At 44.3% G+C, this 70,980-nt stretch overlaps 2 protein-coding genes and 1 long non-coding RNA gene across 3 annotated transcripts; all 3 read right to left on the bottom strand.

Moving 5' to 3' along the window:
- Positions 1-449: 449 nt before the first annotated feature.
- LOC121539106 (zinc finger protein 239) lies at positions 450-7,441 on the bottom strand. Its single transcript, XM_041847363.1, has 4 exons — positions 7,281-7,441; positions 2,745-2,871; positions 1,978-2,091; positions 450-1,371 (listed from the first exon to the last, which is right to left on the bottom strand). The coding sequence occupies exons 2-4, from the start codon at positions 2,842-2,844 to the stop codon at positions 602-604; spliced, it is 984 nt and encodes a 327-aa protein (XP_041703297.1). The 5' UTR covers positions 2,845-2,871; positions 7,281-7,441; the 3' UTR covers positions 450-601.
- Positions 7,442-21,331: 13,890 nt separating this feature from the next.
- LOC121539107 (N-lysine methyltransferase SMYD2-A-like) lies at positions 21,332-56,936 on the bottom strand. Its single transcript, XM_041847364.2, has 12 exons — positions 56,236-56,936; positions 48,864-48,927; positions 46,155-46,265; positions 42,839-42,899; positions 41,534-41,658; positions 34,022-34,089; positions 33,634-33,736; positions 32,392-32,502; positions 25,203-25,323; positions 22,825-22,999; positions 22,271-22,379; positions 21,332-21,687 (listed from the first exon to the last, which is right to left on the bottom strand). Exons 1-12 carry the CDS (start codon positions 56,421-56,423, stop codon positions 21,604-21,606), a joined length of 1,320 nt encoding a protein of 439 aa, XP_041703298.1. The 5' UTR covers positions 56,424-56,936; the 3' UTR covers positions 21,332-21,603.
- A 1,771-nt stretch (positions 56,937-58,707) lies between these two features.
- On the bottom strand, positions 58,708-63,468 carry LOC121539109. The gene is made up of 3 exons (XR_006657430.1): positions 63,376-63,468; positions 62,952-63,063; positions 58,708-59,664 (listed from the first exon to the last, which is right to left on the bottom strand). It is a non-coding gene; the product is annotated as an uncharacterized LOC121539109 (long non-coding RNA).
- Between the last annotated feature and the right edge of the window lie 7,512 nt (positions 63,469-70,980).

Here is a 70,980-nt window from a genome sequence, read left to right on the forward strand (position 1 = left end):
GCTAAAAACAGGAAGTAGTTCGCCGGAAGCATATTGCCATGACCTTTATTACCAGGAAGTAGTTTTATAACATTGTGCAAGTAACCTATTGGTTAGGACAGTAATTCCCAACCCTGGTCCTCCAGCATAGTTTTTCTAGCCCCTACACCTCATTCGGCTCATTGAGGGCTTGATGATTAGTTGAATCAGGTGTGCTTGTCCAGGGTTACATTAAAAATGGTGTCCTGTTGGGGAATGCTGCCACGCCAAAGGCTGTGGCTCGTTGGACACGCCCATCCCCCCTAACCCCGCCTCCATGTCAAGAGTACCAAAACTTGGTGGGGAGAAAAGATTACTTGAAGGTGGAATAAAAATTGTCATCGCAAGGACAAAAGCCAAGAGTGAAAACAAGTTATTTGACCAAATAAACGTTAAGATTGGATGCAAACATCAACTCAATGCTTTCAAAATCATTTTCAATGTGTTTTTGAATTCTACATTTATTTCATACAATTCACTATTTTTTTGTTTACATAATTCTTTTACATTTCAGTTTCAACATGCATTACTTCACATTTTTTTTCATTTACATTCTTTTTCTTTTGGGACAATTTATTTGAACTCAAATTGGCTCCATGGCATCTCCCCTGTGTGTACTCTGATGAAGCGTTAGATTACTTGACGTGGTGAAGCACTTCCCACAGTCAGAACAGCAATAAGGCTTCTCTCCAGAATGTTTCCGCAGGTGTCTTTCAAGATATGATGGGAATGGGAAACTCTTCCCACAGTCAGAGCAGGAGTAAGGCTTCTCCCCTGTGTGAGTTCTCCGATGAGAGGTTAGATGACTTGATGTTGTGAAGCATTTCCCACAGTCAGAGCAGGAGTAAGGTTTCTCTCCAGAATGTTTCCGCAGGTGTATTTCAAGGTACGATGGGAATGGGAAACTCTTCTCACAGTGAGGGCAGTGGTGAGGCTTCTCTCCAGTGTGTGTTCGATGGTGCACGTTCAAGCCACTCAGTTGAGAGAAACTCATCCCACAGTCAGAGCAGGTATAAGGCTTTTCGCCAGAATGTTTTCGCAGGTGTCTTTCAAGATATGATGGGAATGGGAAACTCTCCTCACAGTGAGGGCAGTGGTGAGGCTTCTCTCCAGTGTGTGTTCGATGGTGCACGTTCAAGCCACTCAGTTGAGAGAAACTCATCCCACAGTCAGAGCAGGAGTAAGGCTTCTCTCCGGAATGTTTTCGCAGGTGTCTTTCAAGATATGATGGGAATGGGAAAGTCTTCTTACACTGAGGACAGTGGTGAGACCTCTTAGCTTTGCCCACTTCCTGGTGTTGCTTCCCTGATGCAGGAAATGTCTCAACTTGGTCAGAGGAGTTCGGGGTCTCTCCTGTGTGAATGACAGCAGAACAACAGGTGAGCAGGTGTAATACCCATACATAATCATTGCATCAAATTAAAATAAAAGATTTTTGCACAATTAAGCAGTACTTAAAATGGGTATAGAGAACTCTGCTTTAAGTGTATGGAGATCCATGGCAGGGCTACCTACGTTTCTCTGCTTGGAACTATAATTCTACATTTCCTTTCTCTTTTTTTTTTAATGAAGTGACACTATGACACGGTTTATGATATATGCAATTTAGCAGACGCTTTTTATCCAAAGCCACTTAGTCACGCGCGCATATGTAACAGGGTTAGTCGTGTTTCCACTCGCCACTGCAGAAATGTGTATTTAATGGTTATGCGTTCTAATTGGTTGGTTCAAGTCAGGTGTCAATAAGGTGTAACGTCCTTGACTACCCTTGGAGATAGGTCAGAGATGACAAATGTCAATTATTCCCAGTCTGATATTGACATGCAAGCGGTAGGTCGCGTTCTGAAATAATGTATTCTATTTACAATGTGTACGAGTTAAAAACTGTGAGGTTAAATCAACTAATTATTATTTATTTTTTAAATAATCTGACAGGCCTAAAATACAACCTGCTCTTACCGTGATCACCGGATTCGCCAACGTCTACCTCCTCCTCCTCTTTAATGGTGACATTCGGCCCCAGTGTTTGACCGCTGTCTGCCGTCTTTACTGACGCCATCTCTGGACTCTCTCCTGTGTGAATGAGAACAGAAGAACACGTCAAAAGCTGCAATATACATACCGTCAAAGCTGTAGTATTAAAACTACAGTCATCTTGCAGGGAGTAAAATAAAATACTAAAACCATGTAACAATGAGCGGCTGGCGAGCATCTAAATAACCCCAGGATGTCCTTTAAATCTGCTCAATCCACAACAGCAAGTGAAAAATAGGATAGCGTCTTAAAAATAATAATGTAATCAAATCGGTCTCTGACATTTACATTTTAGTCATTTAGCAGACGCTCTTATCCAGAGAGCGACTTACAGTTAGTGAGTGCATACATTATTTTATTTTTCGTACTGGCCCCCCCGTGGGAATCGAACCCACAACCCTGGCGTTTGCAAACGCCATGCTCTACCAACTGAGCTACATCCCTGCCGGCCATTCCCCTCCCCTACCCTGGACGACGCTGGGCCAATTGTGCGCCGCCCCATGGGTCTCCCGGTCGCGGCCGGCTACGACAGAGCCTGGATTCGAACCAGGATCTCTAGTGGCACAGCTAGCACTGCGATGCAGTGCCTTAGACCACCACTTTTGCTCTGACCAAAAGATATGTATGAAAACCAGCAGACACTGTGGCCCTCGAGGGCCAGAGCAGCTGTTTATAAAACCCTGCTCTCTTACCTGGGTAATCGTCACATTCCCAAATCTTCACTTCCTCCTCTTTATCTTTTGTGATGACATTGAGCCGGAGTGTTTGACTGCTGTCTTTCACCGATGCCATCTCTCCTGTGGTGCACAGTAACACAATCTGGAAAAGAAAAGTCTGGATGAAATGCAGGACTGTTATGTCATTTGATGGCTTGCTAGCTAGCTAGTTGCCCCTTAATCCCCCCATCCCATATAAACGTGTAAATATTGTACTATAAATTGTGCCTTCCTGTATTATACTTATGCTAAAATATGTATTATATTCCACCGAGCCATTTACTTTCTGTTTGTTTTGTTATCTTTTATTATTTCTTATTGTTGTTGCTACGGTGGCTCAACAGGGACAAACAGTAATATGTCGAGAAGGAACCTACAATTAAGCAAGCTTTGGACGGTGTATACCATGTGTATACTGTACATACGGCCAATAAAACTTGAAACTAGTTCGCAATCACACATTCCTTGCTTAAAAAAAAACATCCCTTATTTTCTGATGTACGCAAACTTAGTTCCCCGTCCCTTACCTGGCTAAGTTAGGAAATAAAGTCTAAAATCGCAAGGTACACGTAGCTAGCTAACGTTAGCTATTTGGGGTTTGGGTTTTAGCTAGCCCAGTAATGGAATAAAGGGGCCTAACGTTACTCTTTAGGCTGAATGTGTGCTTCCCAGTTGAAACAGTTGGCACATATATTATGATGACATTTTGTGACGTTTTTTATTCATTTTGGTCTTCGGCAGGTTTTTTTTATGGCTGTTCTTTCTTGAGGCAAGTCGTAGTTCGGTAGCCGAAGTCTACACCCCTTTGTCAGTAATTGGTCAACAGTACTACTCCTAGTAGGAGTGGGAACATGAAGTGTTGGTTGTCATTCAAGGAGAGAGGCCTAGTTTTCATGCTAATTTTTTTCACTTGAGAAATACTGCACCAAACATCTTAGCTAGATGTAAAATTGCGCGACTAAGACCTCCTCGGCAAAAACGTCAAAATTAATGACAGATTTCTTGATTTATCGTTGATTCATTCAGAGTATTTTGAGGAAGTGTTTCTGGCTTTGTTGTTGCTACGGTGGCTCAACAGGGACAAACAGTAATATTGCCGCTTTTTTTTTCTCCAAGTTTTACAAGCGAAGGTCTTCAGGGAGTATGCGAGCACAGACGGTCGCTTCGCTTAGCCGAGTTCTGCTAGGAGCAAACCCAACCTATGTCCTTTATAGTCCAAGGACCTTACATGTTCTCTTTAAGAGGCGAAATGGAACTGGCAGCCAAAACAGCATCTAAACTTAAATCACACACACGTGTTCGGAGACGCAGATAGCTAATTAGCACTGTGTCTTCCATCTGTTTTCCGTAAACAAGCTCTGTAACGTGGAACTATGGCCGTGTGGGATCCCTAAAACTATAAAAAGGTGTGTAGTGATTTAACCTTTAGTTTTTTGAAAATAATTTCTTGCTGATATGAAAAATACCTTCCTTATGTTTCCAAAACCTTACCGCAAACGATGCGTTTCAACGTTCAGAACGAGCATCAGGGCTCTTAAATAAACTACCCTGGCCAGAAGCAGTGTTGCCAACATAACGACTTTGTCACTTTTGGTTGATAGCGACTTCCCTGCGTGTGTGTGTGTCCGCTCAGCTGTGCAACCCTCACTTGAGCTTCCCTCCCCGGGCTCGGTCCGCTGCTGCTGGGTCATGGCTGGAAGGGATCCAGCTTTTGTCAAATTAACGTCAGATTTCACTTTTTGTAGCAGGTTAGGAAAACTTACGCAGCAGGTGAGGTGGCTTAATGTAGCAGGTTAGGAGAATTAGGTTAACCTCTACGGGATCGGTGTCCCGTATACGGGACGGTTGAGCTAACGTGCGCTAATGTGATTAGCATGACTGTTGTAAGTAACAGCAAACTTTCCAGGACATAGACATGTCTTATATGGGCAGAAAGCTTACATTCTTGTTAATCTAACTGCCCTGTCCAATTTACAGTAGCTATTACAGTGAAAAAATACCATGCTATTGTTTGAGGAGAGTGCACAACAACAAAAAACGTATCACTGCAACTGGTTTGATACATTCACCTCTGAATCAAATCAAATGTTATTTGTCACATACACGTGTTTAGCAGATGTTATTGCGGGTGTAGCGAAATGCTTGTGCTTCTAGTTCCGACAGTGCAGTAATATCTAAAGGTAAATAATGTACTTACATTCAGTAATCTTGCTCTGATTTGTCATCCTAAGGGTCCCAGAGATAAAATGTAGCATAGTTTTGTTTGATTAAATACAAATTTTCTATTCAAATGTAGGAACTGGTTCTACAGTTTGAACCCCTGCTGTCTCTGGCTCCACACCCACCCCGCCCGGCCATCTAGATGTGTGAAAGTCAGTGTATAATTTATTTTTTATTTTTTGTCATTTAGCAGACGCTCTTATCCAGAGCGACTTACAGGAGCAATTAGGGTTAAGTGCCTTGCTCAAGGGCACATCGACAGATTTTTCACCTAGTCGGCTCTGGGATTAGAACCAGCGACCTTTCGGTTACTGGCACAACGCTCTTACCCACTAAGCTACCTGCCGCCCCGTATAAGCTAATGATCCATTATGTATGACATTCCTGGGAGTGTGTAAACTTACATTTTGTTTTACCATATCATTTTTGTATGTTCTCTATAGTTATGTACTTGAAAATGTATCAATTGACCAATTCGGCACATTTGGGCAGACTTGATACAAAATAGTCCAGTATTGCAATGCTTCACAGGATCAATCTGAAACGTTGCACACACTGCTGCCATCTAGTGGCCAAAATCTAAATTGCGCCTAAACTGCAATATTATATTGTGGCCTTTCTCTCTCAAAGATGATGGAACAAAACAATAAACAGAAAACGCATGTTTTTTTGTTTGTATTATCTATTACCAGATCTAATGTGTTATTCTCCTACATTAATTTCACATTTCCACAAACTTCAAAGTGTTTCCTTTCAAATGTTATCAAGAATATGCATATCCTTGCTTCAGATCCTGAGCTACAGGCAGTTAGAATAGGGGATGTCATTTTAGGCAAACATTTTTAAAAAAGGGTCCGATCCTTAAGAGGTTAAGGTTAGGAAAAGGGTTAGCTTAAATGTAAAAATATATATTTTGGACATTAATTTGACAAAAGCTGGATCCCTTCTAGCCATGACTGCTGCAGCGACTGAAGTGAATTTATTAAATTGGTTCCTTGTTGTTAAATGAAATCACAGCTCTCATAATGTTGCCTATACTGTCCCTCAAGTCTCTCATGCAATGAGAAATTCTCCAAAACAAAACTAAATAGAATGTTTGAAGGAGAACAAAAAGGAACTAATTTAAATAATTAAACAGTAGGGTAGATAACTTTTTTTTTAGAAAATACTATGATTTTAATGCGTATGAGCAAATTAACGATATTATGTCACTATTACGCCATGACGCCATCTAGCGACTCCTAGCTACAAATGGAGCAACCAACAGCTACTTTCAATTAATTGTTGTCAATAGTAGCTAGTTTCCATCCAATTGGTGACAGAGTTTCATGCGAATATTCTAAAATCTGCATAAAGAAAATAAGTGCATTTTCCCCACTGGTGGTGTGTTCCCACCAAACGCAACACTTGACAAAACCTATAGTTTTGTCAAGTGTTGCGTTAAATAGCAAATGTGCCTACTCTGGTCTTGGCATGTGCGCTCTGGCAAACAGCTCGCAGATACAATGCAGGTAGGCTCTACAGATAGGTTAGTCTACATTAGGAGTTTATTATGGATAAGAGCGAGAATATTTTTATTTGTCAAAAGGAAGTCAACCATCAATCATCATGTCACCAGAATAAGACCCTTGACATTTATTGGAAAGGTGCATCAACCTCATACCGTGCACTTTCACCACCCTGTGAGGTTCATTATCATTTCTTTAATCTGTAGCCTAATACATTGCATGGTTTACAGAGTCCTAGTCATGTCATCAGTTTACTTTGATATGATAGTTTCCACCACCATTTCTCGCATAATTAATTTTACTGGGCACAGAAAGATCCCACCATGTCGAACGAAAAAAACAAATGATCTACTGACATTTGTAAAATTGTACCTTAATGTCCCGTTTCCATCACAGCTGTAGTGATGTTTTTATACAGTATAACTTTACTCGCATAAAAACTGTGGATGGAAACGTGGTTCCTGAGAAGATACTATCATCAATTGGCGCTAAATGTAGTTAGCGTCTATGAATGGGTTAGGTTTTAGCCAATATTTTTCGCTAGTTTAACAACATAATATTTGGTTTAGCTAGTTAACAGTTACCTAGCTACATATTTAAACGTTTTGCTTACTTACGAGCTACAAAAAGTATGTTGTGATTGTTTTTAAATGTATTGATTTTTTACTTTAGCTAGCCAAGAGTTGAGTAGCATTAGCTACCGTTAGCTAGCTAGCTAGCTAGCTAGGCCTTGCCTGGCCATTTGCCCTGCAACATACCCCTTCGTCTGAGGGGGGATTCTTACCTGAAGCCTTGTTTTGGTAGCTAAAACGGAATCATAAATGCTTTTTGTGAAGTTATTTGTTCATGGTTTGACGAGTAGTGTTATTTATGCCTTGACATCTCTTCCAAAACAAACGCAATGTCAACTTCCGCATTTTCTCCTTCGACAGACTAGGCCTGTTGTCAAGCTACACATATTTAGACGCACGCCACCTGTTTTGCAGGAGTGTGAATCACAGGCATGATATAATAATTATGCAATATTGGATTCTTCTCATTCGCAAACCAAACAACATTTTGCACACACAAACCAGAGGAGGCTATATAAATGGAACGGAGTCAAACGTGGTTTCCATATGTGTGTGTGTTTTTGATACCGTTCCATTTATTCCATTCCAGCCATTACAATGCCCTCCCGAGTGGGGCAGTGGTCTAAGCTAGCTGTGCCACTAGAGATCCTGGTTCGAATCCAGGTTCTGTCGTAGCCAGCCGGAGACCCATGGGGCGGCGCACAATTGGCCCAGCGTCATAATAATAATAATAATAATATGCCATTTAGCAGACGCTTTTATCCAAAGCGACTTACAGTCATGTGTGCATACATTGTCATCCAGGGTAGGGTAGGGAATGGCTGGCAGGGATGTAGCTCAGTTGTTAGAGCATGGCGTTTGCAACGCCAGAGTTGTGGGTTCGATTCCCACGGGTGGTATGAAAAATAATGTATGCACTCACTAACTGTAAGTCGCTCTGGATAAGAGTGTCTGCTAAATGACAAAAAAATGTAAATGTAAAATGTCATCCTATAGCTCCTCCCACCAGCCTCCACTGACACACATAAAAGAGCCATAGTTTCTGACCACCAAGTTCTCAAAATGAGCAGTTTCTTAGCCTGGCCATCAAAGATGTTCTAAACCACCAGTAGAGTTGAAAATGTGATGGAAACCCAGTTGTTTTTAAATTCGGTACATGGGAATTTCACTGCAAAAGGGTATGTGCACTATGTCATCATGCACAGCCTTTTATCTGCAACAAGTCAATTTGATGGAAACATCTCTGGATGTAAAATGCGCATAATCGTTTTGGCATGAACATCTGTCTCCAATTGGATGGAAACCTTGCTACTGTTCTGTAAATCAAAGGTAAACCGACTTAATTTTTCTAGATGTTGATTGAAAGATGAATTCATCACCTAGATTGTTCTACCATTGTACCACAGATAGAACAATGAGACAGATAATTCATCGGATGTATAAATGTGAACTACCAAATATGGTAGTGAGAGGAAGCCCAAATATGGTAGTGAGAGGAAGCCCTATGTCCAACAGTGGGAGAAGATGGAGCTAGATGGATTTTGGCCGGCATTCTGCTAATTTTCTCATCAATGAAACATTTGATCTCCATACAGTTTTCTGTTTCCAAAACTAGAATCTGTAACAAACAGAGTGCACTAAGTTTGGTAGACTTGACTTAACCAAATTGTTTATAGAGATGACTTTGTTTAAGACGAGTGCACTAGATAGTGGGCGTTTTCCTAATGAACGTCATAAATGTCTTCCTGTAGTGGTCTTCGTCCTCGTCTCGGCGGTAGCTAGCTAGCTTGTCCCAAGTAGATAGCTAGCTAGCTTGTCCCAAGTAAACTCAGCAGAAAAAAGAAACGTCCTCTCACTGTCAACTGCATTTATTTTCAGCAAACTTAACATGTGTAAATATTTGTATGAACATAACGAGATTCAACAACTGAGACATAAACTGAACAAGTTCCACAGACATGTGACTAACAGACATTGAATAATGTGTCCCTGAACAAAGGGGGGTCAAAATCTAAAGTAACAGTCAGTATCTGGTGTGGCCACCAGCTGCATTAAGTACTGCTGTGCATCTCCTCCTCATGGACTGCACCAGATTTGCCAGTTCTTGCTGTGAGATGTTACCCCACTCTTCCACCAAGGCACCTGCAAGGCCTCAGTCCAGCCTCTCTCAGCCTAATGCGGACAGTCTGAGCACTGATGGAGGGATTGTGCGTTCCTGGTGTAACTCGGGCAGTTGTTGTTGCCATCCTGTACCTGTCCCTCAGGTTTGATGTTCGGATGTACCGATCCTGTGCATGTGTTGTTACACGTGGTCTGCCACTGCGAGGACGATCAGCTGTCCGTCCTGTCTCCCTGTAGTGCTGTCTTAGGCGTCTCACAGTGGGGACATTGCTATTTATTGCCCTGGCCACATCTGTAGTCCTCATGCCTCCTTGCAGCATACCTAGGGCACGTTCACGCAGATGAGCAAGGACCCTGGGCATCTTTCTTTTGGTGTTTTTCAGAGTCAGTAGAAAGGCCTCTTTAGTGTCCTAAGTTTTCATAACTGTGACCTTAATTGCCTACCGTCTGTAAGCTGTTAGTGTCTTAACGACCGTTCCACAGGTGCATGTTCATTAATTGTTTATGGTTCATTGAACAAGCATGGGAAACAGTGTTTAAACCCTTTACAATGAAGATCTGTGAAGTTATTTGGATTTTTACGAATTATCTTTGAAAGACAGGGTCGTGAAAAAGGGACGTTTCTTTTTTTGCTGAGTTTAGCTGGCTAGCTAATTCACAACTCACAAAACGTACTTGGCTTAAATAGCTAGAAATCGATGTCTTTGCAGTACTCCTTCTGCGAATAAACTTTTTTGAAACATATGTCATCAGTAAATACCTTTGTTTACTGTAAAACGTTCTCTGTGATTTTGTTTAGGGGGAGGGGAAGCAATATGAAAAAACGAATCATTACGCAAAGCTAATTTCCCGCTTGATTATGAAATTGTTGGGCTGAAATCTCATGCGTTTGTTGTCAAAGATACTAACTACTACAATTATTATGATGATACTGTGGTATCTGAGGAATCTATGACTTTGCTAATGGTTTCAAATGGTCTTGGAGGATGTTGACTCAGCTTAAGGGAGCATCTGGGGAGTAGTTCTATAGGGGCACCCTAAAGCCGAGGAAGTCTGTTAGGTGGAGTCCTGGGATTGGTTTGTAGGGGAAAACACCCATATTATGTTACATAGGGCATAGGATATAAATACCACGGTTAAAACAAAGGACGGGGAGAATAACATATTACAGACTGGAGCCGGTTATTCTCCAGATGTCTGCAGATATCTGTAAATTGACGCTGAAATACTTGACAGTGTCAGCGGAATTCTTGTTCTCACAGCATCTCAGCATAGTTTTCTCGACACCACAAAATGGCGACGAGGTATTTGGTCGTGTTGCGTCTTTTCTCAGCGTTCCATTCATGGGCGCCGAGCTGACTCTCGCTCCAGAGAGATAAGGGTGAGTTTTCTCACTACTTTGGGCACTGGTTAGTTTGTGTGTCTGTGTGTGTGCGTTGAATGAATGCACCGTTGAGAACTTGCATGTGTGCTTTGCTGTTATCTGCTGTGGGATGGGAGTCCGTTCTAAATTTCTAAATGTGTTTGCGCTGATAACAATGCAAACAGGGGGGAGTGTCTATAGGGATATTTTGCTTGAATCAAATTAAAAAAGAATACAATGAAGGAAAGGCCAGGAACTAAGGAAAATGTATACAAATTAGGGCATCGCGGATCTATGGAAAGCCCTCTAACGGGGCGATCATTAGGATGGGCCGAAAATCCTAAAAGCACATTAGGTGGGTTTGGGTCAGTCCCGGGGACTGGAGATTGTGGTATATACATTCAGTTGCAAGTTACCGCTCAACTTATAGTTGACTAATTATATGTTTGATGTAACCGCTCATTGAATTTCCGCGAACTCGAGGTAGCAAAAATTTATGGACAAAGGAAAAAATGGCGCGATGATGGTAGCATGCTTAGGGGTCCGTAGGAACGGAAATAAGCCTCTTAAACTGTATGTATGTGTGTGTGTGTAGAAGAGAGTAGGATTTGTGTTCTATGTTTAGTGAGTTCTGTTAAGTGTTACTGTTTGTCTATGGGGGGTAAGAGGGGGGTAAGAGGGGGGTAAGAGGGGGGTAAGAGAGGAAGTACAGCAGGACTGTTTACTTTCTGTTGTTTAGGCTTGGAGAGAGCTGGGAGAGAGCTCCCTCCACTCTGAAATCGCACTGGTGAATGTACTACGCATGCGTGTGATTTTATGAGTTTAGAGTTACGTAGCGCAAATGTGCCACTCCTCTGCCTGCACTGAGTTGCTGGGAGACGCAGACTCAGAACAGAGCAGACAGGGAGTGGGGGAGATTTGAACACGAATAGAATGTTCTGTTTGTTAAATCGGCTGTTGCTTAATGATGAAACTATTTGATGAGATCTATTGAATTGATAAATGAGAGAGATATGTTGACGGATTAATTTTTTTATTTTTTTAATAAATAAATAAAAATGTTATTGAGCTATTTATACTATTCCTGAGTTAAGTTGTTTGCTTATTTCTTAGAGCGAATGTGACTAGAGGAATATTGAATGGTTGTAATAACCCAGTGAGTGCATAAACTACTAAATTATTGTCTGTTTCTTTGTTCTTCTGTGATATGAGAGACGATAAGAAGGAGGAGACAGAGAGAGAGAGGAAGTGCTGATGAGTGCATCACGCGACAGAGTGTGCTGCAACGGATCAAGTCAAATCAAGGCTAGTACTGTTCTATTCACAAAACGTACCTTCCCATAGAGGATATTTTGGGTGCCTAGCATATTTGATGTTATGACAATTTGACAAGGACTTGGCAACAGACTGATCAATTGATGTAATTAAGAATTACATTTTGGAGTTTTTGTGCATGAGTGGGTTTGATTAGAGTTGAGTGGGGAAATCGAGTACTGACATTATTCTGTAAAACTAAGGTAATTGGGTGCTTATTAAGCAATGGGGTTTGTGAGTGCTGTAGTGTTGCAGGATTAGAGGTCTTTATTTTTTGGATTGCTCTGAAGTTGACTACTTTCATTTACTTTCCTGATCGGATGTGGTAAGATTGCCACTAATCAATAATTTGGTAAAATAAAATAAAATAAAATAAATGGATACAAATAAATACATTGATGAATAAATTAATTGATTAATTAATTAATTTTGGGAAGAAAAAGAAAAAAAAGAGGGAACAATAAGCTACATAGTCTAAAATAATGAAATAATTTACAATAAAGGAATATAAAAGAGTTGTTACAAGGGGGGGAAAGGACATAAAAACTATGAAAGTAATTACTCCTGTTGATGTAGTAGAAAATAGTAATCCTTTAGTTAATGGTATTGCAAGGTTATCTGGAAAAGGGAATAAACGTTGGCCTGACATTGAACAACCATGGCTAGTGGAAGGGACTCTTAACCCTGACGTCATCAACATAATGAAAGTGATTGAATAATAGAGAGAGGAAAAGCAGAAACTACGATAAAGATGAATCCAAAACTCCAAAAGTAGGAAGAAAACGAGATGTCTGAAACTAAGGGTGGAGTGAGGTTCAGGAGGATGGAACTTGAAGATGAAGATGATGATGATGATCAGAGTGATTGAGAAGAGATCATGGGTGGAGATGACTCTGTGATCAGAAGGAAGTTGGCAAGAGAGGAAAGAAGAAGGATACTAGAGATTTGATCTCTGATGGAAGTTGAAGGAAGAAGAAGGATACTAGAGATTCGATCTCTGATGAAAGTGAAGATGGAGAAAGCGATAAAGATTTGGAGATTAAAGGTGCTTTATGTTCAAGAGGATTTTATCCTACAATGATTAGCAAAGAAGAAATAGAAAGAGATATAGACTGATGCGTATCATGCCTGGATAAGGGGAATAATTTAGAAGAAGTAAGAACTGCAAAGAACAACTCAAGAAGCTGAAGATACAGAAGAGAAAAAACTGCTGAGAAAAGGATCCCAAGAATTGGAGAAGAATAATACATTGAGGCCAAGGAAAGAGAGCACAAGTAAGAAGATGATGCCAGTGTCACGCTCGTTGACTGAGATACGGACCAAGGCGCAGCATGATAAGCGTACATCTTTATTTGTACAGGCCGGACCGGGCTGGGAACACGCACCACTGGCTTGGTGCGGGGAGCAGGAACAGGCCGGGCCGGACTGGGAACACGCACCACTGGCTTGGTGCGGGGAGCCGGAACAGGCCGGGCTGGACTGGGAACACGCACCACTGGCTTGGTGCGGGGAGCCGGAACGGGCCGGACTGTGGACACGCACCACTGGCTTGGTGCGGGGAGCCGGAACAGGCAGGGCTGGACTGGGAACACGCACCACTGGCTTGGTGCGGGGAGCCAGAACGGGCCGGGCCGGACTGTGGAGGCGGACTGGAGGTCTGGAGCGGAGAGCTGACACAACCCGTCCTGGCTGAATGCCTATTTCCACACAATATGTGTGAGGCATCAGCACAGGACGTACGGGGCTGTGCACTCGTACTGGCGCTACAGCACGTGGCACTGGCGCAGGATATACGGGACCGAGGAGGCGTCCTGGAGACCACGAGCGTTGAGCCGGCACACCCCGTCCTGGCTGACATGTGCGTGGTGCTAGCACAGGACGTACAGGACTGTGCCGGAACACTCGCGGCACAGTACGTGGCTCCGCATAACACGGAGCCTGCCCAGTCACACGCTTCCTAGCCTGAGTACGGGGAGTTGGCTCTGCTCTAACTCTAGGCTCCGCTAACCACCCTTTAGCCCCCAAAAAAAATTATTGGGGCTGTCTCTCGGGCTTCCTCCTCGGCCGGTACCCTCTGCATTGCCGCTGCTCCTCTCTGTAGCGCGCCTCCACAGTCTCCTCCCAAGGACGGCGATCCATTCCGGCCTGAATCTCTTCCCAAGTCCAGGATCCCTTCCCGTCCAGGATCTCCTCCCAAGTCCAGGCTGTCTGTTCCTGGACACGCTGCTTGGTCCTCTTTTGGTGGGATCTTCTGTCACGCTCGTTGACTGATGATTCGGACCAAGGCGCAGCGTGATAAGCGTACATCTTTATTTGTACTTAACACACGAAGCAAAACAACAAACAAACGAAACGTGAAGTCCTGGGTTACACAACACAAACCTGTACGGAACAAGATCCCACAAACTAACTGGTGCCAACAGGCTGCCTAAGTATGGTCCCCAATCAGAGACAACAAGCTACAGCTGTCTCTGATTGGGAACCACCCTGGCCAACATAGATCAACACGATCTAGAACAAAAACATAGAAAATAATACATAGAAAATCCACACCCTGGCTCAACATTTAAGAGTCCCCAGAGCCAGGGCGTGACAGCCAGATGATATTTCGAGGACAGAACCTAGAATATAAGCCTTTGAAGAATACCGATATGTCAACAACTAGAAAGAACAGGACCAAGAAACTCTCAGAAAACTTGATGAAATACAACTGGGGGGAGAATAAGAAGGAGAAGAAAAGCTTTGGTTATGAAGAATCAGTGTGCACCAAATCAACAATCACTGCTACAGCTTCAACTGAACAAGGTCAAATGCAATTGTACCAGCCACAACTAGTGGTACAAGTTGTTTCATATTCAATAACCAGTTTCTGGACTGAGACAGAATTGGAGAGGAAGCGGACGAGAAGGCTTAGGAAGAGGAAGAGGAGGAAGATTCAAGCCATACTTCCAGCAATCTTCAGAAGTGTGTTATAATTGTGGACAGGTTGGTCACTTTGCCCGTGAGTGCAATGGGCCAGAAGGAAACATCAGAGGGAATTTCAGAGGAAGATACAGGAGCAAGTGAAGATCATCTGGAGGACCGGTGAACCCTTATAGGGGCCCGGAGCAAGGATTCTAGAGGTGCCCAGAAGATCCGAAAGGGGGGTGTCAGCTGGTAGCACCAGTTAGGGGAAAAATATCCAACAATTGAGGTGAAAATAAACAACGGACCATTGGAAGTGATGATGGATAGCGGAACGGCTTTTATCTGTGTTCAGCCTGAAGAGGTTACACATCTCACTATGTCAAATCAACTAATTAGGACAGGGATTCGAGGGAGTGAAAAAGTTGATTACACTTAAGGAACCAATTGAGCTCTGCTATGAAAATTAGAAAATTACAATACCCATACTGGTATCAGAACATATACCTATTGCATTGTTGGGAAGAGATGCATTGTGTAAGTTGAATTGTAAAATAAGATGTACTCCAGACGGCTGTCTGGTAGAAGTGCCAAAGGAAAAGGTTTACCAATTGTTGATGATGACAGAGATGGATTAGTCTATAGTATTCTGGATTGGAAATCTCAGTGAAGATTTTTGAAGCAGGCTAAGATATGGAAGAAATTTAAGGGGGAAAAATGCCAGATGCGAGGCTTCTGGAATATCCATTTCAACTCAGCTGAAGTATTTCAAGAATGCTGCCCAATTGAACTCAGAGGAATGGTTGAGTCATCAACCAAAGAAAGTTCAACTCAGCTTATGTTGAATAATTTTAGGACCACAAGGAGCAGCTATGAAGATAAACACAGATGATTATCTGGATAAAGAATTGGAGATTGAGAAGAGTGCAACATGTAATCTAGTTGGTTTCTGAAGGCCATGAGCAGAAGCAAATAGGAGAAATGAAGACAGAAGCAGAGAAAGCTGTGTTGTACTGATGAAAGAGAATTGGGGGATTTGGAGGAGTGAAAATCAGCGATTTCTCAAAATCATGATTTCGGCTCAAGGACAAGGAGAGTCATAAGCTGTACGCATGAGACATGAATATATTTGCAGTGTGAAGATGGATTGAGAATCTATTAAAGAGGAGATGTTGCAAAAAGTTCAAGAATGTTTGTGATATCAAAGTAGTACTGATATTGGACTTGTGAAATCAGCCCAATTGAGGTGAAAGTTTAACTTCAACCAGGAGGCAGACCTCCTTGGAAGAATCAGTATCCATTGACAGATGAAGCAATCCAAGGCATTGAACCAGAAATTGAAGGACTTTCAAAAGCAGGTGTTTTGAAGACAATGAAAAAATCCTTAGAGTAGCAATCAATTGTTGTTTTGGGAGAAACCATGAGGGGTTGATAGTAGCGCCTTTGGACCAATTAGGTCTGATGATTTAGGAAGCTAGGGGGTTAGCTAATGTTGCAAGGGGGGAGATTAGGAGAAAGATTATAAAGGAGTAGGGTTTTTGGGAATCATATTTGCTTGAATAGATTGACTATGTCATAGGAAGGAAAATAAGGTTTACAGGGGCTGTTATTCTTGGTTACATTCCTACACCAAGAGGGGAATAAGATGTCAAATTAATAGGCTAAAAGATGCTCAATCGTTTGCCAAGTTCTTGTGTAAAGAAGTCATAAGCAGGTGGGGACTTCCCGATCACATATCCTAAAATTAGTGGGAAAGGAATTTGTGGATAAATCAGTGAAATGGTTTTTGAAAAAATTCGTGGGAAAAAGTCAGACTAAAAAGTTAAGAAAACTAGAATTGAAGGAACTCTAGGACAGTCAGCTAAGCTTCAATGTTAGTAGTAAAAGAGAGAGAACAGTGGTGAAGGGAAATTTAGAGTTCAGTGGGAAGATAGATATGGTAGGAGTTTAGATCTGTTAGGAGCAGTTGCATTGAGAAAGTATGCGTTGCTGAATGATAAGAGAAGAATGAAGATTGAGGGTGATTATAGTCTATGTGTACAATTCCCAGCAGGGGGATCAAGGTGATTATAAATGTAATTTTTATAATCCACAATTTGAAAGTGAGGGATTAGAGTTGGGACTGAGAGTTAATGTAGTGACACTAGTGGTGATAGATGGAAATACAAGTAAAGAGTTAAAAGCTTTGGGGAAAATCGATGAATCAACAACAATGACATCAACACTTCAGTCTATTATAACAACAGTGAGAAGCAATTCAATCACAGGTCAGTTCACAGCTCTTTCATACAGATCATTTATGTCAACGACTCACCCTCAAAAGAACCATTCATACTTCAGTAGTAGAACTCTGAAATTCTTATTTACATAATTATCTGGGCATCGATTTACCACTTTTAACCATGTTGTATTTGTTCCAGTAGGCCTACTTTCAAATACTGAAATATATCTCTTATAAAATACCGCACAGAGATTTGTAGCCTACAATTGTCTATATTGTTGTCCAAAAACTAAGTACAGATATCTCCATTGTTTATTTATTTCTTGTCAATGAGGGGATTAGATTGTCTGGCCCGAGTTAGCCTGGTAGGAGGAGTTTGCGCCGGGTGAAAAGTGACTGCATTCGTTTTGGAACCTGGGTGTGTGCCTCCTGGGTGTGCCTCCTGGGTGTGTACCTCCTGGGTGTGTGCCTCCTGGGTGTGTACCTCCTGGGTGTGCCTCCTGGGTGTGTACCTCCTGGGTGTGTACCTCCTGGGTGTGTACCTCCTGGGTGTGTGCCTCCTGGGTGTGTACCTCCTGGGTGTGTACCTCCTGGGTGTGTACCTCCTGGGTGTGTACCTCCTGGGTGTGTACCTCCTGGGTGTGTGCCTCCTGGGTGTGTACCTCCTGGGTGTGTGCCTCCTGGGTGTGTGCCAGGTGAAAAGCCCACGGCGAAGTCGACTCAAAACAAAAGTCACGTAGCCCGCCTACGCTATTAAGCACGTGGAGTAATGAGTAGGATTCTGTGTTTTCACACTCAAACGTGATTTAATTTGATAAAAACGCTTTATTTGCCTTCCCAATGAAAACTAGTTTGAAAATTCAAACATATATTTGATGGAAAAGAGATGTATGTTTTTGGACGATGCACTATGCTGCCCTGTTGACAACACAGCCACTTTCATTGAATGGGCAGAGCTTCGCAGATTACTGTCGCACATGACTTTTTCCCCCCTTAGATCTGACTTCACTGATAACTACTTTATTGAGGAGAAATGTACTTAATATGACTGTGATATGTGGTTGTCCCAGCTAGCTATCTTAAGTAGGCTAAACTAGTTAGCTGCATTTGCTAGCTAAGTAAGGGAAAGTGGAAAAAAAGACAAAGCTCTCTCTCCCGTCTCCTTCATTTTTGAATAATTTAATTTGTTCAAAACTGTTCAACAATTGTCTTTCTCTCTCTTTGTTGTACCAAATTGTATGCACTGCAGTGCTAGTGTGGCAAAGTGAATTGTATAGTTTCCATCAACCTCGCTCACACTGCGCCGCAATGTAGATATCAAAGAACACCGCAGTTCGCAGGCAGAGTAGTGGGTGAAACCATTACTTCAGAAAAAAGGTGTGATATAAATAAAGTTTCCTTTCATTATGTGTTGTCGAATTCATACAAATATTTGCTGCCATTGTATTAAGGTTGGCAATACGAGAGGTCTTCAGACTTCCCATTTTTTTATTATTTTCCTTGAAAGAACAACTAGTGAGTTTTGAGTGCTTCTCCCCAATTTGGAAAGTTGGTCTGCCTGCTCTTCACTCAGAGAGATATTTTTTAGTTGTTTCCTTCATTTTTTATATTTAAATATATATATATATATATATATATTTTTTTTTTTCTGAGAGCAGGTTGGTGTCTCCTTCCTACTGGGGTAGCAGTAAATGTAAAAGTTGACCAACTGAAGGGGAAGATTCCCGGTGTTTGTGATGCTCGTCGTTTGGTGCGACGCAGACAGGGTGGCGAGACGGGAGAAACAGAAGAGTCGTTGTCTGTTCTTTTGAGGTTTGATGTTGAGTCTTTGCCCGACAAAGTGAAGTTAGGATATATAAGTTATCCAGTACGAGCTTTTGTGCCGAATACATTACGTTGTTACAGGTGTCAAGCTTATGGGCATGTGGCAGCAGTATGTAGGAGGGAGGTGTGAGAAGTGTGCAGAAGGGCATGAGACTAAGGAATGTGTAGCATTGGGGAAAGTAAAATAAAAAACATAAATTGGTCATTTAGCAGACGCTCTTATCCAGAGCGACTTACAGGAGCAATTAGGGTTAAGTACCTTGCTCAAGGGCACGTCGACAGATTTTTCACCTAGTCGTCTCAGGGATTAGAACCAGCAACCTTTCGGTTACTGGCACAACGCTCTTAACCACTAAGCTACCTGCCGCCCTTGAGGTGGTATGTGCTAATTGTAGGGGTGGCCATGGGGCTGGGGATCAGAAATGTCCCGTGCGAGAGAGGCAGGTTGAGGTTTCCAGGGTAGAGAGGCAGGTTGAGGTTTCCAGGGTAAGAGTAGTGCAGAAGTTGTCTTAAGCTGAGGCAGGGAAGGAAGTAGAGGAAGATGGGTCAAGGGGGAGGATCCTGAGAGGAGTGGTGGGAGGAGTAGATCTGTACCAGTACAGAGGGATAAACCAACAAGTGATATATGTTTCAGTAAGATTGTCTATTTAGCGTTTATAGCAATGGTAATCAACTGCAGGGATGGAATGTAAGTCGCAGAAAATAGAGGTTGTGGTGGCAGCTGCAGAGAGGTATTTGGGTGTGCGAGACTTGACATCAGAAGAGTTACAGGGTGTGTTAAGTGGTGGTGTCCCATCCTTTCAGGTTGTTGGTCCTCTGTAGCTCAATTGGTAGAGCGTGGCGCTTGTAACGCCAGGGTAGTGGGTTCGATCCCCGGGACCACCCATACGTAAAAATGTATGCACACATGACTGTAAATCGCTTTGGATAAAAGCGTCTGCTAAATGGCATATTATTATAGGTAGGACTAAATAGATTTAAATAGTGGAGTAGGGTGGTGTTATTTTTAAAATTATTATTATAAAAAATAAATGTGAGTGTAGTGTTAGATGGTAGGGTATTTGTTTATTTGTTTTTTCAAGCAAAGTATAAGAGAGTTGTCCTCCAGTCCAGTAGGTGGCGGTAATGCAACATGTATTGGATGCCAACCGCCGTTAAACCTCATCGAAGAAGAAGTGTCTCCTTCCTCTGTACATATAAAACTGCATAACACAACAGTGTCTTTGGAAAACTGGTTCATATATCCCAAAGTCGACTGAATGACCGAAGCGTCTCAGAGTAGGAGTACCGATCTAGGATCAGGTCCCCCCCCCATCTTATTCATAATGATTTAAAAGGCAAAGCTGATCCTGGATCAGCACGTTTACACAGGCAGCCCAATTCTGATCATTTTTTCCCCCTCACTAATTGGTCTTTTGACCAATCAGATCAGCTTTTTTGCCAATAACTGGGCAAAATATCAGAATTGGGTTGCCTGTGTAAACTCAGCTTTAGAAAATGTCTGAATAGGAGCCCTGATTCAGCTAATCAATTTAGCCACATGTCTGGGCTTCAAATCAAATTGTCACATGCACCGAATACAACAGGTGTAGAACTTCCAGTGAAATGCTTACTGACAAGCCCTTAACCAACAATGCAGTTTTAAGAAAAATAAGTGTTAAGTAGAAAATAGATTATCAGTTTAAATCAGGTGTTAGTGCTGGGCTGGAACAAAAGCCTGCTAGCTCTCCAGGAACAGAGTTAGTGGACACTGTTTAGAGAATGAGAATCGCTGAGGGATCCACAAGACAGTTTTTCTGGAGTTCCAATGAATTCCCTTCAGACAAAGACAGCATCCTGTTTTATGAGTGAGAAAAAACATGCAACACTTCTGATTTTCTAAAACAGGCAAAAGGACAACATTTCCTCAACAAGGTCTGTGCTGTAAGACAAAGGAAAATAATTTAAGTTTGGACTTAAAACAAATGTTTTTTTTTTTGCATTCTCTCAATTTGCTACGAGAGAAGAGAGAAACTCTTTATCAGTTAATACAAACATGATTTGGGAATTCATGAATTCTCTCTTCTCTTCACAGTTTGGGCAGATACGAGGCCAGGCGCCCGAAAACAAACCAAAAATTACAAGTGTCATTGCCAGTTACAGCAATACTGCTACCCAGTACATCAAATACTCCCATCATGTACTGTCTCAGACCTCACAGTGCATGATTTGATTGTTACTGTAGAAACAACCGATGAACAGAAATACTAGGGCCATTGTCTCTTTCCACTGACTGGTAATGAGAATAACTTTCTGTGACATGATAAACCTGATTTTGACTTTAAGTTAATCAACAAAGACGGAATGAGAGAGAGAGAGAGAGAGAGAGAGAGAGAGAGAATGACAGAAAGGGAGAGACAGAGAGAGAGAGAGGGAGAGAGAGAGAGAATGACAGAAAGCGAGAGAGAGGGGGAGAGAGAGAGAGAGAGAGAGGGAGGGAGGGAGAGAAAGAGAGAGAGAGAGAGAGAGAGAGAGAGAGAGAGAGAGAGAGAGAGAGAGAGAGAGAGAGAGAGGGAGACAGAGAGAGGGAGGGAGAGAGACACGTAAAGAGAGGTATAGGATGCATGCTCAGTGCCATGCAGCTGTTTTGTTTAATTATTATGTTTTGATCCAGGGTTTGGAGAAGTCCTCATCTCCTCCTCACTCCTTCACATTACTCCTCATTCCTCTAATCCTCTTCTTCACTCTTCCTTCTCTCGTCCTCATTACTCCTTCCTCTTCTTCTTCACTTTTCCTCCTCCTCTCCTCCTCACTTCAGCTCCTCCACCTCCCGTTTGACCTCTGTTACGTAGTGGTGATCCTTCCCATGAGCCACTTCCATAATGGCGATCGCCTGCACAGAAAACAGGATATTACACGTTACCCATCAACGTTTGTTGGTCATCACCATCTGGCCAAGTTGCAAGGTCATAAACCCTGCCTGTATCTACAATACCTCTTCTTAAAATCGGATTTTAAACCTAACCCTAACACCTAACCTTAACCACACTGCTAACCTTATTCCTAACCCTAACACCTAACCTTAACCACACTGCTAACCTTATTCCTAACCTTACATTAAGACCAAAAAGCACATTGTTGTTTTCATTCATTTTTACGATATAGTCCATTTTGACTTTGCAGCTTGGCCATCAGGTGGGAAACCATAGATCAGGGATCTCTAACTGCCAGAGAGCTACAGAGTTTGCAGGCTTTTATTTCAGCTCTGCACTAAACACCTGATTCAATTGATCAAAGGCCCAGACTGAACCAAGAATAACTGAATAAGGTGTGTGTGTGTGTGACAGGGTTGGGGTCAATTCCATTTCAATTTCAGTCAATTCAGAAAATAAACATTTTCCTCATTGAAAAGCATGGAAGAGAATTGGAAACGTCAGTGTACTTCCTGAATACCCTGGTGAATGACGAGGCGTTACCTCCTTTAACGCCTTGACTCCCTGGTTCTTCCTCTCCAGTCCCAGGTATAGTCGGCCCAGTTTCAGGTACATGGAGGCCACGTTCAGAGAATAGGCTGGGTAGTGGATACTGGACGCACAGGAGAAGAAATAATCAGTGGTGTAGTGGAAGGTAAACGCTGTTTATGCACTTTTTATTTTTATTTTGGCTGTGCGTTAACCCACCTTTTGCGGACAAATTGAAAGTAAAAAGGAGCGTTACTTTACTCGCAGCGAACGAACGGCAATGACCATTTACCCACCTATTTCTTTTTTTACCACTACATCACTGGAAATAACACAACTAAACATTTCACTTACGTGTGTGTGTGTGTGTGTGTGTGTGTGTTGCCTGGAAAGTGTGTGCTTGCAGTGGAGGCTTCTGAGGGAAGGACGGCTCATCATAACGGCTGGAATGGAGTCAACTGAATGGTATCAGACACACGTTGGTTTTTCATGACTCCATTCCAGTCATTATGATGAGCCGTCCTCTCCTCTCAGTAGTCTCCACTGTCATGGTTGTATGCATTTGTTACCTGTATGGTTGTATGATCTTCTCTCCGTAGCTCATGGCTCCGTCCCAGTCCTGCATGTACAGACACACTCCCATGGCCTGGTACATCATATGCAGCATGTACACGTTAGTGTCTGCAAATATGGAGCCCATCTTCTCCTGGCTCAACTCGCAGATCTCCAGCAGGTCACTAGGGGGTGCTGAAGAGTAAAGGACTCAACACAACACAGACTGACTGAGGCCTCATTCAAAAACAAGCCCTAGGGGCCCTCAAATTCAAATCTGGACCTGGAAGCCAGTTCCACTGATCTTTTTCCATTCTTTCAGGGATCGATTTAGACCTGGGACACCAGGTGGGTGCAATTAATTATCAGGTACAATAGAAAACCAGCAGGCTCCGGACCTCGTAGGGTCAGAGTTGATTACCCCTGCCCTAGGCTCTTCTCCCAAGAGTCCCTACCCCCTAGGCTCTTCTCCCAATAGTCCCTACCCCCTAGGCTCTTCTCCCAAGAGTCCCTACCCCCTAGGCTCTTCTCCCAAAGCTAAGGCTCTTCTCCCAAGAGTCCCTACCCCCTAGGCTCTTCTCCCAATAGTCACTACCCCCTAGGCTCTTCTCCCAAGAGTCCCTACCCCCTAGGCTCTTCTCCCAAGAGTCCCTACCCCCTAGGCTCTTCTCCCAAGAGTCCCTATCCCCTAGGCTCTTCTCCCAAGAGTCCCTACCCCCTAGGCTCTTCTCCCAATAGTCCCTACCCCCTAGGCTCTTCTCCCAAGAGTCCCTACCCCCTAGGCTCTTCTCCCAAGAGTCCCTACCCCCTAGGCTCTTCTCCCAATAGTCCCTACCCCCTAGGCTCTTCTCCCAAGAGTCCCTACCCCCTAGGCTCTTCTCCCAATAGTCACTACCCCCTAGGCTCTTCTCCCAAGAGTCCCTACCCCCTAGGCTCTTCTCCCAAGAGTCCCTACCCCCTAGGCTCTTCTCCCAAGAGTCCCTAACCCCTAGGCTCTTCTCCCAAGAGTCCCTACCCCCTAGGCTCTTCTCCCAAGAGTCCCTACCCCCTAGGCTCTTCTCCCAAGAGTCCCTACCCCTTAGGCATTCCATGTTTATTTCAAAGGGCATTCCCTAAACCAATGTGTCCAATGAGCACACAGTCCAGGTATAAAATAATTAGGCTATGGGCTAACGTTCATAACATTGGCTGTGCAGAAGTGATTTGTGGGTAAAAGGGCAGATTCCTTCTAGTGTGAGAAGCTATTGAAGGTCCAGTCATATGGTAGGTTGCTGAGTGGTACTGAACCTACTCCACGACATGTCACCTACAGCACAGGAACAGAATACGTGACGTATCTACAGCGCACCACACGCCCCACTGTCGATCAAACCTCCCACACTGTATCCAGACACTAAAGAGGGACCAGCCAAAACACTCTTCTGCTTGTGTTCTTTTATTTATATTTTATTTCCTTGTCTTATTTACCGATCGTTGTGCTTCTTGTCTATTGATGACTTTACTACTCTACTTTACACTGAAGGAAGAGTGGCTAGTCAGCATTTCACTGTACGGTTTACACCCGCTGTATATTGTAAACTTTGATTTGAGGGTTACATTTACATTTACATTTTAGTCATTTAGCAGACGCTCTTATCCAGAGCGACTTACAGTTAGTGAATACATATTTTTTTTTATACTGGCCCCCCGTGGGAATCGAACCCACAACCCTGGCGTTGCAAACGACATGCTCTATCAACTGAGCTACATCCCTGCCGGCCATTCCCTCCCCTACCCTGGACGACGCTGGGCCAATTGTGCGCCGCCCATGAGTCTCCCGGTCGCGGCCGGCTGCGACAGAGCCTGGATTCGAACCAGGATCTCTAGTGGCACAGTTAGCACTGCGATGCAGTGTCTTAGACCACTGGGCCACTCAGGAGACTAGTTAGAGGGGGGAGACAGAGAAGGTGTGAGAGAGAGAAGGAGGTAGAGAAAGTGACGGGGGGGACAGAGATGGACAGAGAAGGTATAGAAACGAAGAGGTTTACAGTACAGAGAGCAGAGAAGGTATAGAAACGAAGAGGTTTACAGTAGAGAAGGTATAGAAACGAAGAGGTGTACAGTAGAGAAGGTATAGAAACGAAGAGGTGTACAGTAGAGAAGGTATAGAAACGAAGAGGTTTACAGTAGAGAAGGTATAGAAACGAAGAGGTTTACAGTACAGAGAGCAGAGAAGGTATAGAAACGAAGAGGTTTACAGTAGAGAAGGTATAGAAACGAAGAGGTTTACAGTAGAGAAGGTATAGAAACTAAGAGGTTTACAGTACAGAGAGCAGAGAAGGTATAGAAACGAAGAGGTTTACAGTAGAGAAGGTATAGAAACGAAGAGGTTTACAGTAGAGAAAGGAAAGGATATTCTTGTAGTGCTTAGCTCTACGGAACTCTTCAATAACATTCCTGGCGTAGCGAACCATCTCTCTGACCTCCTCTGGCTCGGGGGGAGAGCTCAACTTACGAAGCTCCATCTTAGCTCCATCCTAGAAAGAGGGAGGGAGGAGAGAGGGAAGAAGAGAGAGAGGAGAGAAGATCCAAGTCAGGGTTTGGGGTAAAACAGGGCTAGAATGGCTCCAGAGGGGAATGCATGTATTCTAGTTTGGACACAATGAGGACACACTCCGACCTATAAACACACAAACAGACCAAGAACACGGAGTTCTGCAGTCTTTACTGCAGTGCGTCCCACACCGTTGCTGCATTCACAGTGTGTGACCCACCCAGTTTTAGGAGTTGTCTAGTCCCTGTCTAGTATGGGAGGAGGTAAGAGGGGAGGGTACACATTTAGGTTTTTGCCCTAGCACTACACAAAGGTATTCTCTCTCTTTCTCTCAAAGGTTTGATGAGTTGATTGGTAAATCCACCTGATTCCACTAATCAACTCATCGTCAAACATTTGATTATTTGAATCAGCTGTTTAGTTCTAGGGCAAAAATGTGCACCCGGGGGGGGGCACCAGGACCGAGTTGGGGAAATGCTGCTATAGACAGCAGAGGGGAATCAAAGCGTTGCAGTTATTGTTATGACAAGTAGAGACTACAAAAGGACATTTCCTGACAAAAATGTGTGTGCTTGAAGTATTTAAGGTTGTGAAATAGTAGTAGTAGTAGTAGTAGTAGTAGTAATAGCAGTAGTAGTGGTAGTAGTAGTAGTAGTAGCAGCAGTAGTAATAAACTCAGCAAAAAAAGAAACGTCCTCTCACTGTCAACTGCGTTTATTTTCAGCAAACTTAACATGTGTAAATATTTGTATGAACATAACGAGATTCAACAACTGAGACATAAACTGAACAAGTTCCACAGACATGTGACTAACAGAAATTGAATAATGTGTCCCTGAACAAAGGGGGGGGGGGGGGGCAAAATAAAAAGTAACAGTCAGTATCTGGTGTGGCCACCAGCTGCATTAAGTACTGCAGCGCATCTCCTCCTCATGGACTGCACCAGATTTGCCAGTTCTTGCTGTGAGATGTTACCCCACTCTTCCACCAAGGCACCTGCAAGTTCCCTGGTATTTCTGGGGGGAATGGCCCTAGCCCTCACCCTCTGATCCAACAGGTCTCAGACGTGCTCAATGGGATTGAGATACGGCCTCTTCGATGGCCATGGCAGAACACTGACATTCCTGTCTTGCAGGAAATCACGCACAGAACGAGCAGTATGGCTGGTGGCAGTGTCATGCTGGAGGGTCATGTCAGGATGAGCCTGCAGGAAGGGTACCACATGAGGGAGGAGGATGTCTTCCCTGTAACGCACAGCGTTGAGATTGCCTGCAATGACAACAAGCTCAGTCCGATGATGCTGTGACACACCGCCCCAGACCATGACAGACCCTCCACCTCCAAATTGATCCCGCTCCAGAGTACAGGCCTTGGTGTAACGCTCATTCCTTCGACGATAAACGCAAATCCGACCATCACCCCTGGTGAGAGAAAACCGCGACTCGTCAGTGAAGAGCACTTTTTGCCAGTCCTGTCTGGTCCAGCGACGGTTGGCTTGTGCCCATAGGCGACATTGTTGCCGGTGATGTCTGGTGAGGACCTGCCTTACAACAGGCCTACAAGCCCTCAGTCCAGCCTCTCTCAGCCTATTGCGGACAGTCTGAGCACTGATGGAGGGATTGTGCATTCCTGGTGTAACTCGGGCAGTTGTTGTTGCCATCCTGTACCTGTCCCTCAGGTTTGATGTTCGGATGTACCGATCCGGTGCAGGTGTTGTTACACGTGGTCTGCCACTGCAAGGACGATCAGCTGTCCGTCCTGTCTCCCTGTCTCCCTGTAGCGCTGTCTTAGGCGTCTCACAGTACAGACATTGCAATGTATTGCCCTGGCCACATCTGCAGTCCTCATGCCTCCTTGCAGCATGCCTAAGGCACGTTCACGCAGACGAGCAGGGACCCTGGGCATCTTTATTTAGGTGTTTTTCAGAGTCAGTAGAAAGGCCTCTTTAGTGTCCTAAGTTTTCATAACTGTGACCTTAATTGCCTACCGTCTGTAAGCTGTTAGTGTCTTAACGACCGTTCCACAGGTGCATGTTCATTAATTGTTTATGGTTCATTGAACAAGCATGGGAAACAGTGTTTAAACCCTTTACAATGAAGATCTGTGAAGTTATTTGAATTTTTACGAATTATCTTTGAAAGACAGGGTCCTGCAAAAGGGATGTTTAGTAGTAGTTTAGTAGTAGAGATGGCAGTAGGAGTAGTTTAGTAGTAGAGATGGCAGTAGTAGTAGTTTAGTAGTAGAGATGGCAGTAGTAGTAGTTTAGTAGTAGAGATGGCAGTGGTAGTAGAGATGGCAGTAGTAGTAGAGATGGCAGTGGTAGTAGAGATGGCAGTAGTAGTAGTTTAGTAGTAGAGATGGCAGTAGTAGTAGTTTAGTAGTAGAGATGGCAGTAGTAGTAGTTTAGTAGTAGAGATGGCAGTAGTAGTAGAGATGGCAGTGGTAGTAGTTTAGTAGTAGAGATGGCAGTAGTAGTAGTTTAGTAGTAGAGATGGCAGTAGTAGTAGAGATGGCAGTAGTAGTAATTTAGTAGTAGAGATGGCAGTAGTAGTAGTTTAGTAGTAGAGATGGCAGTGGTAGTAGAGATGGCAGTAGTAGTAGAGATGGCAGTGGTAGTAGAGATGGCAGTAGTAGTAGTTTAGTAGTAGAGATGGCAGTAGTAGTAGTTTAGTAGTAGAGATGGCAGTAGTAGTAGTTTAGTAGTAGAGATGGCAGTAGTAGTAGAGATGGCAGTGGTAGTAGTTTAGTAGTAGAGATGGCAGTAGTAGTAGTTTAGTAGTAGAGATGGCAGTAGTAGTAGAGATGGCAGTGGTAGTAGTTTAGTAGTAGAGATGGCAGTAGTAGTAGTTTAGTAGTAGAGATGGCAGTGGTAGTAGTTTAGTAGTAGAGATGGCAGTGGTAGTAGTTTAGTAGTAGAGATGGCAGTAGTAGTAGTTTAGTAGTAGAGATGGCAGTAGGAGTAGTTTAGTAGTAGAGATGGCAGTAGTAGTAGTTTAGTAGTAGAGATGGCAGTGGTAGTAGTTTAGTAGTAGAGATGGCAGTAGTAGTAGTTTAGTAGTAGAGATGGCAGTAGTAGTAGTTTAGTAGTAGAGATGGCAGTGGTAGTAGTTTAGTAGTAGAGATGGCAGTAGTAGTAGTTTAGTAGTAGAGATGGCAGTAGGAGTAGTTTAGTAGTAGAGATGGCAGTAGTAGTAGTTTAGTAGTAGAGATGGCAGTAGTAGTAGAGATGGCAGTAGGAGTAGTTTAGTAGTAGAGATGGCAGTAGTAGTAGTTTAGTAGTAGAGATGGCAGTGGTAGTAGTTTAGTAGTAGAGATGGCAGTAGTAGTAGAGATGGCAGTAGTAGTAGTTTAGTAGTAGAGATGGCAGTAGTAGTAGAGATGGCAGTGGTAGTAGAGATGGCAGTAGTAGTAGTTTAGTAGTAGAGATGGCAGTAGTAGTAGTTTAGTAGTAGAGATGGCAGTAGTAGTAGTTTAGTAGTAGAGATGGCAGTGGTAATAGTTTAGTAGTAGAGATGGCAGTGGTAATAGTTTAGTAGTAGAGATGGCAGTGGTAATAGTTTAGTAGTAGAGATGGCAGTGGTAATAGTTTAGTAGTAGAGATGGCAGTGGTAATAGTTTAGTAGTAGAGATGGCAGTGGTAGTAGTTTAGTAGTAGAGATGGCAGTAGTAGTAGAGATGGCAGTAGGAGTAGTTTAGTAGTAGAGATGGCAGTAGTAGTAGTTTAGTAGTAGAGATGGCAGTAGGAGTAGTTTAGTAGTAGAGATGGCAGTAGTAGTAGTTTAGTAGTAGAGATGGCAGTAGTAGTAGTTTAGTAGTAGAGATGGCAGTAGGAGTAGTTTAGTAGTAGAGATGGCAGTAGTAGTAGTTTAGTAGTAGAGATGGCAGTGGTAGTAGTTTAGTAGTAGAGATGGCAGTAGTAGTAGAGATGGCAGTAGTAGTAGTTTAGTAGTAGAGATGGCAGTAGTAGTAGAGATGGCAGTGGTAGTAGAGATGGCAGTAGTAGTAGTTTAGTAGTAGAGATGGCAGTAGTAGTAGTTTAGTAGTAGAGATGGCAGTAGTAGTAGTTTAGTAGTAGAGATGGCAGTGGTAATAGTTTAGTAGTAGAGATGGCAGTGGTAATAGTTTAGTAGTAGAGATGGCAGTGGTAATAGTTTAGTAGTAGAGATGGCAGTGGTAATAGTTTAGTAGTAGAGATGGCAGTGGTAATAGTTTAGTAGTAGAGATGGCAGTGGTAGTAGTTTAGTAGTAGAGATGGCAGTGGTAATAGAGATGGCAGTGGTAGTAGTTTAGTAGTAGAGATGGCAGTAGTAGTAGAGATGGCAGTGGTAGTAGTTTAGTAGTAGAGATGGCAGTGGTAGTAGTTTAGTAGTAGAGATGGCAGTGGTAGTAGTTTAGTAGTAGAGATGGCAGTGGTAGTAGTTTAGTAGTAGAGATGGCAGTGGTAGTAGTTTAGTAGTAGAGATGGCAGTGGTAGGAGTTTAGTAGTAGAGATGGCAGTAGTAGTAGAGATGGCAGTAGGAGTAGTTTAGTAGTAGAGATGGCAGTAGTAGTAGTTTAGTAGTAGAGATGGCAGTGGTAGTAGTTTAGTAGTAGAGATGGCAGTGGTAGTAGTTTAGTAGTAGAGATGGCAGTAGGAGTAGTTTAGTAGTAGAGATGGCAGTAGTAGTAGTTTAGTAGTAGAGATGGCAGTGGTAGTAGTTTAGTAGTAGAGATGGCAGTAGGAGTAGTTTAGTAGTAGAGATGGCAGTAGGAGTAGTTTAGTAGTAGAGATGGCAGTAGTAGTAGTTTAGTAGTAGAGATGGCAGTGGTAGTAGTTTAGTAGTAGAGATGGCAGTAGTAGTAGAGATGGCAGTGGTAGTAGTTTAGTAGTAGAGATGGCAGTAGTAGTAGTTTAGTAGTAGAGATGGCAGTGGTAGTAGTTTAGTAGTAGAGATGGCAGTAGTAGTAGAGATGGCAGTAGGAGTAGTTTAGTAGTAGAGATGGCAGTAGTAGTAGTTTAGTAGTAGAGATGGCAGTGGTAGTAGTTTAGTAGTAGAGATGGCAGTAGTAGGAGTTTAGTAGTAGAGATGGCAGTGGTAGTAGAGATGGCAGTAGGAGTAGTTTAGTAGTAGAGATGGCAGTAGTAGTAGTTTAGTAGTAGAGATGGCAGTAGTAGGAGTTTAGTAGTAGAGATGGCAGTAGTAGTAGTTTAGTAGTAGAGATGGCAGTAGTAGTAGTTTAGTAGTAGAGATGGCAGTAGTAGTAGAGATGGCAGTAGGAGTAGTTTAGTAGTAGAGATGGCAGTAGTAGTAGTTTAGTAGTAGAGATGGCAGTAGTAGGAGTTTAGTAGTAGAGATGGCAGTAGTAGTAGTTTAGTAGTAGAGATGGCAGTAGTAGTAGTTTAGTAGTAGAGATGGCAGTAGTAGGAGTTTAGTAGTAGAGATGGCAGTAGTAGTAGTTTAGTAGTAGAGATGGCAGTAGGAGTAGTTTAGTAGTAGAGATGGCAGTGGTAGTAGTTTAGTAGTAGAGATGGCAGTAGGAGTAGTTTAGTAGTAGAGATGGCAGTAGTAGGAGTTTAGTAGTAGAGATGGCAGTAGTAGTAGTTTAGTAGTAGAGATGGCAGTAGGAGTAGTTTAGTAGTAGAGATGGCAGTAGTAGGAGTTTAGTAGTAGAGATGGCAGTAGTAGTAGAGATGGCAGTAGTAGTAGAGATGGCAGTAGTAGGAGTTTAGTAGTAGAGATGGCAGTAGTAGTAGTTTAGTAGTAGAGATGGCAGTAGGAGTAGTTTAGTAGTAGAGATGGCAGTAGTAGGAGTTTAGTAGTAGAGATGGCAGTAGTAGTAGTTTAGTAGTAGAGATGGCAGTAGGAGTAGTTTAGTAGTAGAGATGGCAGTAGTAGGAGTTTAGTAGTAGAGATGGCAGTAGTAGTAGTTTAGTAGTAGAGATGGCAGTAGGAGTAGTTTAGTAGTAGAGATGGCAGTAGTAGGAGTTTAGTAGTAGAGATGGCAGTAGTAGTAGTTTAGTAGTAGAGATGGCAGTAGGAGTAGTTTAGTAGTAGAGATGGCAGTAGTAGGAGTTTAGTAGTAGAGATGGCAGTAGTAGTAGTTTAGTAGTAGAGATGGCAGTAGGAGTAGTTTAGTAGTAGAGATGGCAGTAGTAGGAGTTTAGTAGTAGAGATGGCAGTGGTAGTAGTTTAGTAGTAGAGATGGCAGTGGTAATAGTTTAGTAGTAGAGATGGCAGTGGTAGTAGTTTAGTAGTAGAGATGGCAGTAGGAGTAGTTTAGTAGTAGAGATGGCAGTAGGAGTAGTTTAGTAGTAGAGATGGCAGTAGTAGTAGAGATGGCAGTGGTAGTAGTTTAGTAGTAGAGATGGCAGTAGTAGTAGTTTAGTAGTAGAGATGGCAGTAGTAGTAGTTTAGTAGTAGAGATGGCAGTAGTAGGAGTTTAGTAGTAGAGATGGCAGTAGTAGTAGTTTAGTAGTAGAGATGGCAGTAGGAGTAGTTTAGTAGTAGAGATGGCAGTAGTAGGAGTTTAGTAGTAGAGATGGCAGTAGTAGTAGAGATGGCAGTAGTAGTAGTTTAGTAGTAGAGATGGCAGTGGTAGTAGTTTAGTAGTAGAGATGGCAGTAGTAGTAGTAGTGGTGGTAATAGGTTATGGGTTAGTTATAGTGACCCTATAATATGGTGGTTTGTAGTTATTAGGTTTTTACAAGTAAAGAAGTTGTACTGTATCTTAGACCGGGTTAAACTGTACCTTATCAGCTTATTGTACTGTACCTTATCAGCGTATTGTACTGTACCTTATCAGGTTATTGTACTGTACCTTATCAGGTTATTGTACTGTACCTTATCAGGTTATTGTACTGTACCTTATCAGGTTATTGTACTGTACCTTATCAGCTTATTGTACTGTACCTTATCAGGTTATTGTACTGTACCTTATCAGGTTATTATGCTGTACCTTATCAGGTTATTACACTGTACCTTATCAGGTTATTGTACTGTACCTTATCAGGTTATTGTACTGTACCTTATCAGGTTATTGTACTGTACCTTATCAGGTTATTGTACTGTACCTTAGACCGGGTGGCACACTCATCACACACGCAGGTAAAGAAGTAAGAATCTCTCAGTCTCTCGTTCCTGTCGTCCGTCGGGTAGAGCAGGTCAATGTAACTGTTGAAGATCTACACAGAGGGACAGGAAGGAGTTCATAAGGTCAGGGTCAGAGGTCAGGGTTAGAGGCCAGGGTTAGAGGTCAGGGCCAGAGGTCAGGGTTAGAGGCCAGGGTTAGAGGCCAGGGTTAGAGGTCAGGGTTAGAGGCCTGGGTTAGAGGCCAGGGTTAGAGGCCTGGGTTAGAGGCCAGGGCCAGGGTTAGAGGTCAGGGTTAGAGGCCAGGGTTAGAGGCCTGGGTTAGAGGCCAGGGCCAGGGTTAGAGGCCAGGGCCAGAGGTCAGGGTTAGAGGCCAGGGTTAGAGGTCAGGGTTAGAGGCCAGGGTTAGAGGTCAGGGTTAGAGGCCAGGGTTAGAGGCCAGGGCCAGGGTTAGAGGTCAGGGTTAGAGGCCAGGGTTAGAGGCCAGGGTTAGAGGCCAGGGCCAGGGTTAGAGGCCAGGGTTAGAGGCCTGGGTTAGAGGCCAGGGAATAGAGGCCAGGGAATAGAGGCCAGGGTTAGAGGCCAGGGTTAGAGGCCAGGGTTAGAGGCCAGGGCCAGAGGTCAGGGTTAGAGGCCAGGGTTAGAGGTCAGGGTTAGAGGTCAGGGTTAGAGGTAAGGGTTAGAGGCCAGGGTTAGAGGTCAGGGTTAGAGGCCAGGGTTAGAGACCAGGGTTAGAGGCCTGGGCCAGAGGTCAGGGTTAGAGGCCAGGGTTAGAGGTCAGGGTTAGAGGTAAGGGTTAGAGGTAAGGGTTAGAGGCCAGGGCCAGAGGTCAGGGTTAGAGGCCAGGGTTAGAGGTCAGGGTTAGAGGTAAGGGTTAGAGGCCAGGGTTAGAGGTCAGGGTTAGAGGCCAGGGTTAGAGGTCAGGGTTAGAGGTAAGGGTTAGAGGCCAGGGTTAGTGGCCAGGGTTAGAGGCCTGGGTTAGAGGCCTGGGTTAGAGGCCAGGGTTAGAGGCCAGGGTTAGAGGCCAGGGCCAGAGGCCAGGGCCAGAGGCCAGGGTTAGTGGCCAGGGTTAGTGGCCAGGGTTAGAGGCCAGGGTTAGTGGTCAGGGTTAGAGGCCAGGGTTAGAGGCCAGGGTTAGAGGCCAGGGCCAGAGGCCAGGGTTAGAGGCCAGGGTTAGAGGCCAGGGTATGTGTGTACAGTATGTGTGTGTTCAGTCCAGGTCTCACCTCGTCTCCAGGCTGGATGTCCTGCACGGCTCGTACCTCTGCTACTGTCCCCCTGTAGGTGACGATGACGTTAGGACTACAACTATGGTTCATCAACGCTACACTGGAGAGAGAGAGAGAGAGAGAGAGAGAGAGAGAGAGAGAGAGAGAGAGAGAGAGAGGGAGGGAGAGGGAGAGGGAGAGGGAGAGGGAGAGGGAGAGGGAGAGGGAGAGGGAGAGAGAGGGAGAGGGAGAGGGAGAGGGAGAGGGAGAGAGAGAGAGTTAGATAATACCTTTGGTGATAACTTTGTGTCATCCATCCTCAATGATTTATAATGTGTGTACTGTCCCTGTACTGCCATTGCAATGGTGTGAATGGGGTCAGACAGAGATGACATTGTAGACTTACTCAGGGAACACAGCAGAGCCCAGGTGAGACAGTTCCTCATCCTCTATAGTGAAGCCATTACAGTTTACCTACAGGGGGGGGCGGGGAGAGCAACAGGGGGGGCGGGGGGAGAGCAACAGGGGGGCGGGGGGAGAGCAACAGAGACAATTATTGTTGCTTAAACATATTGTTCATCTATGTAATCCTTTATATACAATGCTTTGGCAACAGTGGCAACAACCCATTCATGCCAATAAAGCATATATTAAATTGAATTGAGAGTGAGCGAGCGAGCACCAGTGTAATGCCAAATACAAGGCATGTTAAAGTGGTCTGTCCTGACTAATGTACTGAAACTAAACGCTATAGGTTAGATCCCTCAGGTCTGTCCTGACTAATGGAATGAAACTAAACGCTATAGGTTAGATCCCTCAGGTCTGTCCTGACTAATGGAATGAAACTAAACGCTATAGGTTAGATCCCTCAGGTCTGTCCTGACTAATGTAATGAAACTAAACGCTATAGGTTAGATCCCTCAGGTCTGTCCTGACTAATGGAATGAAACTAAACGCTATAGGTTAGATCCCTCAGGTCTGTCCTGACTAATGTAATGAAACTAAACGCTATAGGTTAGATCCCTCAGGTCTGTCCTGACTAATGTAATGAAACTAAACGCTATAGGTTAGATCCCTCAGGTCTGTCCTGACTAATGGAATGAAACTAAACGCTATAGGTTAGATCCCTCAGGTCTGTCCTGACTAATGTAATGAAACTAAACGCTATAGGTTAGATCCCTCAGGTCTGTCCTGACTAATGGAATGAAACTAAACGCTATAGGTTAGATCCCTCAGGTCTGTCCTGACTAATGGAATGAAACTAAACGCTATAGGTTAGATCCCTCAGGTCTGTCCTGACTAATGGAATGAAACTAAACGCTATAGGTTAGATCCCTCAGGTCTGTCCTGACTAATGGAATGAAACTAAACGCTATAGGTTAGATCCCTCAGGTCTGTCCTGACTAATGTAATGAAACTAAACGCTATAGGTTAGATCCCTCAGGTCTGTCCTGACTAATGGAATGAAACTAAACGCTATAGGTTAGATCCCTCAGGTCTGTCCTGACTAATGGAATGAAACTAAACGCTATAGGTTAGATCCCTCAGGTCTGTCCTGACTAATGTAATGAAACTAAACGCTATAGGTTAGATCCCTCAGGTCTGTCCTGACTAATGGAATGAAACTAAACGCTATAGGTTAGATCCCTCAGGTCTGTCCTGACTAATGTAATGAAACTAAACGCTATAGGTTAGATCCCTCAGGTCTGTCCTGACTAATGTAATGAAACTAAACGCTATAGGTTAGATCCCTCAGGTCTGTCCTGACTAATGGAATGAAACTAAACGCTATAGGTTAGATCCCTCAGGTCTGTCCTGACTAATGTAATGAAACTAAACGCTATAGGTTAGATCCCTCAGGTCTGTCCTGACTAATGGAATGAAACTAAACGCTATAGGTTAGATCCCTCAGGTCTGTCCTGACTAATGGAATGAAACTAAACGCTATAGGTTAGATCCCTCAGGTCTGTCCTGACTAATGTACTGAAACTAAACGCTATAGGTTAGATCCCTCAGGTCTGTCCTGACTAATGTAATGAAACTAAACGCTATAGGTTAGATCCCTCAGGTCTGTCCTGACTAATGTAATGAAACTAAACGCTATAGGTTAGATCCCTCAGGTCTGTCCTGACTAATGTAATGAAACTAAACGCTATAGGTTAGATCCCTCAGGTCTGTCCTGACTAATGTCCTGAAACTAAACGCTATAGGTTAGATCCCTCAGGTCTGTCCTGACTAATGTAATGAAACTAAACGCTATAGGTTAGATCCCTCAGGTCTGTCCTGACTAATGTAATGAAACTAAACGCTATAGGTTAGATCCCTCAGGTCTGTCCTGACTAATGGAATGAAACTAAACGCTATAGGTTAGATCCCTCAGGTCTGTCCTGACTAATGTAATGAAACTAAACGCTATAGGTTAGATCCCTCAGGTCTGTCCTGACTAATGTAATGAAACTAAACGCTATAGGTTAGACTCCTCAGGTCTGTCCTGACTAATGTAATGAAACTAAACGCTATAGGTTAGATCCCTCAGGTCTGTCCTGACTAATGTAATGAAACTAAACGCTATAGGTTAGATCCCTCAGGTCTGTCCTGACTAATGGAATGAAACTAAACGCTATAGGTTAGATCCCTCAGGTCTGTCCTGACTAATGGAATGAAACTAAACGCTATAGGTTAGATCCCTCAGGTCTGTCCTGACTAATGGAATGAAACTAAACGCTATAGGTTAGATCCCTCAGGTCTGTCCTGACTAATGTAATGAAACTAAACGCTATAGGTTAGATCCCTCAGGTCTGTCCTGACTAATGTACTGAAACTAAACGCTATAGGTTAGATCCCTCAGGTCTGTCCTGACTAATGTACTGAAACTAAACGCTATAGGTTAGATCCCTCAGGTCTGTCCTGACTAATGTAATGAAACTAAACGCTATAGGTTAGATCCCTCAGGTCTGTCCTGACTAATGGAATGAAACTAAACGCTATAGGTTAGATCCCTCAGGTCTGTCCTGACTAATGTAATGAAACTAAACGCTATAGGTTAGATCCCTCAGGTCTGTCCTGACTAATGGAATGAAACTAAACGCTATAGGTTAGATCCCTCAGGTCTGTCCTGACTAATGTAATGAAACTAAACGCTATAGGTTAGATCCCTCAGGTCTGTCCTGACTAATGGAATGAAACTAAACGCTATAGGTTAGATCCCTCAGGTCTGTCCTGACTAATGTAATGAAACTAAACGCTATAGGTTAGATCCCTCAGGTCTGTCCTGACTAATGGAATGAAACTAAACGCTATAGGTTAGATCCCTCAGGTCTGTCCTGACTAATGGAATGAAACTAAACGCTATAGGTTAGATCCCTCAGGTCTGTCCTGACTAATGTAATGAAACTAAACGCTATAGGTTAGATCCCTCAGGTCTGTCCTGACTAATGTCCTGAAACTAAACGCTATAGGTTAGATCCCTCAGGTCTGTCCTGACTAATGTAATGAAACTAAACGCTATAGGTTAGATCCCTCAGGTCTGTCCTGACTAATGGAATGAAACTAAACGCTATAGGTTAGATCCCTCAGGTCTGTCCTGACTAATGGAATGAAACTAAACGCTATAGGTTAGATCCCTCAGGTCTGTCCTGACTAATGGAATGAAACTAAACGCTATAGGTTAGATCCCTCAGGTCTGTCCTGACTAATGTAATGAAACTAAACGCTATAGGTTAGATCCCTCAGGTCTGTCCTGACTAATGGAATGAAACTAAACGCTATAGGTTAGATCCCTCAGGTCTGTCCTGACTAATGTAATGAAACTAAACGCTATAGGTTAGATCCCTCAGGTCTGTCCTGACTAATGTAATGAAACTAAACGCTATAGGTTAGATCCCTCAGGTCTGTCCTGACTAATGGAATGAAACTAAACGCTATAGGTTAGATCCCTCAGGTCTGTCCTGACTAATGTAATGAAACTAAACGCTATAGGTTAGATCCCTCAGGTCTGTCCTGACTAATGGAATGAAACTAAACGCTATAGGTTAGATCCCTCAGGTCTGTCCTGACTAATGGAATGAAACTAAACGCTATAGGTTAGATCCCTCAGGTCTGTCCTGACTAATGTCCTGAAACTAAACGCTATAGGTTAGATCCCTCAGGTCTGTCCTGACTAATGTAATGAAACTAAACGCTATAGGTTAGATCCCTCAGGTCTGTCCTGACTAATGTAATGAAACTAAACGCTATAGGTTAGATCCCTCAGGTCTGTCCTGACTAATGTAATGAAACTAAACGCTATAGGTTAGATCCCTCAGGTCTGTCCTGACTAATGTCCTGAAACTAAACGCTATAGGTTAGATCCCTCAGGTCTGTCCTGACTAATGTAATGAAACTAAACGCTATAGGTTAGACTCCTCAGGTCTGTCCTGACTAATGTAATGAAACTAAACGCTATAGGTTAGATCCCTCAGGTCTGTCCTGACTAATGTAATGAAACTAAACGCTATAGGTTAGATCCCTCAGGTCTGTCCTGACTAATGGAATGAAACTAAACGCTATAGGTTAGATCCCTCAGGTCTGTCCTGACTAATGGAATGAAACTAAACGCTATAGGTTAGATCCCTCAGGTCTGTCCTGACTAATGGAATGAAACTAAACGCTATAGGTTAGATCCCTCAGGTCTGTCCTGACTAATGTAATGAAACTAAACGCTATAGGTTAGATCCCTCAGGTCTGTCCTGACTAATGTACTGAAACTAAACGCTATAGGTTAGATCCCTCAGGTCTGTCCTGACTAATGGAATGAAACTAAACGCTATAGGTTAGATCCCTCAGGTCTGTCCTGACTAATGTAATGAAACTAAACGCTATAGGTTAGATCCCTCAGGTCTGTCCTGACTAATGGAATGAAACTAAACGCTATAGGTTAGATCCCTCAGGTCTGTCCTGACTAATGTAATGAAACTAAACGCTATAGGTTAGATCCCTCAGGTCTGTCCTGACTAATGTAATGAAACTAAACGCTATAGGTTAGATCCCTCAGGTCTGTCCTGACTAATGTAATGAAACTAAACGCTATAGGTTAGATCCCTCAGGTCTGTCCTGACTAATGGAATGAAACTAAACGCTATAGGTTAGATCCCTCAGGTCTGTCCTGACTAATGTAATGAAACTAAACGCTATAGGTTAGATCCCTCAGGTCTGTCCTGACTAATGGAATGAAACTAAACGCTATAGGTTAGATCCCTCAGGTCTGTCCTGACTAATGGAATGAAACTAAACGCTATAGGTTAGATCCCTCAGGTCTGTCCTGACTAATGTAATGAAACTAAACGCTATAGGTTAGATCCCTCAGGTCTGTCCTGACTAATGGAATGAAACTAAACGCTATAGGTTAGATCCCTCAGGTCTGTCCTGACTAATGTAATGAAACTAAACGCTATAGGTTAGATCCCTCAGGTCTGTCCTGACTAATGTAATGAAACTAAACGCTATAGGTTAGATCCCTCAGGTCTGTCCTGACTAATGTACTGAAACTAAACGCTATAGGTTAGATCCCTCAGGTCTGTCCTGACTAATGTAATGAAACTAAACGCTATAGGTTAGATCCCTCAGGTCTGTCCTGACTAATGTAATGAAACTAAACGCTATAGGTTAGATCCCTCAGGTCTGTCCTGACTAATGTAATGAAACTAAACGCTATAGGTTAGATCCCTCAGGTCTGTCCTGTGACAGAGGGGGGAAGGGGGGTGACAGAGGTGGGAGGGGGGTGACAGAGAGGGGGGAGGGGGGTGACAGAGGGGGGAGGGAGAGCGACAGAGAGGGGGTGACAGAGGGGGGAGGGAGAGCGACAGAGAGGGGGAGACAGAGGGGGGAGGGAGAGCGACAGAGAGGGGGGGAGGGGTGACAGAGAGGGGAGGGAGAGCGACAGAGAGGGGGAGGGGGGTGACAGAGGGGGAGGGAGAGCGACAGAGAGGGGGTGTGACAGAGGGGGAGGGAGAGCGACAGAGAGGGGGAGACAGAGGGGGAGGGAGAGCGACAGAGAGGGGGGTGACAGAGGGGGGAGGGAGAGCGACAGAGAGGGGGTGACAGAGGGGGAGGGGGGTGACAGAGGGGGAGGGAGAGCGACAGAGAGGGGGGGGTGACAGAGGGGGAGGGAGAGCGACAGAGAGGGGGGGTGACAGAGGGGGAGGGAGAGTGACAGAGGGGGAGGGGGGTGACAGAGGGGGACAGAGGGGGGAGGGAGAGCGACAGAGAGGGGGGGGGGTGACAGAGGGGGGAGGGAGAGCGACAGAGAGGGGGGTGACAGAGGGGGGAGGGAGAGCGACAGAGAGGGGGGGAGACAGAGGGGGGAGGGAGAGCGACAGAGAGGGGGAGGGGGTGACAGAGGGGGAGGGAGAGCGACAGAGAAGGGGGAGACAGAGGGGAGGGAGGGCGACAGAGGGGGGGTGACAGAGGGGGAGGGGAGAGCGACAGAGAGGGGGTGACAGAGGGGGGAGGGGGTGACAGAGGGGGAGGGAGAGCGACAGAGAGGGGGGAGACAGAGGGGGAGGGAGAGCGACAGAGAGGGGGGTGACAGAGGGGGAGGGAGAGCGACAGAGGGGGAGGGGGGTGACAGAGGGGGAGGGAGAGCGACAGAGAGGGGGAGACAGAGGGGGAGGGAGAGCGACAGAGAGGGGGGAGGGGGTGACAGAGGGGGAGGGAGAGCGACAGAGAGGGGGTGACAGAGGGGGAGGGAGAGCGACAGAGAGGGGGGAGACAGAGGGGGGAGGGAGAGCGACAGAGAGGGGGAGGGGGGTGACAGAGGGGGAGGGAGAGCGACAGAGAGGGGGAGACAGAGGGGGAGGGAGAGCGACAGAGGGGGTGACAGAGGGGGAGGGAGAGGCGACAGAGAGGGGGTGACAGAGGGGGAGGGGGTGACAGAGGGGGAGGGAGAGCGACAGAGAGGGGGAGACAGAGGGGGGAGGGAGAGCGACAGAGAGGGGGGTGACAGAGGGGGAGGGAGAGCGACAGAGAGGGGAGACAGAGGGGGAGGGAGAGCGACAGAGAGGGGGAGGGGGGTGACAGAGGGGGAGGGAGAGCGACAGAGAGGGGGAGACAGAGGGGGGAGGGAGAGCGACAGAGAGGGGGAAGGGGGTGACAGAGGGGGAGGGAGAGCGACAGAGAGGGGCAGAGGGGAGAAGCGACAGAGAGGGGGAGGGGGTGACAGAGGGGGAGGGAGGCGACAGAGAGGGGGAGACAGAGAGGGAGGGAGAGCGACAGAGAGGGGGAGGGGGTGACAGAGGGGGAGGGAGAGCGACAGAGAGGGGGAGGGGGGTGGCAGAGGGGGAGGGAGAGCGACAGAGAGGGGGAGACAGAGGGGGAGGGAGAGCGACAGAGAGGGGGTGACAGAGGGGGAGGGAGAGCGACAGAGAGGGGGGAGACAGAGGGGGGAGGGAGAGCGACAGAGAGGGGGAGGGGGGGTGACAGAGGGGGGAGGGAGAGCGACAGAGAGGGGGGAGACAGAGGGGGGGAGGGAGAGCGACAGACAGGGGGGAGGGAGAGTGACGGGGAGTGACAAAGAGAGGGGGGAGGGGGAGTGACAGAGAGCAGGGGGACAGGGAGGGGTGACAGAGAGAGTTGTAGAAGGGAGCAGGAAACATGCATTTGAAAAATGGGAGAGGGAGAAGATAGAAATCTGTCCAGAGAAAGAGAGTTGAGAGAGAGAGAGAGAAAGAGAGGGGTTCTGTGTAGTGTGACAAAGTCCTTAAAAGGGCGAGGAAGGAATCCTAGGAAGGGGCAGCAGCTGCATGTGATTGGCTGTCAACAGCTGAGGGCCAACCCAGAGCAACCAGGAAGTCAAACGCTGACATTGCATGGTGAGGCCACTGGGGAATACAGTAGAAATGATGCAGACCTGCTGAAACATAAAACTAGATCTTATCCTTACCTGTCCAAAGAGCACAGTGAGGGTTTGGTCATCAGGGAAGTCTATGTGTCTAGAGTAGAAATGATGCAGTGCTGCTATGTCTGTCTGATTCATCTCATTCTTCTCACTGTTCAACTTATCCAGGTCTGATAACGAGAGGAGAGAGGGGGAGAGAAGGAGAGGAGAGGAAAGGAGAGAGGAGAGAAGGAGAGGGGGAGAGGAGAGAGGGGGAGAGGAGAGAGGGGGGAGAGAAGGAGGGGGAGAGGAGAGAGGGGGAGAGAAGGAGGGGGAGAGAAGGAGGGGGAGAGGAGAGAGGGGGAGAGAAGGAGAGGAGAGAGGGGAGAGAGGAGAGAAGGAGGAGGAGGGAGAGAAGGAGGGGAGAGGAGAGAGAAGGAGGGGGAGAGGAGAGAGAAGGAGGGGGAGAGAAGGAGGGGGAGAGGAGAGAAGAGAGAAGGAGGGGGAGAGGAGAGAGGAGAGAGAGAAGGAGAGAAAGAAGGAGAGGAGAGAAAGAGGGAGAGAGGGGGAGAGGAGAGAGGGGAGAGAAGGAGGGGGAGAGGAGAGAGGAGAGGAGGTAGGGGGAGAGGAGAGAAAGAGGGGGAGAGGAGAGAGGGGGAGAGAAGGAGGGGGAGAGGAGTGGAGGAGGGGGAGGGGAGAGGAGAGGGGGAAAGGGGGAGAGGAGAGGGGGAAAGGGGGAGAGGAGAGAGGAGAGGAGAGAGGAGAGAAGACATTTTGTATTGTATTGTATTATGTATGTGATACGTGGTTGGGATTTGACTGTGATATGTGGTTGTCTCGCCTGGCTATCTTAAGATGAATGCACCAGCTACGGATTGGATGGGACCTTCTGCTGAATGGCTGAATTGTAATGTAAATGTGGTGCTGTATATTCATGTCTATTATTATGTTGTTTTCTGTTTGGACCCCAGGACCAGTAGCCTCAGCAGCAGTGGGATGCAGGGTGGCTGCTGAGGCTACTGGGTTCCAGGCCGGGTTAGAAACAAGGGGGTATACTACAAAGCAGAACCAATGGGGTAACCAACTAACTTGCCAAAATATTCTGATTGTTTTTTTGTTTTTTTTTAAAGGTAAGCTTGACATGGTCTAATTGACTCAACAAAAACCCAAAACACATAACTAAGTTCAGATGTCTTATTGAACCATTAAAATCAGTAGTTATTTCAATTCAGGAAGTAAACCAAATTCCAATTCCACATTTACCTAATTGAAAAGCATTGAAGAAAATGTGAATTTCAGTGTACTTCCTGAATTGACTGGAATTGACCCCAACCCTGGTGCACTATAAAGCAGGTAAATCTGTGTACTTACGGGCTTCAAACTCGCTGAGGAGTAACAGCCTCTCTGACTGTGACCGTTCCGTTGTGACTTTCTGGAAAAACACACAAAGACAAAAGCAGCAACATTTAGGGGGAATAGCCCAAGTGAAAGTAAGCCGGTATGGTCCGGTGCAGCATCCTGGCAAAAAAAAGAATCGCGGTAAAACGTGAGCCTGTCACAATAAATCAAACAACTACAGGCACTTACATCGTTATTTAATTACTAATTTAATTAATTATTTATTAATTCAATTTAATACTTAGTTTACGGCATGTCAGCTGCGCGAAAATGAGCGAATTGACTTTAAAACTGCGGTTAGAGGAGAACAACGTGTTTCCCAAGGCGGAGATAAGTGTCCGAGACTGAGACGAGCGTGTACAGCAGTGGACGCATCAATTCAGACTACAAGTGTTGTGGACCTTAATGACAAACACCTTTAGGTTTTAAGTAACAAGATGTCTCTTTCCATCCTCGCACAGTGCACTGTTTGGATGCTGGAATGGTTTTGTGAGTGGACAGACGCATGCAGGTAGCCAACAGGAGCGCCTTTTTAAAGTGATTGTTTGACAAATCGGATGAAAACATCATGACTGGTTGTGTTTATGCCACAGGTCAATTTATGCCACCTTTTTAATGTGGCATTTTTAATTTATGCCACATTAAAAAGGTAATGCATGATAAAAGTTATATGACCAATCATTAAAAAGGTAATGCATGATAAAAGTTATATGACCAATCATTAAAAAGGTAATGCATGATAAAAGTTATATGACCAATCATTACTAGGTCCACAGAGATCATACTAAATTGATAGGGATTTTATATGCAATTCTCTGATTAGACCCATAAATGTTTTTCGTGCAAGCGCACACGCTAGAGGTCTTCATGGGTCTAAAAAGTTTGACCCGTTACGAAATGGACCTGGGGCTATCCCACCCGGACCAGATATGCATCAATTAATGTTTAAAATATAGGAGACCTGTTCCGAACGGACCAGAGGACAACTAGACCCGTTCCGTATAAACCTGGTCGGATCCAGACCCGGTCCGATCCAAACGAGGGAAGCAGCAGAAAAGTCCATTTTTAAGCTGCTTTATGAACCGGAGCTGATAAAGCGAGAGAGGAGGGAGGGAGAGAGAGCTGTCGCTCTAGCAGGCAAACTGGGAGAAGCTAGTTAAGCTAGCTGGCTAGGCTAATTGAGGCTGCAGCGCATGCGCTTTCTCGTCCTACAGTTACATATAACAACTACTCCATTCAGAATGTAAAGTAGCAGCTTACCTGTTGGCTCTTGGTCGTTGTAGCCTCACCTTTGCTTTAAACTTTAATCATTTTAATTCCATCTTCCATTGATTAGATATTTCCTAACTTTTTCCCCACGGAGACTCTATGACTGTATCCTATTGCCTGAGGATTGACCAAGAACACGCTACACGCTACACTCGCCACGCTCATTAACAGCAAGCGCAGCAGCATAAATTATAACATTTTCTCTCTGCACTGCGGCATTTGCGTTCGGATCTGTACGGGCCTTTCTGGACAAGTCGGTTAAAATTACACATACCCGAGGACAATCATATCAGTTCCGACTCAGACCTGTGACATTATTTAGAATTCTGGATCAAGACCAGTTCGGGTCCTGGATCGGGTCTCAGGTATTCGGGTACAGGTGGATACGGGAAGACCTCTAGCCCGCGCACACATAGTAGGTCCCGTAAATTATATCTACTTTCACCCCTGGGGAATAGTAAGTAGATTTTTACATCTACAAGGAGCCATCAGGAACACATATACAGTGCATTGGGAAAGTATTCAGACCCCTTGACTTTTTCCACATTTTATTACGTTACAGCCTTATTCTAAAATGGATTAAATTGTTTCCCCCCTCATCAATCTACAGACAATATCCCATAATGACAAAGCAAAAACAGGTTTTTAGAAATGTTTGCAAATAAAAAAACAAAAATGTACATAAGTATTCAGACCCTTTACTCTCAAGCTCTGTCAGGTTGGATGGGGAGCGTTGCTGCACAGCTATTTTCACGTCTCTCCAGAGGTGTTCGATCGGGTTCAAGTCCGGGCTCTGGCTGGGCCACTCAAGGACATTCAGAGACTTGTCCCGAAGCCACTCCTGCATTGTCTTGGCTGTGTGCTTAGGGTCGTTGTCCTGTTGGAAGGTGAACCTTCGCCCCAGTCTGAGGTCTTGAGTGCTCTGGAGCAGGTTTTCATCAAGGATCTTTGTGTACTTTGCTCCGTTAATCTTTCCCTCGATCCTGACTAGTCTCCCAGTCCCTGCCGCTGAAAAAACATCCCCACAGCATGATGCTGCCACCACCATGCTTCACCATAGGGATGGTGCCAGGTTTCCTCCAGACGTGACGCTTGGCATTCAGGCCAAAGAGTTCAATCTTGGTTTCATCAGACCAGAGAATCTTGTTTCTCATGGTCTCAGAGTCCTTTAGGTGCCTTCTGGCAAACTCCAAGCGGCGTGTCATGTGCATTTTACTGAGGAGTGGCTTCCGTCTGGCCACTCTACCATAAAGGATTGGTGGATTGCTGCAGAGATGGTTGTCCTTCTGGACGGTTTTCCCATCTCCACAGAGGAACTCTGGAGCTCTGTCAGAGTGACCATCGGGTTCTTGGTCACCTCCCTGACCAAGGCCCTTCTCCCCGATTGCTCAGTTTGGCCGGGCGGCCAGCTCTAGGAAGAGTGCTGGTCATGGGGACCAAAAAATGTTTTCCCTCTCAGGAAGAGTCTTTGTGGTTCCAAACTTCTTCCATTTAAGAATGATGGAGGCCACTGTGTTCTTGGGGGCCTTCAATGCTGCAGAAATGTTTTGGTACCCTTCCCAGATCTGTGCCTCAACACAATCCTGTCTCAGAGCTCTAAGGACAATTCCTTCGACCTCATGGCTTGGTTTTTGCTCTGACATGCACTGTCAACTGTGGGACCTTATATAGACAGGTGTGTGCCTTTCCAAATCATGTCCAATCAATTGAATTTACCACAGGTGGACTCCAATCAAGTTGTAGAAACATCTCAAGGATGATCAATGGAAACAGGATGCACCTGAGCTCAATTTCGAGTCTCATAGCAAAGGGTCTGAATACTTATGTAAATAAGGTTTCTGTTTTTTAAAATTGTTTTATTACATTTGAAAGAATGTCTAAAAACCTGTTTTCACATTGTCATTATGGGGTATTCTGTGTAGATTGAATAATTTAATCAATTTTAGAATAAGCCAGTAACATAACAAAATGTGGAAAAAGTCAAGGGGTCTGAATACTTTCCGAATGCACACGTACTGACCTGTTTCATGATGATCCTGGCCACCAATCTGACGGTCTCGGATGGACACCAGTTCTCCCCATAGGAACACATGGCTGTACACTCCAACTTGTGCATGGGCCAGTCCCCCTTCTATTGTGTGAGTGTAAAGAGACAGAATAATATTTTAGGAATAGGCGTTACTCATGGACACAGGCAAGACATCTCCCTCTCTCACAAACACACAAAACTACTCTAAACCGTGCTCTGATAGAGCGCCAGAGGCATTATGTATTGTCATGGCAACCACGAGAACTAGAGACCATTTCCCATCTGATTCACATGTTCCTAAATGCTGTTCTAATAATAATGGTAATTTAGCAGAAGCTTCTATCCAGAGCGACACTACAGAACAGATGTTGCCATATACAGGCCATTTAGTACAGTGAGGGGAAAAAAGTATTTGATCCCCTGCTGATTTTTGTAAGTTTGCCCACTGACAAAGACATGATCAGTCTATAATTTTAATGGTAGGTTTATTTGAACAGTGAGAGACAGAATAACAACAACAAAATCCAGAAAAACGCATGTCAAAATTTTTATAAATTGATTTGCATTTTAATGAGGGAAATAAGTATTTGACCCCTCTGCAAAACATGACTTAGTACTTGGTGGCAAAACCCTTGTTGGCAATCACAGAGGTCAGACGTTTATTGTAGTTGGCCACCAGGTTTGCACACATCTCAGGAGGGATTTTGTCCCACTCCTCTTTGCAGATCTTCTCCAAGTCATTAAGGTTTCGAGGCTGACGTTTGGCAACTCGAACCTTCAGCTCCCTCCACAGATTTTCTATGGGATTAAGGTCTGGAGACTGGCTAGGCCACTCCAGGACCTTAATGTGCTTCTTCTTGAGCCACTCCTTTGTTGCCTTGGCCGTGTGTTTTGGGTCATTGTCATGCTGGAATACCCATCCACGACCCATTTTTAATGCCCTGGCTGAGGGAAGGAGGTTCTCACCCAAGATTTGACGGTACATGGCCCCGTCCATCATCCCTTTGATGCGGTGAAGTTGTCCTGTCTGTCCCCTTAGCAGAAAAACACCCCCAAAGCATAATGTTTCCACCTCCATGTTTGACGGTGGGGATGGTGTTCTTGGGGTTATAGGCAGCATTCCTCTTCCTCCAAACACGGCGAGTTGAGTTGATGCCAAAGAGCTCGATTTTGGTCTCATCTGACCACAACACTTTCACCCAGTTCTCCTCTGAATCATTCAGATGTTCATTGGCAAACTTCAGACGGCCCTGTATATGTGCTTTCTTGAGCAGGGGACCTTGAGGGCGCTGCAGGATTTCAGTCCTTCACGGCGTAGTGTGTTACCAATTGTTTTCTTGGTGACTATGGTCCCAGCTGCCTTGAGATCATTGACAAGATCCTCCCGTGTAGTTCTGGGCTGATTCCTCACCGTTCTCATGATCATTGCAACTCCACGAGGTGAGATCTTGCATGGAGCCCCAGGCCGAGGGAGATTGACAGTTATTTTGTGTTTCTTCCATTTGCGAATAATCGCACCAACTGTTGTCACCTTCTCACCAAGCTGCTTGGCGATGGTCTTGTAGCCCATTCCAGCCTTGTGTAGGTCTACAATCTTGTCCCTGACATCCTTGGAGAGCTCTTTGGTCTTGGCCATGGTGGAGAGTTTGGAATCTGATCGATTGCTTCTGTGGACAGGTGTCTTTTATACAGGTAACAAGCTGAGATTAGGAGCACTCCCTTTAAGAGTGTGCTCCTAATCTCAGCTCGTTACCTGTATAAAAAGACACCTGGGAGCCAGAAATCTTTCTGATTGAGAGGGGGTCAGAATACTTATTTCCCTCATTAAAATGCAAATCAATTTATAACATTTTTGACATGCGTCTTTCTGGATTTTTTTATTGTTATTCTGTCTCTCACTGTTCAAATAAACCTACCATTAAAATTATAGACATCATTTCTTTGTCAGTGGGCAAACGTACAAAATACTTTTTTCCCCCTCACTGTATATGTTAATATGCGCCAGTTAACAGAAGCTTTAATCCTAATGACTTAGGTCGGTCATGCGTGCATTCATTACATTATACAATACATGATTATATTATATTATTTAGTATATGTGGCCTATGCAGGGGAACTGAACCCACAACTCTAGTTTTGCCAGCAGTACAGTGTCCTAACCCAGTGTTTCTTAATCCTGGTCCCGGGGACCAAAAAAGGTTCACTATTATTATTATTTTTTTGCGCTACACTGTAGCAGCACCTCTCAGCTGATTCCACTAAAGGTTTGCTGATGAGTTGATTAGTGGAATCAGGTGGGTAGTGCACCCCTTGGAGTCCCAGGGACCAGGATTGAGAACATCTGGTTTAACCCACTGAGCTGTTGGAACCACTGCAATTGTATTGGCTAGGAACAGCCCCTCGTGAACTACAAGTTGTTGAACACAGCTCAACTCTAGGCCATGATGTTTCAGAGGGAGGCCCAGAGTTGTTGAACACAGCTCTGGGCATGTTTCAGAGGGTTGTTGAATTTAGCTCTGTAGTGGCGTTCCACTGGTGGTGTGGGTTCACTATGACCTTTCCCTAGTGGCTAGGGCTCAGTGTCTCTGAAACACACACTAACACGCCTAAGGGGCGCACACTTTCCCCGGGGAGTAGATTTATGACTGGGACTGTTTTCTCAACCCCTAAAGTACAGTGGTGGATACATATACACTATACCTGGCAGTCGATCTCGCAGTAGTAAGCTTGTTTACATTTGCCACATTTGGAGAGTCCTTCCCTCCTGCAGAGAGAGATAGAAAGGGGGGGGGGGGGTGACATCAGCAATAGAAAGGGCAGGAAACACATTCCCCTACACCACTATTCTCTCTCTCTCTCAAACACACACACACACACAACGTTCTAGTGTGGGTTGTTCTCGCCCATCTCTCTTAAGGGCAAATGGTGCAGAGAAAGGTCACTATCCTATACAGACACTACCAGTCAAACATTTGGACACACCTACTCATTCAAGGGTTTTTCTTTATTTTTACATAGTAGAATAATAGTGAAGACATCAAAACTATGAAATAACACATATGGAATCATGTAGTAACCAAAAAAAGTGTTACATCAAAATAAATGTTATATTTGAGATTCTTCAAGTAGCCACCCTTTGCCTCGATGACAGCTTTGCACACTCTTGGCCATTCTCTCAACCTCCTTCATGAGGTAGTCACCTGGAATGCATTTCAATTAACAGGTGTGCCTTCTTAAAAGTTAATTTGTGGAATTTCTTTCCTTCTTAATGCGTTTGAGCCAATCAGTTGTGACAAGGTAGGGGGGGTATACAGAAGATAGCCCTATTTGGTAAAAGACCAAGTCCATATTATGGCAAGAACAGCTCAAATAAGCAAAGAGAAACAACAGTCCATCATTACTTTAAGAGATGAAGGATGAAGAGATGAAATTTCAAGAAATTTGAAAGTTTCTCCAAGTGCAGTCGTAAAAACCATCAAGCGCTATGATGAAACTGGCTCTCATGAGGACCGCCACAGGAATGGAAGACCCAGGGTTACCTCTGCTGCAGAGGATAAGTTCATTAGTTACCAGCCTCAGAAATTGCAGCCCAAATGAATGCTTCAGTGTTCAAGTAACAGACACATCTCAACATCAACTGTTCAGAGGAGACTGTGTGAATCAGGCCTTCATGGTCGAATTGCAGCAAAGAAACCACTACTAAAGGACACCAATAAGAAGAAGAGACCTGCTTGGGCCAAGAAACACGAGCAATGGACATTAGACCGGTGGAAATGTGTCCTTTGGTCTGGAGTCCAAATGTGAGATTTTTGGTTCCAACCGCTGTGTCTTTGTGAGACGCGGTGTGGGTGAACGGATGATCTCTGCATGTGTAGTTCCCCACCGTAAAACATGGAGGAGGTGGTGTTATGATGTGGGGGTACTTTGCAGGTGACACGGTCTGTGATTTATTTAGAATTCAAGGGACACTTAACTGTGTAAGTGCTATTTTACCAAGAAGGAGAGTGATGGAGTGCTGCATCAGATGACCTGGCTTCCACTCTGAGTCGGAAGGCAGAGTGAAGGAAAAGCAGCCAACAAGTGCTCAGCATATGTGCGAACTCCTTCAAGACTGTTGGAAAAGCATTCCAGTTCAAGATGGTTGAGAGAATGCCAAGAGTGTGCAAAGCTGTCATCAAGGCAAAGGGTGGCTATTTGATTAATCTCAAATATAAAATATATTTTGATTTGTTTAACACTTTTTTGGTTACTACATGATTCCATATGTGTTATTTCATAGTTTTGATGTCTTCACTATTATTCTACAATGTAGAAAATAGTAAAAATAATGAAAAACCCTTGAATGAGTGGGTGTGTCCAAATGTTTGACTGGTACTGTATATATAAATCTGGGCATGTCTCCAGAAACAAGTGAGACTGTTGTGTGTGTGTGAGTGTAGGTCTGTTGTGTGTGTGTAGGTCTGTGGTGTGTGTGTGTAGGTCTGTTGTGTAGGTCTGTTGTGTGTGTGTGTAGGTCTGTGGTGTGTGTGTGTAGGTCTGTGGTGTGTGTGTGTGTGTGTGTGTGTGTAGGTCTGTGGTGTGTGTGTGTAGGTCTGTGGTGTGTATGTGTATCCTCTCCTAGAGAATCAGGAATGATTCCAGAACCAAACCAGATAGATACCGTTGTGTCTCAACAACCTAAAGTGGTTTCAGCTCCACTCTCTGTCTCAGCCTGTAGCCGTCATCTGTCTGTCTGTGTGTGTAGCTGACCTATTTTACATTTTACCAACAGTTAGCATTATAGAGACTGCGACAGTTTTTGTCAGCACTTATCTCTCCTGTAATGAAACTCACAACTGCTGCAATAGGTGCTGAGAGAGGTGTGTGTGTGAGAGAGAGAGAACAAACCCAATTTTGATAAACTCCCATATCTATTGGGTGAAATACCACAGTGCGCAACCACAGCAGCAAGACGTGTGACCTGTTGCCACAAGAAAAGGGCAACCAGTGAAGAACAAACACCATTGTAAATACAACCCATATTTATGTTTATTTATTTTCCCATTTGTACTTTAACTATTTGCACATCATTCCAACACTGTATATAGACATAATATGACATTTGAAATGTCTTTAATCTTTTGGAACTTCTGAGTGTAATGTTTACTGTTAATATTTATTGTTTATTTCACTTTTGTTTACTATCTACTTCACTTGCTTTGGTAATGTTAACATACGTTTCCCATGCCAATAAAGCCCGTTGAATTGAATAGAGTGCGTGTCCCTACAAAGCAGCAGTGTAGTGTCTCCTCTCCACTCCTAGCTGTTCTCTAGTAGTCTCCTCTCTACTCCTAGCTGTTCTCTAGTAGTCTTTCTCCACTCCTAGCTGTTCTCTAGTAGTCTCCTCTCCACTCCTAGCTGTTCTCTACACGTCTCCTCTCCACTCCTAGCTGTTCTCTAGTAGTCTCTCCACTCCTAGCTGTTCTCTACAAGTCTCCTCTCCACTCCTAGCTGTTCTCTAGTAGGCTCCTCTCCACTCCTAGCTGTTCTCTAGAAGTCTCCTCTCCACTCCTAGCTGTTCTCTAGAAGTCTCCTCTCCACTCCTAGCTGTTCTCTACAAGTCTCCTCTCCACTCCTAGCTGTTCTCTAGTAGTCTCCTCTCCACTCCTAGCTGTTCTCTAGTAGTCTCCTCTCCACTCCTAGCTGTTCTCTAGAAGTCTCCTCTCCACTCCTAGCTGTTCTCTAGTAGTCTCCTCTCCACTCCTAGCTGTTCTCTAGTAGTCTCCTCTCCACTCCTAGCTGTTCTCTAGAAGTCTCCTCTCCACTCCTAGCTGTTCTCTAGTAGTCTCCTCTCCACTCCTAGCTGTTCTCTACACGTCTCCTCTCCACTCCTAGCTGTTCTCTAGTAGTCTCTCCACTCCTAGCTGTTCTCTACAAGTCTCCTCTCCACTCCTAGCTGTTCTCTAGTAGGCTCCTCTCCACTCCTAGCTGTTCTCTAGAAGTCTCCTCTCCACTCCTAGCTGTTCTCTAGTAGTCTCCTCTCCACTCCTAGCTGTTCTCTAGAAGTCTCCTCTCCACTCCTAGCTGTTCTCTACAAGTCTCCTCTCCACTCCTAGCTGTTCTCTAGTAGTCTCCTCTCCACTCCTAGCTGTTCTCTAGTAGTCTCCTCTCCACTCCTAGCTGTTCTCTAGAAGTCTCCTCTCCACTCCTAGCTGTTCTCTAGTAGTCTCCTCTCCACTCCTAGCTGTTCTCTAGTAGTCTCCTCTCCACTCCTAGCTGTTCTCTAGGAAGTCTCCTCTCCACTCCTAGCTGTTCTCTAGTAGTCTCCCCTCCACTCCTAGCTGTTCTCTAGTAGTCTCCTCTCCACTCCTAGCTGTTCTCTAGTAGTCTCCTCTCCACTCCTAGCTGTTCTCTAGAAGTCTCCTCTCTACTCCTAGCTGTTCTCTAGTAGTCTCCTCTCCACTCCTAGCTGTTCTCTAGTAGTCTCCTCTCCACTCCTAGCTGTTCTCTAGTAGTCTCCTCTCCACTCCTAGCTGTTCTCTAGTAGTCTCCTCTCCACTCCTAGCTGTTCTCTAGTAGTCTCCTCTCCACTCCTAGCTGTTCTCTAGAAGTCTCCTCTCCACTCCTAGCTGTTCTCTAGTAGTCTCCTCTCCACTCCTAGCTGTTCTCTAGTAGTCTCCTCTCCACTCCTAGCTGTTCTCTAGAAGTCTCCTCTCCACTCCTAGCTGTTCTCTAGTAGTCTCCTCTCCACTCCTAGCTGTTCTCTAGTAGTCTCCTCTCCACTCCTAGCTGTTCTCTAGTAGTCTCCTCTCCACTCCTAGCTGTTCTCTAGTAGTCTCCTCTCCACTCCTAGCTGTTCTCTAGTAGTCTCCTCTCCACTCCTAGCTGTTCTCTAGAAGTCTCCTCTCCAATCCTAGCTGTTCTCTAGTAGTCTCCTCTCCACTCCTAGCTGTTCTCTAGTAGTCTCCTCTCCACTCCTAGCTGTTCTCTAGAAGTCTCCTCTCCACTCCTAGCTGTTCTCTAGTAGTCTCCTCTCCACTCCTAGCTGTTCTCTAGTAGTCTCCTCTCCACTCCTAGCTGTTCTCTAGTAGTCTCCTCTCCACTCCTAGCTGTTCTCTAGTAGTCTCCTCTCCACTCCTAGCTGTTCTCTAGTAGTCTCCTCTCCACTCCTAGCTGTTCTCTAGTAGTCTCCTCTCCACTCCTAGCTGTTCTCTAGAAGTCTCCTCTCCACTCCTAGCTGTTCTCTAGTAGTCTCCTCTCCACTCCTAGCTGTTCTCTAGTAGTCTCCTCTCCACTCCTAGCTGTTCTCTAGAAGTCTCCTCTCCACTCCCAGCTGTTCTCTAGTAGTCTCCTCTCCACTCCTAGCTGTTCTCTAGTAGTCTCCTCTCCACTCCTAGCTGTTCTCTAGTAGTCTCCTCTCCACTCCTAGCTGTTCTCTAGTAGTCTCCTCTCCACTCCTAGCTGTTCTCTAGAAGTCTCCTCTCCACTCCTAGCTGTTCTCTAGTAGTCTCCTCTCCACTCCTAGCTGTTCTCTAGTAGTCTCCTCTCCACTCCTAGCTGTTCTCTAGAAGTCTCCTCTCCACTCCTAGCTGTTCTCTAGAAGTCTCCTCTCCACTCCTAGCTGTTCTCTAGTAGTCTCCTCTCCACTCCTAGCTGTTCTCTAGTAGTCTCCTCTCCACTCCTAGCTGTTCTCTAGAAGTCTCCTCTCCACTCCTAGCTGTTCTCTAGTAGTCTCCCCTCCACTCCTAGCTGTTCTCTAGTAGTCTCCTCTCCACTCCTAGCTGTTCTCTAGTAGTCTCCTCTCCACTCCTAGCTGTTCTCTAGTAGTCTCCTCTCCACTCCTAGCTGTTCTCTAGTAGTCTCCTCTCCACTCCTAGCTGTTCTCTAGAAGTCTCCTCTCCACTCCTAGCTGTTCTCTAGTAGTCTCCTCTCCACTCCTAGCTGTTCTCTAGTAGTCTCCTCTCCACTCCTAGCTGTTCTCTAGAAGTCTCCTCTCCACTCCCAGCTGTTCTCTAGTAGTCTCCTCTCCACTCCTAGCTGTTCTCTAGTAGTCTCCTCTCCACTCCTAGCTGTTCTCTAGTAGTCTCCTCTCCACTCCTAGCTGTTCTCTAGTAGTCTCCTCTCCACTCCTAGCTGTTCTCTAGAAGTCTCCTCTCCACTCCTAGCTGTTCTCTAGTAGTCTCCTCTCCACTCCTAGCTGTTCTCTAGTAGTCTCCTCTCCACTCCTAGCTGTTCTCTGAAGTCTCCTCTCCACTCCTAGCTGTTCTCTAGAAGTCTCCTCTCCACTCCTAGCTGTTCTCTAGTAGTCTCCTCTCCACTCCTAGCTGTTCTCTAGTAGTCTCCTCTCCACTCCTAGCTGTTCTCTAGAAGTCTCCCTCTCCACTCCTAGCTGTTCTCTAGTAGTCTCCCCTCCACTCCTAGCTGTTCTCTAGTAGTCTCCTCTCCACTCCTAGCTGTTCTCTAGTAGTCTCCTCTCCACTCCTAGCTGTTCTCTAGTAGTCTCCTCTCCACTCCTAGCTGTTCTCTATAAGTCTCCTCTCCACTCCTAGCTGTTCTCTAGTAGTCTCCTCTCCACTCCTAGCTGTTCTCTAGTAGTCTCCTCTCCACTCCTAGCTGTTCTCTAGTAGTCTCCTCTCCACTCCTAGCTGTTCTCTAGAAGTCTCCTCTCCACTCCTAGCTGTTCTCTAGAAGTCTCCTCTCCACTCCTAGCTGTTCTCTAGTAGTCTCCTCTCCACTCCTAGCTGTTCTCTAGTAGTCTCCTCTCCACTCCTAGCTGTTCTCTAGAAGTCTCCTCTCCACTCCTAGCTGTTCTCTAGTAGTCTCCTCTCCACTCCTAGCTGTTCTCTAGTAGTCTCCTCTCCACTCCTAGCTGTTCTCTAGAAGTCTCCTCTCCACTCCTAGCTGTTCTCTAGTAGTCTCCTCTCCACTCCTAGCTGTTCTCTAGTAGTCTCCTCTCCACTCCTAGCTGTTCTCTAGAAGTCTCCTCTCCACTCCTAGCTGTTCTCTAGTAGTCTCCTCTCCACTCCTAGCTGTTCTCTAGTAGTCTCCTCTCCACTCCTAGCTGTTCTCTAGAAGTCTCCTCTCCACTCCTAGCTGTTCTCTAGAAGTCTCCTCTCCACTCCTAGCTGTTCTCTAGTAGTCTCCTCTCCACTCCTAGCTGTTCTCTAGTAGTCTCCTCTCCACTCCTAGCTGTTCTCTAGAAGTCTCCTCTCCACTCCTAGCTGTTCTCTAGTAGTCTCCTCTCCACTCCTAGCTGTTCTCTAGTAGTCTCCTCTCCACTCCTAGCTGTTCTCTAGAAGTCTCCTCTCCACTCCCAGCTGTTCTCTAGTAGTCTCCTCTCCACTCCTAGCTGTTCTCTAGTAGTCTCCTCTCCATTCCTAGCTGTTCTCTAGTAGTCTCCTCTCCACTCCTAGCTGTTCTCTAGTAGTCTCCTCTCCACTCCTAGCTGTTCTCTAGAAGTCTCCTCTCCACTCCTAGCTGTTCTCTAGTAGTCTCCTCTCCATCTGCACTGACGTGAATGAACTGGACCTTTATTCATAAAACGTCTCAGACTATGAGTGCTGATCTATGAACAGGTTAACCCTGTCCATTTAATCTTGTGCATTATGATCTAAAAAGGGAAAACTGATCCTAGATCAGGGGAATCTCCCTAGTAGTCACTAGAACAGCACCTCAAGTTGATTCAATGTGTGTGTGTGTGTCAAAGTAACTTCGTTCATTCATGATTGAACAACAAGCTGAGCCAGATACTGAATGGGCCTGATCTGATGAAACAACTGTGTGTTTGTGTGTCAGCTGTTGAAAGCCATGCTGAACCCACATGGTGAGGGGTGAGTGTGACGTCCATCTCTAGTCACAATGCCTTCCAAGGATGTAAAACGATCGCTACAATGTTATGGTGGTTTGAGAACACCTTAGAAATATCGACAACTAGCCCTACGTCAAGTGACACACAGAGAGATAAATATCATTTTCATGCAAGATGAGGTTGGCCAGGTAGCTGGATAGAACCACAATTATAACTCTTAGATCTCATTTCTATTCTACAACCCAAAGCCATCATGTTCTGACAGTTGTACAGACAGGTCCATACCTGGTGAAGCAGTATTCACAGTGCGCTCCTCTCTCATTCACCGTCAGCACGTAGGAATAGGCAGGACAGACAAATACGAGGTCTCCGACAGGGAAGTGCTTCACAGCCCGCAGTCCCCTGCCCTTCCCCGGGCTAGCAAACCTCTCTGTCCCCTCTATACCCTCGTTCTTCATACATATGCCATTCATCTTTAATAACGCCGTGGTCTGTTGACCTAGCTAGCAATGCTACTTGTAGTGCTGCTTTGCAAGCCAGCGAGCTAGGCAACGTTGGTGTCCTCTTGCAAAAACTCAATTATCAGACTTGCTAGCGGTTCGTAATTCCCAAGGGCCTCGTTCACAGTGTTGCTTGTATGTCTGTCTGCGGCTAGCGAGGTTAGCTAGCTGGCTGGATTTGGCTACACCCTGACACTAAATATGTTCTAATCTGTGCTGACACGAATGCCTCCTCTCTTACCAATACCAAACGGAAAGGCTATCATAAACTAGCTAGCCTAGCGTCATATGGTTCACTTCTCAATACTACGACACAAAGCTACAGGATACCGAGAGGTCCTAATGCCCCGATTGGTTAAACGTGAGGAAGCGCTCAGACTAGGGTTGCAAAATTGCTTTAACCTACCCAAAATTACAAGGTTTTCCAGAAATCCAGGTTTGACAATTACAGGAATCAGGAGAGAGTAAGAAGAAAATCCGCAATCTTCCAACCAGGATTTCTGGAAAACCTTGGAATTTTGGGAAAAGTTAGCGGAATTTTGCAACGCCCAGGTCAGACAAAATAAGATGGTTCAGACGTTACTGGAGATAATCATTGACAGTCTTGTACCACCATCGGGTGGCCAAAAGATAGTATGCATTAGCTTGGGAGTGGGTCAGTCTCAATTGCTTTTTCCTTGACTCATTTTACATTTTAGTCATTTAGCAGACGCTCTTATCCAGAGCGACTTAGTGAGTGCATACATTTTCATACTGGCCCCCCGTGGGAAACGAACCCACAACCCTGGCGTTGCAAGCGCCATGCTCTACCAACTGAGCTACAGGGGACTCATCGCGTCCTCTCTCCTCAAAACCCATTGGAGGAGGTCAGGTGGTCAGGAACTCTGAATTTCTCATGTACAATTGAGATTCTTTCACTGACCCACGTTAATGCATTGCTATCTTTTGGCCACACGATGGTGGTACAAGACAGTCAATGATTATCTCAAGCAACGTCTGGATCATTTTATTTTGTCTGAACTGAGGGTTGCAAAATCTTCCCAGTGAATTAATGAATTAGAAAATGGTTGTGTTGTGTCGTCACAGTTGGTTCTTTGTCTTTTTATAATAGAGCCCTCTGCTGCCATCTTCTGGACAGACAAGATGTTAAAGTTGTACATTGTCCCGTGCATTGACTAGATGGAAAAACCCACACCTCAAAGCATTATTTATTTATTTTTGGGTATTTTACCCCCTTTTTCTCCCCAATCGTCAATCTTGTCTCATCGCTGCAACTCCCCAACAGGCTCGGGAGAGGCGAAGGTGGAGTCATGCGTCCTCCGAAACATGACCCGCCTAACCGCGCTCCTTAACACCCGCCAGCTTAACCTGGAAGCCAGCCCCACCAATGTGTCCGGGGGAAAAAAACAGTTAAAACTGGCGACCGAGGTAAGCCCGCAGGCACCCGGCCCGCCACAAGGAGTCGCTAGAGCGCGATGAGCCAAGTAAAGCCCGGCCGGCCAAACCCTCCCCTAACCCTGACGACGCTGGGCCAATTTTGCGCCGTCTTATGGGACTCCCGGCCACCGCCGGTTGTGGCACAGCCCGGGTTCGCCTTAGACCGCTGCGCCACTCGGGAGGCCCACCTCAAAGCATTTTAACAAAGATCGAGTGATAGCGGTATTTTGAAGTTGCTGCTGAACGGCAGGCGCAGCCGTTATTTCTGGGTTTGCGCTCACTCAGCGCAAAGCTGTTCCAGCACGAGTCATGTAAACCCAGTGTAACTTTTTGTTGGCAGTAGCAGAAAACACACTTCCAAGTGTTTTCGGGCATGAGCTGCGCAACGAATCCTTGGAAATAGAACCAGAGTTATTTCACACTGGTCACCAGGTTTGGGCTCGACTCAAATTAAAGGCAGTCAATTCAGGAAATGATTTGAATAAAACAATTCTGAAATTGAAAAACGTTTTAAATCAATAGCTTCTACTTTTCAGTGTATTAAGAAGTATTGAAAATAAAAATTTGTTTTCAATTAATTGTAATTTGTGATAACTTCCTGAATTAAATGCCTTCAATTCTAATTCAGCCCAACCCTGAGGGGCAGCGCAAGCCTTATGTGGAGCACTGCTGCCTACACCCAGGTTTCATTGAAATAAATAAGAGCGTTTCATGCCCTGCAAAAATAAGTTTCCAGTGTAGCAGGCCTGTAAAAGCACTTTCAACGGTGAATCTCCATTGAACATGATTTTTGGAATGTATCTACATCCGAGAAACTGGCCCTAGGAGACTTAATTTTATTTAAGCCGGACAACCGGTTGCCAGACTAGAATTCATGTAAAACTCAAAGATTGTGGTATAACAAGCAAAGTGGCAAAACATACCCTCTGATAGGCTAGATACATACCCTCTGATAGGCTAGAAACATACCCTCTGATAGGCTAGATACATACCCTCTGATAGGCTAGATACATACCCTCTGATAGGCTAGATACATACCCTCTGATAGGCTAGATACATACCCTCTGATAGGCTAGATGAAATGTTCAAAGAGTGACTAATTTCAGATCTGTACACAGGGTTTTCACTCTTAAGATGCACTAAAAATTCCATGACTTTTCCATGACAACAGCCATACACATACAGGGCAAATGCGGAAAACCCCCCAAAAATACATTTTAATGACCGTTGAATTTCCAAAACGTAATGTAACTGAACTGTATGCAAAATTCCCTGATTGTATGAAATAATGTATTACATTCCCTTTATTAAATGTCCTGTACACAAGTGCCTTGGAGGTAAGGGCTGGGGGTTGTTTCTGGACAAGGCCCTGTTATCCTTCTCCTGAAAGCGTGGTCCCCTCTCCAAAGCCTTTTATATTGTCCAGAGTGTGGACATCTACATTCATCTCAAAGTACTGGTTACTACCTGAACTCCTTAGAACCGTATTCTATCAGAATTAGAATGCTGCATCCCTTGTAAACAGATCAGTCTATTTCCTGTGACCTCACAACCAGTCAGAGAGACGTCAGTTCACTGTGAGGAGAGTCTGATGAACATTGTATTCCTTGTTCTGGTAAAAGTTCAGGTCAGTCAGTCCATGGACCAAAAACAACCAGTCTGACAGGAAATCAACATGGCTGAAGGTGTAACAGTGGTGTCCAACATCCTCAGGGCAGGTCCACATGTTGAGGATGGAGTCAGACTTCATGTCCCTCTAGTACGACAAATAGAAGATCTGGGAATAAAATGAAGAGGGTGGTTAAACCGAAGTAGGGATATATGGAATTAATTGTTTTGGTACAAATCCACAACGTGTGAAAAACCTTCTAAGGAAAATAAGACTCAAATCTTGACAACAAGGCCATCTCTATGACAACAAGGCAATCTCTATGACAACAAGGCAATCTCTATGACAACAAGGCCATCTCTATGACAACAAGGCCATCTCTATGACAACAAGGCCATCTCTATGACAACAAGGCCATCTCTATGACAACAAGGCCATCTCTATGACAACAAGGCCATCTCTATGACAACAAGGTCATCTCTATGAGAAGTGCTCCATGTCTGCTGAGATGGGTTCTGATGTGTGTTGGGGATTTTGAATACCTTCATGTACTGTAAGCCCCTTGGATGACAACAGAACATTTAGCCCTATTGTATGGTATCCTAAGTTGGGACACAAAAGGGAGACAATGAAATATGTTCTGTGTCTGGCTTGGTAGTTAGTCTGAATATCTGGTTAATCTGTGTTGGATCAGTCCACTGCCCAGGCTATAGCCAATAGCTTAATTACATGTATTATTTCTCACTTTTGTTTTTGTAGCTTGGTGTTCCACAGAAACACTAGAAAAGAACACCATCAAAGTCAGTCAATGTGTGTTGTAGTTCTGCATCCCACTTAGGTAAAGGTTCTAATGGCTGTGCAAGATGGCGAAGGGTTGATTCTAATGGCTGTGCCAGATGGCGAAGGGTTGATTCTAATGGCTGTGCCAGATGGCGAAGGGTTGATTCTAATGGCTGTGCTAGATGGCGAAGGGTTGATTCTAATGGCTGTGCTAGATGGCGAAGGGTTAATTCAAATGGCTGTGCAAGATGGCGAAGGGTTGATTCTAATGGCTGTGCAAGATGGCGAAGGGTTGATTCTAATGGCTGTGCAAGATGGCGAAGGGTTGATTCTAATGGCTGTGCAAGATGGCGAAGGGCTGATTCTAATGGCTGTGCAAGATGGCGAAGGGTTGATTCTAAGGGCTGTGCAAGATGGCGAAGGGTTGATTCTAATGGCTGTGCAAGATGGCGAAGGGTTGATTCTAAGGGCTGTGCTAGATGGTGATGAATTGAGACATCAGCTAATAAATTTTTGGGGGAATTGAGAGCTTTTTTCTTTCTCCCCCACTCCTGTTAAGCCTCAAATTAAGTCATTTTTTGAGGCTCTGAAACAAGAAGGTTCGACAAAGAAGAGACTTCACGGGCTATAGTTGGCAGCAGATTTCTCCCTTATGAGTCCTACATTTTACAACCAACTGTCACGATGACAAGACCTCCCCTCATCATGACTGAGAAGACTCCTCCTCAAGGTGTTGCTCTCCTGGAACAAGACAAGACCTCCCCTCATCATGACTGAGAAGACTCCCCCTCAAGGTGTTGCTCTCCTGACATAGATGATGTCCTTGTCCACCACTAGCACTGGAATTAGAGCATTTCTCTATGAGCGCCACTGCCAGTGTATATCAAAAACAAAACTAAGGATTTCATCCTCAGCGTTCAGCGAGGCAAGCGAGTTTTTAGAGAACGCAACAAAAAAAAATAAATCTGTGACTCCCCAATAAATGTTCTATGGTAGAGACAGTTGCGTGTGCATGCAGTTATTTCACCCTAGTCAGACCATGCTGATAAGAGGTCTACAGACAAAGATGATCTATTGTATTGACAAGATGGTCGAGTAACTGCTCTAAAAAGACGTTCAGAGGTGCTAAGTACTGTGGGCCAGCAAACTCTAAATGGTGTCCCTGAGCCCTAACAACGGCAACACACCATTTTATCACAGTCGTAATCGGATTTACTCGTGATCGGAAAACCCGGAAGTCTGCATTACTGCACCGCCACTCAGAGCTGCGTCGGTATGCTCCTTCACACACATTGTTCCAAGAGGTAAACGACGTCGACAGATTAAAAATGCACATGATTTACTTACTTAGTCCTATTCAATTATCAACGAAATAGGCTAATGAATGGCTGGCTACTACTGCCCGCATTTATTCCAGATACATTTAGATGAAGGTAGGATCATTCACTTGACCCAGATATTGTTTCACTTGAGAGAGGAGAAAAACATTCTCTCTCCAGACACTTAACGTGTGTACAGTAAAAATAAAAGATCTACATTTGTCATTTTATTTTCTGACGATCTGTCGCTCGGTAAACATGCCCGGGGGAAAATAAATAATAATAATAGCAAGCGCGCTTGGATGACCACATAACGACAAACGTCGTCAGCCTCCTGTAGCTCAGTTGGTAGAGCATGGCGCTTGCAACGCCAGGGTTGTGGGTTCGTTTCCCACGGGGGGGCCAGTATGAAAAAAAAGAAATGTATGCACTCACTTAAAACTGTAAGTTGCTCTGGATAAGAGCGTCTGCTAAATGACAAAAATGTAAAATGTAAATGTCAGCAATGTAATAATGATACGGACAGACATAGTAGGCCTACTAAACGCCAAAGTAGACAGACTAAAACAACCCTACGGCTTCAGCAAAGCCGACAGGAAATAACTAGATTTAACAACAATGACTAGCTACCGATTCTGATTCATACACAATGTTTAGAGAAGGGGAGACTTGTGACTGAGTAGGTGAAACAGAGCGTGTGTCCGTCTGGGGGAAATGAGCGCGGCTTGTTCTAATCCAATCGTTGCAGCAGACTCAACCGATACCCCGCCCGTTTCTTTACAGCACACAGCGCTTCACACGGTTCCGAGTGAAAGATTGATTTTTTTCCGATCACGGATAGTACAAATAAATTAATACTTGTCATAATCGTATACGAAAATTTCTCCATATCCGTTCCGATACTGGTTTTGTCACAGTCTTGGTACACCCCTGGAAATACATGTCCTCAAAGATGGAAGATAGGCAGGAGGCGGGATCAGGTGGGACCATTCTAGCCAATGAGAAGGCAGATACGCATGTGAACAACATGCACAACTCCGATATAAAGTTGTTTCTTCACCAAAGTTGCGGAAATGCCACATGCGTTCACTTAAAAATCAGTTCATTTGCAACAACCTAACCATTTACGAAAATTCAATTAGATCAAAATAAACCTTACGTAGCAAATTAGCAATAAAATATGTTGTTGACCAAATTCAACTCCCTCTCATTGATCTCCACACAAAAATTCCTCACCTCGTGATCTTATTTTTTCGCGGACAGATTTTGGGTGGAGTAAACCCCTCTCGCTTCACCTCTTCCTCTCTGCTAAAGTGAACACGAAAAACCTCCACCCACAAAATGTCTGGAACTCACCAGCAGAGATGCCACCTTCGTCATCATGACAGAAGTTGCGTCCTCAAAGTGTTGCTCTCCTGGAACAAGCCGCTTGCTCCTGACATACTGTAGATGGCGTCCTTCTCCGTCACTATAAAATCAAAGTGTTTTAGTTCCAGTGTAAATCATAGCGATGTCCTCTCCACATACAGTAGAAGAATTGGATACCATTGACATCCCCAATAAGCCACAATGTCTGCGTTGAGGCAGGCAACCAAATTCGGATAATATTTTCATTAATTGGTATTTTGACCAATCACGTCAGATCTTTTCAAAGTCTGATATGATTGGTCAAAATACCAATTAATGAGAGAGGAATTTTTTTTTTAGAATTGGGCTGCCTGTCTTAAAGCAGCAAAATAGAAAATAATCTGATTGTTAAAAATAATATCGCTAAACACACCTTTAGGGATTTGGGGTTTTCGCTTGTGAAGAGTTGAAAGAGTTTAGTCCAACATAGAGAAGGGATGATACGACCGCGTTGCTTTAGGGACACTCTGCTGAAACAAACACGTATGAAGTTATCCGACCAAGCAATTACAGCGAATTCACATTCATTTAAGTGTTGAAATGAATGCTATTGGCACCAGTCAGATTCTATGAATTCTTAAAATGTTAACATAATTCACCCCCCCCAAAAAAAAAATACTATAAATTACTTGCATACCTTTTTCCATCCAGAGGCTCACGTATCATAACTAGTTACGGATTCTGATTCATCCACGGTGTTTGGAGAAGGGGAGACTTGTGCCCTGAGACGAGTGACTGAGTGAGAGCAGCACTCACATAACAGGAGGCCAAGCTCTAAGAATGTCAGTGGAAGTATCCTTTTAAGAAAAACATCTTAGTTGACGGTAGAATAACTCCATGTTCAAAATGGGAACATACAGGTAACAGAAAAGCTGGTCTTGATGCAGTCTCTTAATCTTGCCACAAAAATAAATACAAAATAAAAATTGCCCACTGATTACATTTTTTTTAAACATGATCCATCGTAGTAGGTAAATAAAATCCTTGTTCGTCTTTTTTTCTAACAAAAAAAAAAGCACAGATGTTCTTCTACAGAGGCTTTCAAAAGTAGTGGAGTTTGTCTAGTCAATGAATACGTCGTAAAATGGTTAAGAAAAAAGTATTGCAATAATCAAGCTGTATTCAGTCTCTTTACAGCAAGACCAGGCATCAAGAGTTAACCAACAGGAGGCCAAGGGGATCTGCTAAATACACCATTCAAACACTAAACCCTTAATACCAATACGTTTAAAATATATTTTGTCCCCCTATTTCGCTCAATCCTAAAAAGACTAGGCTACTCATTCTTGTGTACCAATTTCTGAACTGGTCCAGACTGAAGCTACATCCTGTCCAGACTGAAGCTACATCCTGTCCAGACTGAAGCTACATCCTGTCCAGACTGAGGCTACATCCTGTCCAGACTGAGGCTACATCCTGTCCAGACTGAGGCTACATCCTGTCCAGACTGAAGCTACATCCTGTCCAGACTGAAGCTACATCCTGTCCAGACTGAGGCTACATCCTGTCCAGATTGAGGCTACATCCTGTCCAGACTGAAGCTCCACTGGTTCTGTGTGTTTCTCTCTCTACCACACCTGAGTGACCAACAGCCCTTCTTGAACTGCGTCAAGAAGGGCTGTTTTTTGACTGACGGCATTTGACTTAGCCTTTTGCAGATTTTCTAATAGCCCCAAATCCTAGGATGTCTGATCTGTATTCAGCAAGGATTAGTTTGAATCTCTTCTCAGAACCAGACTCAACTACAAAGCATTCTGAAAGTTCAGTAAGAATCCACCTCGTGTTGCACTTCATCACATATAACAACGTCAATCATCATTTTCAGGCAAATCTGCATCTGGCTTTTGACAGAGAGATCCGACTCTTCCTCAGACTCCTTTCCACTTCTGTCAATCTTTGGTATTTTGTCTCAAGTGATGCTGCAGTGACCTTCTGGTTATATCTGAAGTTGGCTTGATTTCACTTTCAAAAGGACCACTTTCTGCAGCCGGTAGCGGTGACTGTGGGAGGCTTAATACATTTCCAGTCAGAATATTACTGGGTGTTGATCCATCTTTGTTCAAATGCTCTTCAGATGTGCTGACGGTATCTTGGTCTTCGCAGAAATAAACCAATTTGACCTCAGAGTGAAAATCTGACTCCTCCTTTATGCAGATGTCAGCAGGTCCATTATCCTGGCCAAGCATTGTTGCTTCATCAGTGGAGATTGTTTCAACTTTGTCCATAGCGATAGTGTCTTTACCATGAGGATAAACCAGTGTTGCATCTTGTTCCATATTTTTTTCAGGAAAATAATCTGAAAGCACAGTCGTTTTTTTTACTTGGCTTTGAATCACACTCGGTATTATGAATACTTCTTTAGAGATTTCTCCCTTTCCCAAGAGCTCAGGTTTGTGTTTCTGAACCATTCTTTTCACTTTACAGTTAATACGCAGTTGAAATAGATTACGTCTCTGATTTTGCAAACTAAGATCAAAATTGTATTTTAGAATATCATAGAAAATATACCCAAATCCTTTGGCTTTTTTATGATAGGACTTTATCTTAGCATATTTATACACCTCAAATATTACACCGTTTGTCAGCAAATTAAATTCCAGTTTCTTTTTAGAAGGTTTGGATGCAACATCAAGGTCCAGACCTATTTCCTCGCAGAGTGGGTAGCACTCTTTGGCTTTCACCACTTTTTTGGTGTGAGACGTCACATTTGATTGGTCTAAATTGGTTACAACAATTTGCTTTGTTTCGTCAGTACAAAGAGCAAGGTCAGTCTCATCAGAGATGCTCTCCATCTTGACACAATGAGGTTCTACTTGTATGACTTCAAAATCACCTCCCTCTGTCTCCCTGGTTACTAACATGTCCATTTCTTTCTTCTTCCTCATTAAATCCAATCTCCTCCTTTTTGATACTTCTTTCATTTGGTATTTCGGCTCAAGTGATGCTGTAGTGACCTTCTGGTTACTGGACATCTCTGAAGAACTATTTCGTTTGCGTGACTTCTTCAAGAAGAAAGCTTCATTTTCAAGTTCACATCTCCATGTACCGTTTTTACCCATCTTGCGCTGCAAAACTGCTCTTAACCGTCCCATAATATCTTCAGCCAGCTCAGTTTTCCCACTTTGTAAATCCAGATCAAAATTATGCTCGAGAACCTCACACACAATCTGCTTCCAATTTCCACACACTTGTGAGGCAAAATCTGCCAATTCAAATATTACATCTCTGGTCAATAGATGCAAGTCAAGTTTCTGTTTTTTCCCATATTTTGATTTCACATCAAGGTCAAGTCCTTTTTCCATACAGATGGGGTAGAGGACCCTCAATGCTTCTTCTACAGTGGCCATTATTAAGGATTGGCCCATTGTTACGTCTGTCTGAATGGTGAAGGTCTCCGTCTGGACATGTTGAGGAGAGACGATGTCCATATCAGGCTCATCCCTCGTGCAGATATCATTAGGTCCATTTTCAGGGCCAAGGATTGCCGTCTCATCAGCACATCGTGTTACGTCTGTCTCAGTAGAGAAGCTCTCAGTCGTCACATGCAGAGGAGAGATCAGGTCCACAACAGGCTCCTCCTTTATGCAGATGTCAAAAGGTGTAGGATTTGACAAGCTGTTATGCAAATAGCACTGTGCCCATTTAAGAGAGTATTCCAAAACTTTAATTGTCATTGGATCAGGAAGTTCAAACACTTCTGTTAACCACTCAGGTGTTCTCTTGGAATGCATCTTCAGCATTTCTTTTATTTTTTTATCTATCTTGTTTGAAAAGTCATATTGTTGTTCATTTTGTACACCAAGATCAAAGTTGTATTCTAGAATATCAAAGATAACATGAGGGCGAGATCTATTAATATTTTTAGCATATTCAGACACCTCAAGCATTACACCAAATGTCAGTAAATGCAAATCAAGTATCTGTTTTGCTCCAGATCCAACATTGAAATCTACACCTATCTCCTTGCACTTGGCGTATGGATCTTTCCAATATTTCCCAAACTTTCTTAGGTTAGGTCTTGAGTAACTGCCACGACACTGCCGTATATATTTATCCTCTATAGTTTTTTGGCATTGTAGTCTTTGTCTTAAATTGGCATTGTAGTCTTCTTCTTCTTCTTCTTCTTCATCAGAGGGAAAGTTCAATGGCTCACAATATTCTGGAAGAATAGGCCTAGTAGATACAGCTAAATTACAGCCGCTTTCTGTAGCAGGTGATGTTAGCACAGAAGGAATGGCAGTACTATGGCTTGGGATATTAACATTGTCAGTGGGCAATTCATTACTGGTCTGTGTTTGGCGTAGGCTAGACGCCTGTGAAGTTGGGTTGATTTGAGCGTCAAAAGAACCACTGAGGGTGGATACATTTGCTATCGGTATATCACTGGATGGTACTCCATGCCATGATCCCTCTTTGATCAAATGCCTTTCAGATGTGCCGATGGTCTCTTGATCTTTACAGAAATAAACCACTTTGACAGCCCTGTTCTCCCCATCACATGCGCCGGTCTTTTCAGGGAAAATACGTAAAATCTGCCCTTGACTTGTTGTTTGGGGACTGATGGTAGATACATATGAATGCTCTTTCAGTAAACCCACATGGGAACCTGTTTCTGTGTTTCCTGACAATGGAGAACTTGGGTAATCTATCCAGGCATTAATCGAATCAGACCAAATGATTGTTTGGGATATCTCCCTCTCATCTTCCTCTATCTTAACGTCAACATCCATTTTGCACCAATGTCTCTACAAAGACAAACTAATCAAAAAGCCCTGATGACAATCATCTCTAAACTGAGCTAGACAGATAATGTAATTTGCCCTATATAAATTAGCTAGCTAAGTGCCTGCAAATGCCTAAATCGTATTTGGAGATGTAGTTATCAGCTAGCTAATAACTATGAGAAACACTCTTCACGCCACCTCGGATACAACTACGACCGGAAGTTACTTTTTCGTAGCATATTATGATAACTTATTACGCAGCAGGTTATGAGAATCAACGTAGCAGGTTAGGACAATTTGGTTAAGTTTAGGAAAAGGGCTAGGGTGAGCAAAACTGCTCTCCTAACCTGCTATTAAAATCACTTCCGGTCGTAGCTGTATCGAAGTTGCGTGAAAAGAGTATGTCCCAGCTAGCTAGCTAAGTTGTCCGTTGCCTGCTAGGCTAGCTAACGCTTTACCTTTACTGGTGGTGGGCTACTGCAAATCCCTTGGCCTTCATTATATTTAAATAAAAATGCGAGAAATTTAAAGATTTTTTCCAAAAACGTTGTCTAGCTAGTAGACTAAAAACGCAGCAACATGCACCGGAGTGGAATATTTCCGGTAGCGTTTTGAAGTCTGCGTCACAGGGTTGTGGCTAGATGACGTACAGCTACAGACGGAAGTTACTTTATATTAAGCAAAAATCGTTATCCTTTCGCCATGCGATTTTGTTTTTCTAGATGGAGTACAGCTGCGGACAGAAGTTACTTTATATTCATTTTATCAAACAAATTAAGAACTTGTTTTTCTTCAAATGGATATAGAATACAACCTGTTAGTGTCAAGTAAGGGATTTTTTACACTATTAGAATGCGCTTTCACGTCATTATGTGTGTTGGGACAGGCTGCGGCACTTACGGTTGAGTGAATCATATTATGAACACACAGCGTTGACATTTACATTTTAGCCAGACCGATTTACAGTAGCAATTAATCACATTTATTTTATTTTAATCAGGGTTTAGTGCCTTGCTCAAGTGTACATCGGCAGATTTTTCACCAAGTCGACTCGGGGTTCGGTTACTGGCCCAACGCTCTTAACCGCTAGGATACCTGCATTAACTAGGGATTCAAATTTTTCCAAATGGGGTCCCCATTTGCAGAAAAAATGTAGGAACCCCTGATAGCAGCAGGGCCGGTAACAGACCGGACACGCAGGGCATGAGCCTGGCCACTACCTGAACTCCTTATAACTGAAATCAAATCACAATTTATGTAAAGTGCATTGCACCATGTCTCAACACACTTTACAGATTTGTATTTATTTTTTAAAGATTAAATTAAAGTAATTAATAAATAAAAACAAGACACAACAATGGTCAGTCAGCCAATGGAATGGAGTTCAAAGACGACCAGTCTTGACAGGAAATCAACATGGCTGAAGGTGCAACAGTGGTGTCCAACATCCTCAGGGGAGATCCACAGGTTAAGGATGGAGTTAGACTTCCTGTCCCTCTAGTACGGCAAATAATATGAGGAGCAAATGATGCATTCACAGTGGCAGTCAAGTTTCTGGGGGGTGGTAAAAAAAAAAAGTGACACTTGTGATTAAAATAATGATTTAATTTCTAAACCGAAGAAGGGATATATGGAATGCATATTTTGGGTACAAATCCACAATGAGCGTGAAAAACCTAGTTAAGGAAAACAACTCTAATCTTGACAACAAGGTCATCTCTATGCATACATTTTCACATTTGCATTGCTTCAAGTCTGCTGAGACGGGTTTTGATGGCGATTGTGATCAGGGGCGGAGTTTTAGTGAGCTAATTTACTGCATTTCTATACAATTTAAAAACTCTTAAAATGCTATTGAAGAGCAAAAACAAGCATAAATTACCCCAGCCATGATCACATTGGCTGCTGTAACTTCATTCACCTCAATCCATCTACAAACACATAGCCTATTAGCTATACAATTAGCCGCTAAACATCAACTCACATTAACTCAGCACCCGGATTTAAAACTATAATGTAATATGTACAGAGGGATCCGTTAGCAGGACAGGAGGTTGGTGGCACCTAAATTGGGGCGGACGGGCTCATAGTAATGGCTGGAACGGAATAGATGGAATGGTAATCGAACTCATCAAACACGTGATTTCATGAAATACATATTTTTTAGGTCATTGTTTCAACGACTCGAAAACAACTTAATTTCAATGTAATTGCAGCCTATACGCATGGACCCAGTATAAAAAAATGGGTCTATGAACAATTTTATTAACAATCATACATCACTCCAGTATTCACACACAGTATTTCTTTACAACATTCAGGTGAGTCTTTATTCCACTACTGAAGAAGCATGACTCGACTCATCATACCTACTCATATTTCATATTTTGATCATCATTTCTTTATGTATTCCATGCCACATCATTAAGTGAATGATTGCCAATACATTAATAGCTTCACCACTGTAGACCCTTCATGGTAGGATACAGTGGTAAACACCACCTCGTGGTAGGATACAGTGGTAAACACCACCTCATGGTAGGATACAGTGGTAAACACCACCTCATGGTAGGATACAGTGGTAAACACCACCTCGTGGTAGGATACAGTGGTAAACACCACCTCGTGGTAGGATACAGTGGGAAAACACCACCTCATGGTAGGATACAGTGGTAAACACCACCTCATGGTAGGATACAGTGGTAAACACCACCTCATGGTAGGATACAGTGGTAAACACCACCTCGTGGTAGGATACAGTGGTAAACACCACCTCATGGTAGGATACAGTGGGAAAACACCACCTCATGGTAGGATACAGTGGTAAACACCACCTCATGGTAGGATACAGTGGTAAACACCACCTCATGGTAGGATACAGTGGTAAACACCACCTCATGGTAGGATACAGTGGTAAACACCACCTCATGGTAGGATACAGTGGGAAAACACCACCTCATGGTAGGATACAGTGGTAAACACCACCTCATGGTAGGATACAGTGGTAAACACCACCTCATGGTAGGATACAGTGTATTTTGTGATCTTGCCGTTCCCATTTCTTGACTGCCGCTGCAACAAAAATAGAACACATTTAGTTATATTATATAAAACAGTCAGAGTAATGGATATGGAGCATATATGGCCCCGGTTACACCCGGCACTTAAATGCAACTTCCGTCATCAGATCACTCCAAGCTACATTAGGTCTGGATATGCACGCAAGTCACATTGTGCTCGCATTAGGTTCAGAT

Source organism: Coregonus clupeaformis, chromosome 25 (assembly GCF_020615455.1).
Source record: "Coregonus clupeaformis isolate EN_2021a chromosome 25, ASM2061545v1, whole genome shotgun sequence".
NCBI lineage: Eukaryota > Metazoa > Chordata > Actinopteri > Salmoniformes > Salmonidae > Coregonus > Coregonus clupeaformis.

Bases quoted from the DNA above. Each gene is read 5' to 3' on its own strand.
- LOC121539107 (XM_041847364.2), bottom strand. From the start codon at position 56,423: ATGAATGGCATATGTATGAAGAACGAGGGTATAGAGGGGACAGAGAGG. The intron at 46,266-48,863 runs GTATAGTGTATA...CTCACACAATAG, and splicing joins ACTGCGAGATCGACTGCCAG to AAGGGGGACTGGCCCATGCA. The intron at 32,503-33,633 runs GTGAGACCTGGA...CCCTCTGTGTAG, and splicing joins ACATCCAGCCTGGAGACGAG to ATCTTCAACAGTTACATTGA.
- LOC121539106 (XM_041847363.1), bottom strand. From the start codon at position 2,844: ATGGCATCGGTGAAAGACAGCAGTCAAACACTCCGGCTCAATGTCATC. The intron at 2,092-2,744 runs GTAAGAGAGCAG...TCATTCACACAG, and splicing joins GGAATGTGACGATTACCCAG to GAGAGAGTCCAGAGATGGCG. The intron at 1,372-1,977 runs GTAAGAGCAGGT...TCATTCACACAG, and splicing joins TGGCGAATCCGGTGATCACG to GAGAGACCCCGAACTCCTCT.